Source organism: Piliocolobus tephrosceles, chromosome 10, assembly GCF_002776525.5.
Source record: "Piliocolobus tephrosceles isolate RC106 chromosome 10, ASM277652v3, whole genome shotgun sequence".
Lineage (NCBI taxonomy): Eukaryota > Metazoa > Chordata > Mammalia > Primates > Cercopithecidae > Piliocolobus > Piliocolobus tephrosceles.
Window position 1 is genome coordinate 14,903,324 of NC_045443.1, and position 60,788 is coordinate 14,964,111.

The window sequence follows — 60,788 nt, forward strand, 5'->3', positions numbered from 1 at the left end:
TATTTCCAATTGCATTTCCAAACAAGTACCCTGATTGTATCTCACAGGCTCTGATTGGATCATTTTCTATTCCAGCATGAATCTTTGTGTCCATGAAGAAGAAATATACTGATTGGCTAAGGCCTGAGTTACAGGCCAATCACAGTCAGTGGGCTGAGCCAGTTCTGCATCAGTTTAGCTAGATGGGCAGAGTGATTTCCCCAAGGTGCTCAGATTGAAATAAGGGTGAATTGAAATTAGGGTGCTCAGATTGAAATAAGGCAAAGGGGTGCAAGGAAAGGCATAAGAGAATTAACAAAGAGGAGGCCATGTACTGGTTTCAGCAGAAGTATTACGGGATCATCCTTCCTGGAAAACAAATTTACATTTCTAGCCGAAAGGCGAATAAAAAAGATTTTATTGAAAAATTTTTTTAAATAAAAGGAGTCACAAGATTCCTTTATACTTGGCTTTTGGAAAAGATGATGACACTGGCCAAAAAGGAGAGAGATGCAATAGCTATAGGATCAGGGATGCATTTCTTGCTGGAAGCTGTAAAAAACAAAACAAAAGTTAGAGATATTTTAGGTAGCAGAGTTTTTTTTTTTTTTTTTTTTTTTTAAACCACCTCATTTCTTGATTGATCCACTTTCTTAACTTAGAAAATTCCTAATAAAAACATTTGAAGTTAGCTACTTAAAACACATTCTTTTAGATTTTTCGAACATAATTTGCTTATTTTGTAGATGATGAAACAGACACCAAGAGGTTAAAAGATGTACTTCCAGGTAACCCAGCCAGCTGGTGGTAGAGATCTGATTTTCCATCTTTATCATCACCAGCAGCATAATCACTGTTATCATTATCTCCATCTTAATTATCATCATCTTCATCACCATTATGAAAGTTAACGCAAACTGAATGCTGATTTTTGTGCTAGTATCTATTTTGAGCCCTTGCTATATATTAACTTACTTAAGCCTTACAACAAACCTATGAGATTTTTATTGTCATTATCCCTGGTTTTTAGTTGATGAGATTGTGACACAGAGATGTGATAAAACTTGCCAGTGTCACACATCTCGTAAGTAGTGTAGGCACCATTCAAATTTGGCCAGTTTGTCTCAATTCTGCATTCTTAACCACTAAACTGTTTGTCTGTGTATTACATGTCCATCCATAGAATTTTTCATTACAAGGTGAGCAAGAAATATTAACACAGTCCTGTTTCGAGTGTGTGTGTGTGTATGTGTGTGTACTAAGTACACATATACACCTTTCACAGGAAATGTGGGACAGGTTAGCAGTCAGTTCGGTGTGGAAGCAAAACTGGAAAATAAATAAAAATTGTCAGATATAACTAATAATTGACCATACAATGGGATGGGGACTGAAATGAGATGGGAGATGGAAACCCTGTAAAGAATAGTCTAAATAAAGACTGGAATCTCTTTTCAGCCAGTCTTCACTGATTGTTTAAGGTAGAAAAGATGTTTCTGGGAGGAAGAGATTCAACGCTAATTGCCTCAATATTTGCTCATATTGTTTGATAGGATAACCAGATGAGGGAGAAATGCATTTCTACTATTTTCACACTGTATATATATATTTTTGAGTTTTTTGGAATTTCTATATAGGAATGTGTGTGTGTGTATATATATATACAAGTAGAAATTCAAGACAGTAAAGACAGAAATTTACTCTGTGTGTGTGTGTGTGTGTGTATATATATATTACTGTGTGTATATATATATATATACACACACACACACAGTAATTTCTGTCTTATTATTTTGAAATGGAAGTCTCACTGTCACCCAGCCTGGAGTAGATACAGTAATTTTCAAGACCTCAATTTTCACCAATAAGAGTTGGCAAGGAAAATTAAGAGCATACATCTTTCTAAATTTTGTCAAAGTTTGTGTTAAAATCAAATTATATGAATCCCTACAGAGACCCGGGAAGCATTAATACCACTTTAGCAGGTCAGTCATTAGAATGGTTCTCAAACAATTTTTTTTCCTCTTCATTGAGGCTAAAGATCAGAAGGATTTCCAGTCCCACCCTTTCCCAGTATTTAGAGAGCTTAAGGGTCTCTCTTAGGCCACACAGTAAGCGACAGAGCCAGTATTTAACCTAGAGAGTCTGATTCAAGAGATTATATGTTGAACTTCCTGGAATATAAATGTCAATTCTCAGTCCTCACTGTATTTGACCTATCAACCATATTTATGATAGTGAATCACTCCATCTTCCTTGATACTTACTCTTCACTTTGCTCTTAGGACACCAACTCTATCGGTTTTCTCCTCCCTCACTGGCCATTCCTTCTCCATGTTTTTTTTTGAGATGGGTCTTGCTCTGTCACCCAGGCTAGAGTATAGCAGTGCGATTTCTACTAACTGCAACATCAGCCTCCCTGGCTCAAGTGATTCTTCCACCTCAGGCTCCCAAGTAGCTGGGACTACAGGCGCACGCCACCATGCCTGGCTATTTTTTTTGTATTTTTGGTAGAGACAGGGTTTTACCATCTTGCCCAGGCTGGTCTTGAACTCCTGAGTTCAAGCAATCTACCGACCTCAGCCTCCCAGAGTGCTGGGATTACAGGTGTGAGCCAACACATCCAGCCTCTCCATCTTCTTTGTACTTGACCTTTTAAAATGGGAGTGTCCTGACGTTTGGTCCTTGGACATTTTCTCTCCTTTATTTACACACTTTTGTGGGGAGCTCATCCAGTCTCATGGCTTTAAATAGCACCGATCACCCACTGACCTCAAATTTATCTTTCCATCCTGGGTCACTCCTCGGAATTCTACACTCATGCATCCAACTGTGCACTCAACACTTCTGCTTGGGTTACTATTGCACAGCTCAGTTATAACGTGTCAAATACCAAACTCCAGCTCTTAAATCTACTCCATCCCCAGGCTTCTCCGTCTCAGTGAGTGCTACCTGCATCCTTTCAGTTACTCTAGCCAAACCTTGGAGTCATCCTTCACTCTTCTTTTTCCCTCACTCTTCACTTCCAGTGTGTCAGGACCTCCTCTTGGCTCTGAATCTGGTCAAACCTTACTGCCTCCACTCTACCACCTTCATCTGTCATCTGAATGATCGAAATAGCCCCCTACTTGGTTTCTCTGCTGACCTCATTACAGTTTATTCTCTACTGGGCTGCTAGATCAGTTTTGACACAATCTTCTATGTTCTCTGCTCAAAACCTCTCAGTAGTATCCTGTCTAAGAGGAAAAGTCGAAGTCCTTACAACTGCCTTCAAGGTCCTATGTGATCAAATCTACATCATCTTCTGTCTTCACTTTCTACTACTTTTCTCTCATTCATTCCCATACACTGGCGTCCTTGGTGTTGCTTCTAACTTGGGACATTTGCACTTGCTGTGATCTCTTCCTGGAATGCTCTTTCCTCAGATATTCATGGGACTGGCTCTCTCATCTCCTTTCAACCTTGGCTCAAATGTCACCCTCTCACTGAAGTGTTCCCTGATCACCCAGTTTAATATTGCCACTCCTTCCCATGGGGTTCCCTATCTCCTTACTCTGCTTTATTTTTCACCTTAGTACCTAACGCCTGCCAGCTACGACATAATTTACTTCTCTATTTTGTTTATTTCTGCCTCACATCAATAGAATGTAAATCCCCAAGGGCAGGGATGTTCACCTATTTCCTTCCCTACACCTAGGATAGTGCCTAGAACACAGCCAGTGCCCAATAAATAATGATTTGTTGAATGAATGAATGATAGCTGCTATTATGAAGATGCCCAAATAAGAGACAAACATAGAGACACTACTGTCTTGTAATCATACTCATTCTTCAACAAAATTGATAAGCCCTCTTTATAATAATTAGGATGTTAAAAATAGCTTCCTTTTAATTTTATGTCAAGTTAAAGTAACTAACTCTGTTGATAGTTTTTCTTTATCTCTTGTATGGCCATTATCATTTCTACCTGGTATTATTATCATTATTGTTGTTACATGGACCATGTATTTAGGAAAATAAATGAAAGACAGCTGTGCATTAAATTAATTACAAACTGAAAAGTGTTTTATTTGAGGATACCTCACTTTTTTTTTTTTTTTTACTTTTGTAGTTGTCTTTAGTTTTCGATTTGACTATCTCTTCAAAGTTTTTAATTTTCTCTTTACCTTTTTACAGTGTTTTTTTTAAATTGGAGAATGTGATCCATTGACGGGTTGTGACATCAGCTTAGGAGGTCATAGTCATCATTGTTTAATAATGTAATAAAATAGGTTAGAATGGAAAACACTAGCATTACACTGCCTGTGAAAAGGATAACTGTTGTACTTTATGAATATGTGTGTATTTGCATATTTATGTGTGTGTGAACTGACTTATAATGTAAACAGTCATAGTCAAGAAGCTTAAAACTAATGGCAGTTTCTCAGTTATATTTGCTGAAGAATGAATGAATCCCCTGAAACAAGTCTGTGGAGAATACTGTCCTGGAATTCTTATTAGAACACATGGGGAAGGATCCTATTTTTGTCATTTGTAAACTGTGAATAATTTTACGCAAATCACTTAAGCTCTGTGAATCTCAGCATTCACGTCAGTACAGTGGAGTCAGTAACCTGACTTACAGGGTGGTTGTAAAACCTAAACAGATAACGGGTGTCAAAGCATTTTGTAAACTAAACTGCTAAACCAGTATCATTTTATCAGTGTATTATAACCTGATTTTGGTCATCTCAGCCTTAGGGTATAAAGTCTGGAAGAAATACATAATGATTATAACTTCTATTTCATGGAATTTGAATCTGAATTTTATCAGACTGTTCAGAAGTAAATAGTCTCTTAAAAAAACAGAAAAAGGCAAAACTGACGTGCACTATATCAAGTTAATCTAGTGTTTGAGGCAAATGCTATCTATAGCCTCTTTCTGTCAAAATGCAAGGAACAAGACTGTTAATATTTTAGAATATTACCTAGCAAAAACTTAGCACCCGAAAATGAAAAGCATTATTCTTTCTGCCTCTTCCTTTGTTTCTCTTCTTACTATCAATTTCACTGAAGCACATGTTTGTGCCATTAAGCCATTATCCCACTTCCATGTGCAAAGTACTTTCCCAGAGTTTCTCAGTTGTGTTTGAGAGGACGTAGAGACACCAGTGCTATCACAGCATTCCCACAAGGTGAGTGTCACTTCCATTTTATAAATGAAGAAACAGGCTCAGAGGTTAAGTCATTTGCACAAGGCCGCCTAGCTGCTAACATACGCCCAAATCTTTCTGGCTCCAAAGTGTATTCACTTTCCACCATGCCATGTGGTCTCCCAGATTCATTCAATCACTCATTCTTTCTTCCATTTATCTGAGACAGGCACTCTACTTCAAGGTCATTGTGATGCCACAAATAGGGTAAACTAATTTTAGATAATTGAAGCCCAGAGTAAAAGAAAACGGGAAGAAATGGAAATCCAATAAAATAAATAATAATAATGGTAATAGTAATAGTATCTCAAAAGTTTTGAGTACTTAACATTTGTCAGATACTGTTCTAAGAGATTTTACATGCATTCATTCATTTTCTCCCCACCAGAATCGTACAGGTTTTTAAAAAGTGAAGTTTACATGTAAAAGCAGGCTGACTGCAAACAATTGCCTATATTTTTCTAGAAACACGTTAAGAATTTTGATTATGTGAAACATTTTAACAAATAAATCCCTGTTCTTTGTGAATCCAATGATATAGAACAGAGCATGTATTTGTGTGTCTACAGATTTTTGGCGTAGGTTATTTTGCTGAAAGAAGCAAGATTAAGGGCAAATAACTAACATTCTGTTAACATATTTTGAGTCTTCCAATGGGCATGAAAACACCTGTTTCTATGGCAACGAGTATAGGTCATGTGAGGGGTAATTAGAGGAGAAAGCGAAAGCTGTTAGTTTAGAATGACAATTTTTTCTTTTGCAAATTTACTTCCTTCAGTAGTATAATGCTATTAATTTGATCTCTTGTCTCTCTAAAAGCAATAGATTCCTGGAAACTCTTTAAACTTGAGTCACGAGTTAACAGGACCAATTTTAGCATAAATTGAAGGACTGGGGAAGCTATGCTCTTTAATATACTGTCTCTTCTTTGGGAGAATTACGGTATGCTGGCTGGGTAATTGTAAAGGTCTTCACGTGGTCTTTCCAGTATCATGTCTGTCAGATCGAGAGGGAACAGGAGAGAAAACATAATTCATTTGGCTTATAGGGACTTCTGGGGACACAGAATAACTTGTGGCTCCTGCTCATGAAACAAAACAAGGCTGAAAGAATGAGAAACAGTGTCCAGAGAAGATTTCAGTTTCGTGAGGAGTTAGATATCAGTGCTCCAGAGCACCATCTGTGAATTCCCTAGGCTGGGATTAGTGGAGCAGTGAAGTGGGAAACAGCAGCTATCTAGAAAGTCGGGTTTGGGGCGAGTCCGCTGATCTTACTTCCTCCCTGTTAAGGACCCCAGATAAGAAAGACACACTACCTCCTTCCTCTTATCGTTCATGTACGGATCAGTCTGATACTGCTCCAAAATGCTGGGGTAAGTACTGCTTATCAAGAAATGACTTTCTGATGTTCCTTAGCGTATGGATTGAGAGAAAAAGAAACAAACAAACAACAACCAACACTGTAGCGAATCACTGAAAACATTCTGAAGGCAATCAAACTTTTTTTTTTTTTTTTTTTTTTTGAGAGGGAGGCTTGTTCTGTTGCCCAGGCTGGAGTGCAGTGGTGCAATCTCGGCTCACTGCAACCTCTGCCTCCCGGGTTCAATCGATTCTCCTGTCTCAGCCTCCCAGGTAGCTGGGATTACAGGTGCGTGCCACCACGCCTGGCTAATTTTTGTATTTTTAGTAGAGATGGAGTTTCACTGTGTTGGTCAGGCTGGTCTCGATCTCCTAACCTTGTGATCCACCTGCCTCGGCCTCCCAAAGTGCTGAGATTATAGGCTTGAGCCACTGCACCTGGCCGGCAATCAACCATTTTTTAAATCAGAAGAGGTAGATATTGTGTACCGTATTCAGTAGTGCGCCCTTATCCTTAGTGGATACATTCCAAGACATCCAGTGGATGCCTGAAACTACAGGTAGTACTGAACCCTATGTTATTTTCCTGTATATATACCACCAATGATAAAGTTTGAAGTGCAGCAGCAAAACTAGCATGAATTTCTTTTTCCTTCTTCACAATTCCACAGGTAGAAGATTCATTTTTACCGTAGATCTTAGCAACCTCAGCATACAATTTTTTCTTTCTTTCTATTAAGTCGAGAACTTTAAACTTTTCATTCAAAGGAGGCACTTTCTCTTGGGTGTATCTGAATCGCCAAGATCACTATTCTTGCACTTTGGGGCCATTATGAAATAAAACGAGGGTCACTTGAAAACAGACACTGCAATACTGAAACGGCAGATCTTATAACCGAGGAGGCTACTAAGTGACTCACAGTGTACACTGTGGATCCCCCAAACAAAGGGATGATTCACATCCCGAGAGGGAAGGCACAAGATTTCTTTTTTTTTTTTTAATTTATTTTTTAATTTTTTTATTTTTATTTTTATTTTTTATTGTTATACTTTAAGTTCTAGGGTACATGTGCATAACGTGCAGGTTTGTTACATATGAGGCACAAGATTTCATCACACCACTCAGAATGGCTTACAATTTAAAACTTAGGAATTATTTATCTTTGGAATTGTCCATTTAATATGTTCTATGGGTAACTGAAATCAGAGAAAGCAAAACCATAGCTAAGGGGGCACTACTGCAATTTTTTGCCCTCAACTAAATGACTGTGATGCCAACTAGCCAATGGCAGATGAGGCTTAGGTAGGTCAGGTGGAACCAGAGGATGGACCAGCCTTCTCTGCAACCCTTAGAGTCTGGGGTCAAAGGAAGAAAGGCATCCCTGCAATGTGAGCTTATTCCTCTCCCTCTTTTACCTTCTCATAGTTTCATAGCTGTGGAGGGTGAGAAGATGCTCCAATTCCAGCTCTTGGCTGATTATATGATGCCTCTGACCTATCTCTTCCCTCTTCGCTTCAATTTATAAAGAAAATATTACCCTCCATGACCAGTGGTATTTTTTATTCTGCCATTTACAAGCTTTGCCGCATGGCCACACAAGCTTCTAATTGATAAATTTCTGAGAAAAATTTAGTTGTGGTAACTCACAGTGCAAGTGACCACGTTGATCATTTACATTGTGACAACAGCTTACTTTTGACTAGCGGTTGAAGCTTCTAGAATATTTTCCCTTCTTCAAATATTGGAACTGTTTTTAATTAATTATGTTATATGGTAATGTGGTCTAAGGCTTAGATTGCTTAGAGGTGTAAAAGGGAATGCTTCATTCATTCACCATCATTCATTCACTCATTCAACAAAATAGGCTGGGCACTTCTATGTGCCAGAGGACTGAAGTTAGTAATAGCTAACACTAATTTACTATTATTATATGCTATATAATGTATAAATAATTTTATTTATTTATTTTTCTTTTAAGATGGAGTCTCGCTCTATCGCCCAGGCTGGAGTGCAGTGGCATGATCTCAGCTCACTGAAACCTCTGCCTCCTGGGGTCAAGTGATTCTCCTACCTCAGCTTCCCTAGTAGCTGGGACTACAGGTGTGCACCATGATATCCAGCTACTTTTTGCATCTTTTTGTAGAGATGAGGTTTCACCATGTTGGCCAGGCTTGTCTCAAACTCCTGGCCTCAGTTGATCCACCTGCCTCGGCCTCCCAAAATGCTGGGATTATGGGTGTGAGCCACCGCACTCGGCCAATAATTTTACATTTTATTGCATTTTCACAAAAGTCTTCTGAAGTTCTGTTATGATGATTATTAGGTAGATGAAAAAACTTGGAGTTTAAGCAACTTGACCAAGAGCACATAGCTATTAAGTGGTACAGTGGGATATAAATTCAAACAGAGTGGTTCTGGGCTCAAATTTCCTGCCTGCCTAGCTCTCAAATACTACGTGGTCAAGTTCCTGACCACAGGGAGCTTACAGAGCAATACAAGATTATTGATTCCCTTAAGTGTGATTTGTGATTCCAAATACTTCATTAAGACCAACCCAACTTTCAGAATTTAGTCATATATGTGGCTATCCCAGCTAAACCTTAACTCAAAACTAAGTTAAAGTTGCATTTGAGTAGTTTTGCCATAGGAAAGCAAAGATCATTGATTTGGGTGGGGGTGTCCTGAAATATTTTTCTTTGAGGTTTATAGAGTGGCAAAATGTGAGTAATAGTTTATATTATATACTCCTTTCCCACAGTTTCCCACTCAATGCTTGATATACATCTTCTGTAATTTTTCATTGAATATATTTTACTGTGCTTACTATCCTAGTGAAGAATTATATGCCCCAAATTCATGATGAGAATGAAGTAATCATATCCTAGTCAGGTGTAGTTCTAAAGAATCCTGGAACCTGGCTATGAATGTTTTGGTTTATTATCAAAATCTCACTGTTTTCTTCATATTCTACTATGGTTTTTCATCCTCTACAAACACTAATCTCCTGTGTCTGTGGGGCAGACACTCATTTCACTTGTTTTGCTGCCATGCTTCCAAGGAGAAATGTGAGGAGACGACAGTATTAATAGGTCTCCTCTCCCTGGTCTGTATTTATAGCTAGGACAGAGTGAGCAGATTCTAGACCTCAGTCTAGATGCCAGTTTGAACACCTTTGCAACACTACCACCCCGAAATGTTGAGAAATGCTGAGAGCCTGAATTATAAATCATAGCAATAATGATAGAGCGAAGACAAATTTGGGGATATATTGAAGGTAGACCCTGCAACTGGGTTCCAGCTAACTGTGAGTGTGAATAAATTTATATATTTGCTATATATAAATTTGCTACACAACTACCCCTCTATGAAATGGCTAGGTGGCAACATAAAATTCAATCAGCCATGTTTATCTTAAAAAAAGTTTAACATTTTTTTTTGATATCTCTAATTTTTCCTGCTTCAGTTCATTTTTCACAATATCATCAGAGCCCTTTCTAAGATGTTGATCAAATTGATTTCTACTCCTTAAAACTTCTAATGACTTCTTATTACCTACAGCACAAAATTAAAAGGTCCTTAGCACGAAATACAAGACCTTTTATAATAAGGCCCTGTCAGAATTCTCCCACCTGGATAAATCCCCTCCTCCCTTCCTACTCCTATTCTTTTCCCATATCCTACACATCCTACATACCAGCCACCCAGAATTTCAGAAGACACCAGGCTGTTTGAAATCCTTGTGATTAACACATGCTGTGTCTTAGTCTGTTTTCTGTTGCAATAACAGAGTATCACAGACTGGGTAATCTGTAAAGAAAATAAATTTACTTCTCACAGTTCTGGAGGATGGGAAGTCCAAGAGCATGGCTCCAGCATCTGGTAAGGGCCTTTGTGCTGTACCATAACATGGTGGAAGAGAAGGGGGCACACAAGACAGAAGCACCAGTGATCAGACTGTCTTTACAATAACACACTCTCACAATAACTAACCTGCTCACATGATAACAACATTAATCCATTTATCCAATCATCTCTTATTAGGAAAGATCCAATCATCTCTTGTTAGAGCCCATTTCATAACACTGTTGCATTGGAGATTAAGCTTCCAACACAAGAACTTATTGGGAGACACATTCAAACCACAGCAAGCTATTCTCTGCTTAAAATGACTTTTCTTTCATTGAAAACTGCCATTCTCACGACAAGTCCCCTGTGGCTCTCTATTATGAAGCCTTCCTCACTGTTCCTGGAGAGAATGAGTAGCTCCCTGCACTGAGCAGCCACAGCTATTGCTTAAATATTTGGTATACCACTTAGTACTTCTGAGTGTATACATTTGTTCATATTTCCATTTCTCATTAGACTAAAAATCTTCCTAGGTTATTATTTTGCTTTATTCATTCCATATTTCCAGGGCCCCCATCACAATAGAAGATGGTTAATGAACAGAAAATTAATGAATAGATATCTTGCCTCTTGCTTTACTTTTAGAACTCCTATCCATGTAATGACGATGACAAAAACAATGAGTTTGAGGGAGAAGTTAAAAGTGCTATCTTTATGCTCCACCTTCCAGTCAAGCTTTACTCTGTCTGTCTGCAATTTTCTACACAATAATTTCATTGCAAAACTTATTGTCCTAGAGGTAATGGAGCAGGAAGAAAAGAGAAGCCAATAAAGTGGCTTTTCTCTAATCTGTCAGTTCCATCATTACTGAAGGCCAGTTTTCATGTTTTTGGTCTTGCCCCTCAAGCCCACTGAGAAAAAATAACTTTTATAAAAGAGCAGTGGTCTGTGACCCCGAATGGCCTCAATTTAGATAAAGAATACCTTTTAGCAGCTGACAGTTATATGTGCTCAGGTTCCCAGTTGACCTCAACTGCAACCAGTTTCCTCTTGGGTGGGAGCTCATATTTATAACTTTAAACAACTCATAGGGAGGGATCAAGACTTCCTTCTTGAGGGAGAAGTATTGTACAGGTGCACCCAGGCAGGTGAATATGGTAAATAGTGTCTGGTTCCCAAACTCCTGTGCCTCTTCTTTTAGGAGGGATGTGGAGAGGAATTGGCCAAATCGAATGGTGGCACCTGTGTAGGCGCTGAAGTGGACATCCTTCGTCCTATAATGCACCTCATGGCACAGAGGAGTGCCATGCTTCATGACGCTGTCTTTCCTCAGCAGCTGGATTGCTGTGGTGAGGTAGTAGTGTAAATATTTGAATTGGAATGAACGTTCATACTGCTGTGGAGCCCTGGCAACACAGGCCATGGCTCTAGTAAAGTTAGAACGAACATTGCTGTTCAATGTATAAAACAAAATAGCCACAGCATGTGTGGTAGTCATGTTCTGGGGTAGAACTTTTCCTTGGTCAAGCCAGGTTATGTGGGCTTTTTGCCACATCCTAAAGTAATTCTTCTGGGCTTCTATGTCTTTTGTGAAATAATCCCCTTGAGTTAGTTTCTCCATAACCTCTTTGCTACAGCCTTGATACTGATCATCAAAGGAACCTGGTGCGAAGTCAAAGTCGATTTTCATCGCAACCTATAAAAAAAGAAAAATCTTGAGTTTAATTTTTCAAATCAGATGGTGAATATGGTTGCAGATTTGCTGTACTCTATAAGGCCAAGTCTTCTCCTGGAAACCAATATTTGCTGAAGTAAGTTTCATTGAAAATCATTACACTGTTCCAATCCTTCCTGCGTCAATGACCTGTGCTAGAGATTGAATCTGGTTTGATAAATAAATCACTGAAAACTTGAAAAACTCATCTCCCCAGAGAGGGAGTAACTCTTTTAACATCAATAAAATCACAGCATGTTTGCATATTAAATACTTTGAAGAAAAAAATCATAATCTTATAGCTTAACTATACTTTCTGTTTCCTCTGCTTTCCCCCCTTTCTATTCTCTCAGTAGTGTTTTCAAAAATATCACTTTTGTGAATGCCCAAAACCTATATTAAATCCTTGAACTTTATCCTTAAGCTGTGAATAGTACTAGGGGGTGCTCTCGTAAATAACAACCTTGTCTACCCAGGTTCTGAAAACATTGATAATAAAAGTAGCAAAATACGAAAGCCAAAATATCTGTTTTCTTACTGAATAAAGGCATGCTACAGCAGTCACATCGTTAGGTCTGATGGCAAGTGGCTTGTTAAGAGCAAATTCCAGAATGGGACCAACTCATTTGCAGGCAGTACTGAACTGGGACCTGCCCAGGTAAGATTCTTGTCATGGGGAAACAGAGAACTGATGCCCTTTGCCATCAGGCTAACTCCCAGGAGGAAGACGAGCAGAGCCAAACTCAGCACACCCAGTTGTTTTTTCCCATGTTGCCAGTGGAGTACATTTGTCCACCTCGGGGACAGCAGAGTGAGTCAAGGGTTGGACAGTGGCCAGGAATGTGCCTAGGAAAGTCCCTCCCCTTCTGGAAAAGGACATTCCTTTCTAATGGGTGGCCAACAGAATGTTATTTATTGACATCTAGTGCATGTTAAACTGAAGTGACAGATTTGAAGTCCACAGAATATCATCGGTCTATCATTTAGAGCCATATATAAATTATATAAATTCTAAAACATTTATTTCTTGGCAAAGAAATGGTGTTTTCCTAATAAACAGTGCTCATTAAGGGACACGTTAAAGGATCACATTCCATCCAGTCAATATTAAGGATGTTGGAACTGGAACTTAAAGAACATCCCATTTGGTATTTTTACTGTGTTATTTATGATGAGACATCAGCTAGTTTGTAAACTAGAACACGTTTTTAAGACTGATTAAACGATTTTAACCAATAACTCTTCACAACAGGTATTAAAATAGGTCTACGGTATCTGTTTAAACCAAGCCGAGCCAAACCAAACAAACCAATAACATAATGTTCTGTCAACTGTCATGAGGAACTCTGAAACTTTGTTAATATGTTACTAGATCTCAAATATGCACTCTGTCATCTCTTAACATTAGGTTGTTTTCTTGTTACACAGATCTTTATTAGAATACTTAAAACTTAAGTCAGTCTGTATGATACACTTTAAAGCCAAATAGACTTGGTTTATTTTGCATTGTTTGTACTATGAAAGCAATATTTTACTTAATTTTTACAGTGGATCAAGAAAATAACTTTATGCCACTAGCATCCATAATGTCAAGTGTACAAACAATGAAGGATTCTACAATTTTAATAATTGTTTTCATCACTCTTTACTAACATGATTTGTTAAAATGTCGGAATGAAACTAGAAACTGAATGCCTAAGGTCTGGGCCATTTAAAGTCTGTGGCCAGGTGAATGTTCTGTTGGAGCATTGATCATAAAGAGATCACCTCCTCAATGGTCCCCCTACCTCAGAACCCTCTGTGGGTCTCTGCAGGCCAGAGAGGAGCAGCAGGAATGGCAGCAGGCCTCCAAGGAGCCAGATTCTTATCACTGTAGGAGCTGCAGTAGTTGGGAGAAGAATCTTCTTGCATCTGTTGATCAATGGACCCCATTTGCTTGTGTCACAAGTACTTCTCCTTTGCCCTTGCATCTTCATCCTGAGGCGAATTCTCAGCATTCTCTTTTGAGGTTTTCTTTCGGTCTCAGCAGGAACCTTTTTTGCTCCTGTCTATGCTGAGCAACTTCTGTTGCCCACCAACAACCAATAGCTTGTCTGAGGGAAGAAATCAACTCCAACTTCTTTGCAAAACTGAAATCTCTGTGAAATAGCCAGATGTGCGCACCAAATAAGGGTTTCTAAAGAGAACCCAAGTTACTTTTCAATTTAAAAAAATCTCTGATCTCGTCTGTTTTCAGGGGAATGCCGAAGTCCTGTTAAGTGTCAGACTCAGCAGTTCAGCCTTCCCTTTCCCAGCCAAACAGGAAAAAGCATGCTCTGTCCAGCGTTTGGGGCCAAGTAGCATTATCTGGAGCCCCAGGCTTCCATCAAAGCTGATAAGATTGGCATGCGCAGGGCAGCTGGGAAAGCGCCACCTCAAGATGGGTGTCTATAGGCTCATCTGGCACTGCTGATAGGCCCTGCCCAGGATGGGCTGTCACAGAGCTAAGTGTGTTTTAGAGTTATTGTCAAAAAGAAGGCTCTTTGAACTGCTTTTCCCTGGCACCTTTGAAACTCTCCAATCCGGAGATTGTACCTCTGGGTTCAAAGCTCTTCCCCCATTTTCACTTCTGAAGATATCAGGCCGTCTGTCCACACAATCCCAGTCTCCAGTGAATCCTAATGATGACTGTCAGGAGACTGTTTATGTAGAGCTGACATAAATCAAAATAGGGTCCATTGTGCAAACTTAATCCAGCACAGTTCTATTAAGCACTGTCTTTTAGGTACTACCCTTTCTAGTCTGAACATCCTTCCTCTCTTCCCAACCCTTGATAAAATTATATTTTCTTGCAGATATTTTGTATTTATACTCTGGATTCATTATTTAAGAAACTAAAAGTTAGCAATCCTTGATAATTGTTTTTCTTGCAAATATTTACTTCTGGATTCAATTTTTAACTTTTAAGGTAAACTAAATGCTGTTCTTAAGTATTCTAGTATTTTTTGGCAACCTAAATCTTTTTTAATCTAAATTTTCTGATGATCATAGCATTTCTGCCTCATTAACAAATATTCAGAATATTTAGAAAGCACAAAGGAGAAAAAATTACACATAACCTGTCACTTGGAGAAAGCCACTAATTAGGTCTGGATTTTGATTTATACACCCTTAGACATACACACACACACATGTTTCTAGAACTGAAATAATATAGTATGCAGTTTTGCATACTGTTTATTCCCCTTAATATTTTATTGTAAGCATGTCCCTATATAATTTAATACCTATTGAAACATATTTTTTAAAAAAGGTTCACTATATTCTATTATATAGGTGCTGCCACACAATGGAATAGCGTGGGTGGATCCATGGACTGTACAGTCTCAGAAAAAGATTGATAAGTGACTAGAACATGGACTCTTGAACAAGACATCTCAGTTCAATTCCTGGTACTCCCTCTTCCTAAATGTGTGATCTTGGACAAGCTACTTAACCTCTCTGTCTCTCTGTTTCCTCATGTGTTGAATGGAGATAATAATAGTACTAACTTCATTTTAGTGTTGATATATTTATAACCCTTAGAATCTGGCACCTAGAAATTTTCCAATAAATAAAACCAATTGTTATTATTTGCACCAAAGTTTATTTAATAAATATCTTATATTTAGCTTGTTTTCAACTACATAAATCTTTGTGTGTTCCTCACAATTTTTAAGATGCAGTTCTAGAGATGTGACTACTGATCAATGGAATGCATGTTTTTCAGATTTAACGGTAACCACTAGCAGGGTGTGAAAATATCCCTTTAAGACTTTAAAAATTCTTAAGATTCCTTATTAGCAACTGTTACTTTGGAATATTGAGATTTCATGAAGAGAACTAGAATTAGAATATGAAAATTTGAATTATAGGTCTAGTTCTACCCACAATGTTGGCTGAAGTAACTTTAAAAAACAAGTAATTTATGCTTAGCCTCAGTTTCCTTAACCTTATATAAAGTTGTCAGGCTTAAATAAGGTAAAACTTTTCTTTTATTGAGCAAGTACTGTACTTCAAAACCTTTTTGCATGTTATCTCAACCCACGGGACAACCATGAGGAGATATTTGAACTTTTCCTTTATAAATGTGGTTGTTGAGGCCCTGTGAAGTTAAATAACTTTTCAGTAATCACAGGTGCTGTCCCCTGAAGCCCACGATCTTAAAACACTAAAAGAGTATGAGTGTCATTTTATTATTATCTTCTATAAAGGCTTTGCTATTTTTCCTATCGTGACTGCCACTTCCAGGATAAGACCACTGGAGGGCAGCAGAAAACTTTGTAACTCTTTATACCACTCAGTCTAAAAGAGGGAGAAAAGAAAAGGAAATGGGGCAGGGAGCAGGGAGGGGGAGAGAAAGAGAGAGAGAGAGGGAGAAAGATGGGGGTGGGGGAGAGAGGGAGGGACAGAGGGAGGGAGAGAGAGATTGCGAGAGAGAGACAGAGAGAGAGAGAACCATCAGTGAAAACAATTAGGGTAGGGAAAAGCCCAAGGTTTGGTGTATATGTGAACATATTTGAATTAAAATGAAAAGTTTTCTGACAATGTTTGGAGTCAATAAAAAGTCATCTTTTGGCCGGGCACGGTGGCTCACGCCTGTAATCCCAGCACTTTGGGAGGCCGAGACGGGTGGATCACAAGATCAGGAGATCGAGACCATCCTGGCTAACACGGTGAAACCCCGTCTCTACTAAAAATACAAAAAAAAAAAAAGAAAAAGAAAGAAAATTAGCCGGGCATGGTGGCGGGCACCTGTAGTCCCAGCTACTCGGGAGGCTGAGGCAGGAGAATGGCGTGAACTCGCGGGAGCGGAGCTTGCAGTGAGCTGAGATCCGGCCACTGCACTCCAGCCTGGGCGACAGAGCCAGACTACGTCTCAAAAAAAAAAAAAAAAAAAAAGTCATCTTTTGCCTTAAGGGCTGCTTATTAAGATTCTCATGTAATAATTTTAGTTAATTTAGAGTTTGGGGTGCATTCAGTTATCATTTAATGATACTCGATTCTTCAAAATGCAGTCTATTTGTGCTGTCTTGATGGGTTGGGTTTTGAAGTAGCACAGACCTTGTGTCGGAATTTTACTTCCATCACTTCCTACCTTTGTGAGTTGGAACGAATTACACTAATTCTCAAGTTGCATTTTCTTCATATGTAAAAGTAGAGACGGTAACACCAGTCTTGCAGGGCTCTGTTGACAATGAAATGAAAGACCAACAACTCATAGGGTGTCCAACACAGTGAAAGTTAATTTTAATTTTTTTAAAGCAACTGTTTAAGAAGAGGTTTTGCTAATTTTCCAGATCTGTTTTCTGGAATAAATTCTAGACATTCTAGCCTAGTTTTCTAAACCTTCTATCAGAGAATGGGTTGCAGTACTCACTAGACGGCCTTGCCCGGGGAAGAAACTTACCTTCTGCTACCAGCCTTAAGGTTTGGCAATGACCTTTAGTAGTTCCTGTTTGGATCTTGTTGAGCTCCTTCAGATCTGTGTCTAAATTTAATAGGAGTGTTTTATTGCCAGAAGTACTTGTTATTCACAGGACAGTTGTTTGATAGTGACCCCATAATTTGGTAGGCGGAATGGGTTTGAGTTATCTACATTTTAACTTATCAGTCCTTCCTTAACTCTTAACACTCTTACAGAAGTGAGCAAAGCTCCCTGAGTGATTTCACACTTTTATAACTGTTTATTTAGATAACATTTCATGCCTACACAGAAGGTGCAAGATTAGAAGGAATTCTGATACACCATCCAAATTAATCAGTTAATATTTTACCCCAATTGCTCTATCATTCTCTCTTTATCTAAACAACTTGAGAATAAGTTGCAGACATCATGCTCTTTTACCCTAAAATACCTCAGCATTTATTTCATAAAACAAGGACATTCTCCTATATAACCACAGTTAATTACAAATATTATATAATATTGTTGTCTAATCCATAGTTCATAGTCAAATTTATTAACTGTTCCTATAACGTTCTTTATGGCTCTTCCCAGGATCACAATTTGCACTTAGTTGTCAAGTCTCTGTAGTCTCTTTAAGCGGCAATACTTTCTCAGTGTTTATTTTGCCTTTTGCCTTTGGCAGATTTGAAAAGCATCGGTCAGTTATTTTGTGGAATGTCTGCTAATTGGGGCTTGCACATTATTTCCTGGTAATTAGATTCAGATTATGCAGTACTGGCAGGGAAATCACAGGGAGATGTTTTACCATTCTCAGGAGACATTTGCATCTATTATTTTCATACATTTTGCAATAATGATTATGAAAGCAATTGCTTTATGATAGTATCTGGTTGCTTGGTTTTATATTGATCATCAGACAGATCATGTTATTTACCCTTCCTTTTCCTCACTTTTTTCTTTAAAAGCACAGGATCTTAGCGTCAGGAAAGAGCTTTGTTTTCCTTATCTTCCCCCCCACCACTCCTCTGTGAATCTCCTCCTCAACATTATTGACAGAGCAACTTCTGCTGCATGTGCCCTCACAACAGCTAGCATTCTGTAAGTGTTTGTTGAATGAATGAGTGAATGGATAAATGCTTCCAAATTTCAGTAGCTTGGGTACCATCGCCAAGAAGGCCATTTATTCTGGGAGAGATAGAGCAGAATTCCTAGTGGTGCATAAGAGGTTCTGAGGCCCAGGCTCACAGAAAAGACATTTGCCCAAGGACTATGCCTGAGTCTGTCCAAATCCTGGGGACACAATGGGCAGCAGAAGATCTTACTTAATTCAGGGACCGTCTCAGCACTTGGGTAGAGCAGAGTGATTGGGAATACAAGGCAAGGGAGTAGCCATCCTTTCACGCATTTGAAAACAATATATTTGCCTAGCATGAGCTGTGCCTGAAGCTCTGGGGATTCAGCCATAACCAACCAGATATGGTCCCAGCTCTCTAGGAACTTAGATCTGTGCAATTTTGAAGGTCAGCTCATGGTAACAGGGGCCTAGCAGTTAGGTGGAGATTCTGGCAAAACGCTGCATTTCCCAAAGGGAATTTAAAAAAAGAGAGTACTAGTCACATTAATTTGCTGGAGAATGGGGATTAGAAATGGGGTCTTAATTTCCAAATCATCCATTTTTCGTGGAGAGTAGAAGCTCTAAAATTTTTGAGGCATAGTCAGGACTAAGAGAACTGGAAGTTACTTACATTTCTAGGGAGGAGCTGTGATCCCAGGTAAGTCTGGGATCGCGTTCCTCAATGAAAAGAGCAGTGATTGAGAGGACCCAGCATCAAATGGCCAGGCACTGGGCCCAGCTCCTGCTGAGCCTTGAGGGCATGTGAGGCTGCACGTGAGGCCGTCTGCACACAGGGCAGGACTGAGCTTTTAGAGGCAGAATGAGTGGGTCCGTCTTTGGGAAACAAGATGGCAGAAACGGGAGATTAAGCAAGGGAAGAGCAGCATGATGACATGAGCACCCCTGCAATCTCCTTCTAGTTAATTTTCCTACATTTCTATGTTTTCAAAAAAAAATTGTGTGTGTGTGTGGGTGTGTGCGTGCACATGTATGTGTGACAGTATAGTCTTTGGGGGGCAAGTATTGCTTCAAAATCTGGAGTTTCTATTGCATTGTCTTTTTCTATTTTCAGCATCTCCTCCACTTTGGCATTTGTTTTGGTGGAATCCTTGGTTGTTTCTCATGTATGTTGAGCTTGCTGAGCAGACCAAGGTTTCCCAGCAGCAGCAGCAGCAATTGTGTTCCATGGATTAGTGGTTGTAAATTTACTTCTACCCTTATGTTAGCGCCCAGACTTAATTAGAAATTAAGCTACCTCTCTTTGGGTATAATGGCTTTATATTAAATAATCCTTTGTTTATGTATTTCTATTTTGTTCACTAAGAGGCAATGAACTGAAGGTCTTTTTACCAGGTTTTTTATCTGCATCCTGTGTAGTCAAACCCCTTCTTTTATTTCCATGTGTCTCTACCATACTGGACAGAGGGGCACAATTCGGGGAGGATGGACCTCGCTTTTCTCTGGATAGATCATGGTGAGTAAATGCTTCGTGTGGCTCAGAAGTCTGCCTTTTGAAGGTTTTCTAACTTATTATCCCGTCAAACTTAATAGCTCTTGCCCCATTCCCTATTTTCCTGGGATCACAAGCTACTCCCTAGAAATAAAGTTAACTTTTAGCATCTTTGTCCTGACTGTATCTTGAACAATTTGTAGCTTCTGCTCACTACTAGAAATTGATGGCTTTTCTCTTCCACCCAGCTATAGCTTCTTTGTGAAGGAAGACACAGCGTGGCTTCAATGTCTGTTACTGTTCCTGGGGAGGTGGGAAGAGTGAGCTACCTTTTAATGAATACAGTGGGTTCTAAATTTGTACTATAGCTGTTTTCCTCTGAGGTTCCATGAGTATCTGAAGTTAAATCCATTCTACCAGTTTAAAGGTTGATTTTCTTTAAAAAGCTCTTGTCTACTTGAGAAATTAATATGACATTCATAAACATAAAATTTATCATATTCTTATAAAATTCATAACCCTGGCTTCCTGCTAACAGAGATTTTGCTCCTCCCTTGCTCCGAGACATGTCACAGTCTTCTTGCATTGACTACTAATGAATGGTACAAACATAAATCACATTTCTCTAATCACTACTTTTTTTCTTTTCACTGACTGGAGGGGAAAATGTTTCAGTCCACCTTACCCCAAAAGTAATAACATATCAAATAACACTTACTACATCAGTTTCATTGAATCCAAATTCATTCACTGTTATTTAGAATGTTTCTGGTCTGCGGGGGCCATGTCTCTCTCGTTGCTCTTTTCTGATGTTTGAAGATGCTATTCTGTTCTTCCAAGTTTTCCCTTTCCAGACTCAACATTCTGACTCAACTTTTCCTCAGAGGGCACAGTTTCCAGACTATCATCCTGGCCATCTTTCTCTTTCTGAATTCCAGTAAGCCAATGACCCTTGTAAAATACAGCAACAAGACACTCCACATGTGTCTCATCTGTGGGACTAAAGGCTTCCTTTGTTCTGAACGCTTTGCTCCCACTGATGTTATTATAACCTAAGGCAGAGCAGCTTATTTGGGGGCAATTATGTCATCATTTGACTCACTGAATTTGCACCTGATAGAAATCATCAGTCATTACCATATGAACTTCTATTAGTAAGTCAGCTCTCACCAATTCTATGCACCTGTAAATTTGAAGTAGATTTGTCAAACCCAATTTTAGAACCTTACATTTATGCATATTGAGTCTCTTTATTTTAACCTGTCAGGCACCTCATGAATCTTAATACGAAGTATATTAGCAATAACTCTTGGTTTAGTTTCATGAAAGAAAACCAGAATACTCTTCTTTTTATATCTTCATTCCAAACCTTAAAATATTAAAATCAGCACAGGACTAAGTAGAGATTTCTGGCCATGACAATAAGAATTTCCTTTTAGGTCGAAAATGATGCATTTTAAAGCTCTTTTTAGTTATCGATCAACCAGTTCTGCTTAACCAGGTTTGAACACATAATTCTGCTAATATCTTAATTAGGAAATTCAACTTGTCAGTTGAATTCTAAAGACATTTTTGGTTTAGCATGTATAATTTAAAAAATATTTGTATGCCCTCAGATAGTCAAGCATTCTTCATTTACTCATAATTCACACCTTTCACCCTTAGACTAGCTTGATCACGTGTATTCTCCACCTGGACTTTGTAGGCATTTGAGTGTGCCAGCCCTATCCGAATCATTCCACTTAGGATATAGAAACCTTTAAAGTATGTCACCCCTAGCCTAAAAATGAGAGGAAAAGCTATATAACGTATAAAATCACAAATTTTCTTGAATCTGTGAAAAAGCTGAGGTCACAAGACAACCAGGGTAACTGAATTTCAAAGGGCAACAGGCCCTCTGAGGAGAGATGGGGCACATGAATTGCTACATCTTTGTGGAAGTAGAGAAAGAGGCAGCTGTCTTAAGAGTGGGTAAAAAATAAGCAGCTAAAATGTTAACAAATTCTTAAAGGTCCGGTGTAGGCTAGTGAGACAGTTCAGAATCTTCTAGAGATCTAGACTCAAGAAGAATAGACACTCATTCTCAAATCCTTTTCCATAAGGCTCCATGGGGAATTCACAAGAAAGATTGGAGACAGGCAGGAGACCTGAGAAGTTCGTTTTCTGAGATGAAAGCAGGTACAAAGCCTTCACTATTCTCTGTCTCTGCTGTTATTTGAAGCAAAAGCCATGCGCCCTGGGGGAGGGCCAAGGGCACTTGTCTGGTTCAGCAACCTGCAATCAAACAAAGCAGAGAGGTCAGCTGCTACCAGGGCAGAGCAGAAACTCTCCATGCAAGACCTTTCTTAGACACAAGGTGGAGTTTGTTGTGGGGATGAGAAGGGAAGATGGAGGAGGGGGAGGAGTACTGAGAAAGTCCCAAGCCATGGCCCAGGCACAAGAGTCCTTCCTTAGTTTGAGGCTATACCAGGGAAGCCCCTTGCCCTGTCTTACAACGAGTCTGGCATCAAGTAACAAGCAGGCAACACTAGACTACTGCAGAGGGAGACGTATGCCTGTGGAGAGGCATGCTGGGCCTGTTGCAAGCTGAACACAGAACAGAAACAGAGGAAAGCCCTCAGGTCTCTCAGACTCCACAATAGACACAAGGTAAAAGCAACCTGCAGTTGGAGGAGTTTGAAGTTGTGGTGCACTGAAGGCAACTAGAGCCAAACAAAACCGAAACCCAGCCCAACTACTGACTAGATTGACTCAACTCCCATACTAATTGCCTGAAAGAAGAAGATATGTGTCTGTTTCAGGGTATAGATGCAACTTACCTCAGTCTTGTTTTTCTACCCACAGCATGCAACATTTAATAATGAATTATGGGCCAGGAGTTATAGCTCATGCCTATAATCCCAGTACTTTTGAAGGCTGAGATAGGAGGATGGCTTGAGGTCAGGAGTTTGAGATCAGCTTGAATAACATAGTGAGATTCCATCTTTGCAATAAAATTAAAAATTATTCAGGCTTGGTGGCATACACCTGTGGTCCCGGCTACTTGAGAGGCCAAGGCAGGAGGATCCCTTGAGCTCAAGAAGTCAAGGCTGCAGTGAGCTATGATCACACCACTGCACTCCAGCCTGAGTGACAGAGTAAGACCCTATCTCAAAAAAAGAAAAAATGATGACACTCATACAAAAACAAGACAAACAATCCATTGTCAAGAGATAAAGCAATCCACAGAACCATACTCAGAGACCGTCCAGACTGGAGACATTAGACAGGGACTTTAAAATGACTATGATTGATGGGTTAAAGTCATCATGAAAGTTTGTCAAATGCTTTCCTAAAATCTAGACTTAACATATCCTAATTTTCCTAAAGCAGTTGACATTTTAAGAATCAGTATCTGTAGTTCTGGCCATTTTTTTTTTTAACTTCTTGGAGTCTACTTCATTAGAAACTGGTCTATAATATCTATTAACTTAAATTTCTTCATGCTAAATCATCATGTTTGCTTAATTCTCCAGGTAACACAAAGCAAACAAAAGATTCAGACCAGGTCTTCTCCCCTTCTTATTCTCCTTCTCCTTTTCCTTCTCCTTCTCCCACTCCCCCTCCCCCTCCCCCCCACACTCTCCCTCCCCTTCCCCCTCCCCCCTCCCTCTCCTCCTCCTCCTCCTCCTTCTTTTTGAGGTAGGGTCTTGTTTTGTCACCCAGGCTGGAGTGCAAAGATGTGCTCACAGCTCACTGCAGCCTCGAACTCTGGGGCTCAAATAATCCCCTCACCTCAGCCTCCCAAGTAGCTAGGACTACAGGCACATGTCACTATGCCCAGCTGATTTTGTAATTTTTTGTAGAGGTGGAGTCTCACTCTGTTGTCCAGCCTGGTCTTGAGCTCCTGGGCTCAAGTGATCCTCCCACCTCAGCCTCCCAAACTACTGGGATTACAGGGGTGAGCCACTGCATCGGGCCCAGACCGGGTCTTCTGACTGCAGTCAATGATTATTTGCATAAAACTACACTATAGTTAGCTGTAGGTGATTCTCTAGAACAATACTAACTGCAGCTAATATTTACTGCTATTGATATTTATGTCAGATATTGTGCTAAATACTGCACATGTTTTATCTCATTCAATTCCCCAACCACCCTTTTTTAAATAGTATAATCAATACTCTAACTGCTGATGAACTGAGGATTAAAGCAACTAAAATAACTTTCAGCCTTCTTATCCTGTCTCTGTTGTCTCTTGTTTTCCATATCCTTTGTTGGGGTGAGGTGAGTGGGGAACTATTTGTCCCTTTTGTCCTCACTCCCCTGACCTGCGTTGATGAGCCCACATGCTCTGAAATTTATTTTCCGGAAGTGGTGGTACAGGCTTGTTTCTTTTCTAGCTGGCCGACTTTTCTTTTGGTTCTTTTCCACATAAACTGTTGGACCTAGTGGCTCTTTTCTGATTAAGTTTACTTTTCTGAATTCGATAGCTCAAGTTATAGACCCTCATGTGCATGTTTATGATTCTCTGCTCCAGTCTAGATGAATTCCAGACATGGTTTTAGCATCTCTTGGTGAGCCCTATAGTCTTGATCCTCAATAAAATTATATTTTTCAAGTCCCTGCATGATCAAAGGACACAGTTGTTTAGGAGATGGGCAGATTCAGGCTTCAATCCTGATTCTACTTTTTCTAGTCCAACTACTTTGAGCATATTATTTAACATCTCTAAGTCTCAGCTTATACTTTGGAAAATGGAGATAACATTATCTGTTTCAAATGGTCATTAGAACTGAATGAATAAAGTTCGTAAAGTGTTTAGGACAGTGTCTATCACTACCTAGCGAGTGCTCACTAAATATGGCAGTTATTATTATTGTTTTTAATACTATGATTATTTTTCTTTAGAAGGAAGTTGGCTAGACCCAAATGATACATTCAGTGTTCTTAGCCTTATAGTCCAGTAAGTTAATCAAATCAGTCACAATCATCTAAATGCACAACAGTTTCTTGACAAATGTACCTCACTTTTCATATATCCATGTTTTCAGTTGAATTTAATTAGTTGAGTGGCTGCCTAGCAAAGACTTTGGGGAGTGGGTAGATGGGAAAGAGATTTGAGTATCAGATGAGAGGCCTTTAGGATTTTTTTTTTCAATTTTAAATTAAGGTCCTTTTTTTAAAAAAATGTTAAATTATGTAATTCTTTTTAGTTGCAACAGCTTGTGTTTTGGATTTTGTTGTTGTTGTTGTTTATTTATTTTTAGAGACAGGGTCTCTGTTACCCAGGCTTTAGTGTAGCAGCATGATTGTAGCTAACTGCAGCCCTGAATTCTCAAGCCTGAATTCTTCCCTCCTCAGCTGCCAAAGTAGCTGGGACAACAGGCACACACCACACCCAGCTAATTTTTCCATTATCTTGCAAAGATGGGGTCTTGCTGTGTTGCCTCAGCCTCCCAAAGTGCTGTGATTATAGGCATGAACTCTGTACTGGGCTGCTTACCATTTTTTATGTTCATTTTTCCTGTTTTAGGCAAGCACAGGTATTGTTAAGAATTAATTTTTTTAATAGAAGAAAATACCTATAAGAGCTTTTGTACGTTTCTCAAGTTGATGGTTTGTAAATTCAATGGATGTTTAACATATTTAATGATAAAACTGTTAGTTGAAAGGCAACATGTTATTGTCCAAATGTAGAGAAGAGTTAGAAAGATATTTTAGCTGAAATATAATGTAAATTTTCTGGACTTGGTGTAGGGTTTTACTGCATCATTTACATCTTTTTTTTCCTTAATTAAAAAAATATGCCTTTAGATGTTGTTTCAGACTGGGAGATCTTTGGGTAAAACTTTAATTGCTGTCAAGGAAAACATAATTTGCTGGCCAACTTAATATAACCACACGGTTCTACATTCGTGTGAGTTATGTACAAAAGCAGAACTGTACTGTAATATTGAGAAAGGAAACTTTTGGTCAAGCTGCTGCTTCTGGATCTTGACCATAGTTACATAAACATTGACATTTTGTGACTAATGGCCAGGAAAACAGCATTGTTTACATATTGGCCTAGCGGAACAGTTTACTATAGTTCTGTCAATAATTTGAATTGCAAGTTTCCAGAGCCAGTAGGGGCAGAAGAGCTGGGCAGCTAAGCACACGATATTCTCTACTTGCTCACTCATGCCTGACGTCCCCTAAACCAAACAGGGGCTAGGCTTTCAGGGTATAGGTAGAGAGGAATCTTACAAAGCAATTTTCTACGGAAAAAGTCATACATGGACTTTCATGTGTCAGGGTACACATGACTGATTGCAGATTACTGCCGAAGGAGATTTTTTACTGGAGTATAAGTCAAAGGGGCTGACACAAGGTTACTTTATACCTGCAAGTAATGGATGGTGGTGAAAGGAAGAGCAAAGACAAGGGAAATGAGAGACACTAGGAAAACAAACCTATTTTAGTATTTTACCTTAAATTACTTATTTGTATAATGAAAAATTTCCCATTCTCACATTTAGTTTAAAAGTGTTGAATTTTTAGAAAATATGGAGATACAGAAATTAATACATTTTTCACATTTCTGTGTATTACATATAAGAAACTTCTATTTTAAACACTGGTGTTAGAAGTTAAAACAACAAAAAAAGGAAATGATTTATATTCTGCTAACAAGTGGTTGATGTGTATATTTTTATAAGTTCTATAACAAGAAGTATGTAATGGTGTAGATACAAATATCTAAGCTAGCTCCTTTTTATACATATTTTCTTTTTTCATATACTAAATATATACTTCGCAGTTTAAAAATTCTCGTTTTTCAATTTAATCTTCACAGTAACCTAAAAAGTAGTTAGAATAGACAGTATTTGCTCTATTTTCCAGGTAAGGAAATTGAGGGCAAATAGGCTAAGTGACCTTGTTTTGTTTTTGTTTTTGTTTTGAGGCAGGGTCTCTCTCCGTCACCTGGGATGGAGAGCAATGGCATGATCATAGCTCACTGCACCCTCCTCCCAGGCTCAAGCAATCCCTCCACCTCAGCTTCATGAGTAGCTGGGACTACAGGCGTGTGCCACTATGTCCAGCTATTTTTTATTTTTTGTAGAGTTGGGATTTCACCATGTTGCCCATACGGGTCTCAAACTCCTGGGCTCAAGTAATCCTCCTGCCTTGGCCTCCCAACGTCCTGGGATTACAGGCATGAGCTGTGCCTGGCCAGCTAAGTGACTTTGTTAAGAAACACATGACTAGTATGTGTTAGGACTATGTGTAAGACTTACATCTACTCTCTAGTGTCTTTAAGCCCAGTTTCTTTCTTTCTTTCTTTCTTTTTTTAATTTCCAACTTTTATTTTAAGTTCAGGGGTACCTGTGCAGGATGTGCAGGTTTATTACATAGGTAAACATGTGCCATGGTGGTCTGCGGCACAGATCATCCCATCTTAATACCTGGGCTTAACACCCAGCTATTAAGTCCAGCATCTATTAGCCATTCTTCCTGACCCTCTCCCTTCATCCATCCCCTGCCCTTTGACAGGCTCTACTGTGTGTTGTTCCTTCCATGTGTCCACATGTTCTCATTATTTGGCTGCAACTTATAAGTGAGAACATGCGGTGTTTGGTTTTCCGTTCCTGTGTTAGTTTGCTAAGGATAAAGGCCTCTAACTCCATCCAGGACATCCAAAAGACACAATGTCATTCCTTTTTATGGCTGCATAGTATTCCGCGGTGTATGCGTACCACATTTTCTTTATCCAGTCTATTATTGATGAGCATTTAAGTTGATTCCCTGTTTTTGCTATTGTGAATAGTGCTGCAATGAACATATGCATGCAAGTGTCTTTATAGCAGAATGGTTTATATTCCTTTGGGACTATACCTGGCAACAGGATTGCTGGGTGGGATGGTGTTTCTGCCTCTAGGTCTTTAACGAATCACTACATTGTCTTCCACAATGGTTGAACTAATTTTTTTTTTCTTTGAGACAGAGTCTTGCTTTGTCACTCAGGCTGGAGTGCAGTGGTGCAATTTGGGTTTACTACAATCTTCACCTCTCAGGTTCAAGCGATTCCTGTGCCTAAGCTGGGCACCACCATGCCTGACTAATTTTTATGTTTTTAGTAGAGACGTGGTTTTGCCATGTTGGCCAGGCTGGTCTCCAGCTCCTGACCTCAAGTGATCTGCCCGCCTTGGCCTCCCAAAGTGCTGGGATTACAGGCGTGAGCCACTGTGCCCAGTCTGGTTGAACTAATTTAGACTCACATCAACAGTGAGTGTTCCTTTTTCTCTACAAACTTGCCATGGTCTGTCACTTTTTGACTTTTTAATAAAAGCCATTCTGACTGGTGTGAGATGATGTCTCGTTGTGGTTTTGATTTGCATTTCTCTAGTGATCAGTGATGTTGAGCATTTATTCATATATTTGTTGGCTGCATGTATGTCTTCCTTTGAGATGTGTCTGTTCATGTCCTTTGCCCACTTTTTATGGGGTTGTCTTTTTTATGTAAGTTTGTTTAAGTTCCTTATAGATCCTGGATATTAGACCTTTGTTAGACGGATAGATTGCAAATTTTTTCCCCCATTCTGTAGGTTGTCTGTTTACTCTGTTGATAGTCTGTCAATTTTTGCAAAAAAATTGCACTTTGCAAATTTGTCAATTTTTGCTTTTGTTGCAATTGCTTTTGGCATCTTCATCATGAAATCTTAGCCCATTCCTATGTCCCGAATGGTATTGCCTAGGTTTTCTTCTAGGGTTTTTATAGTTTTGGGTTTTACATTTAAGTCTAATCCATCTTGAGTTGGTTTTTGTATATGGTATAAGGAAGGGGTCCAGTTTCAATTTCCTGCATATAGCTAGCCAGTTCTCCCAGAATCATTTATTAAATAGGGAATCCTTTCCTCATTGCTTGCTTTTGTTGGGTTTGTCAAAGATTAGATGGTTATAGGTGTGTGGTCCTATTTCTGGGTTCTCTATTCTGTTTCATTGGTCCCTTTGTCTGTTCTTGTACCAGAACCATGCTATTTTGATTACTGTAGCCCGGTAGTATAGTTTGAAGCCATGTAGTGTGATGCCTCCAGGTTTGTTCTTTTTGCTTAGGATTGCCTTGGCAATTCGGGCTTTTTTTTGGGTTCCATATGAATTTTAAAATAGTTTTTTTTCCTGATTCTGAGAAGAGTGTCAATGGTAGTTTAATGGGAATAGCATTGAATCTATAAATGGCTTTGAGCAATATGGCCATTTTCACACTATTGATTCTTCTTGTCTGTGAGCATGGAATATGTTTTCATTTGTGTCATCTCAGATTTCTCTGAGCAGTGGTTTGTAGTTCTCCTTGAAGAAGTCCTTCACTTCCCTTTTTAGCTGTATTCCTAGGTATTTTATTCTTTTTGTGGCAATTGTGAATGAGAGTTCATTGGTTATTTGGGACTGAGCTTACCTGTTTTTGGTGTCTAGAAATGCTATCAATTTTTGCACATTGATTTTGTATCCTGAGACTTTGCTCAAGTTGCTTATTAGCTTTAAAAGCTTTTAGGCTGAGATGATAGGGTTTTCTAGATATAGAATCATGCCATCTACACACAAAGGTAGTTTGACTTCCTGTCTTGGTATTTAAATGCCTTTGTTTATTTCTCTTGTCTGATTGCCCTGGCCAGGACTTCCAATACTATGTTGAATAGGAGTTGTGAGAGAGGGCAACCTTATCTTATGCTCGTTTTCAAGGGGAATGTTTCCAGCTTTTGCCCATTCCCGTATGTTATTGGCTGTGGGTTTGTTATATATGGCTTTTATTTTTTTGAGGTATGTTCCTTCAATACCCTTATTATTTTGAGGTATGTTCCTTCAATACCTACTTTATTGAGAGTTTTTGACATGAAGGGATGTTGAATTTTATTGAATGCCGTTTTTTCATCTATTGCGATAATCATGTGATTTTTGTCTTTAGTTCTGTTTATGTGATGAATCACATTTATTGATTTGTGTATGTTGAACCAGCCTTGCATATCAGGCATAAAGCCTACTTGATTGTGTTGGGTAAGCTTTTTGATGTTCGGCTGAATTTGGTTTGCCAGTATTTTGTTGAGGATTTTTGCACTGACGTTCATCAAGGATATTTGTCTGAAATTTTTTTTTTTTTAACTGTGCTATGTTTTGGTATCATGTTTTGGATGATGCTGACCTCAAAGAATGAGTTAGGAAGGAGTTCCTTCTTTTCATTTTTTTTGTAATAGTTTTGATAGGAATGGTATCAGCTCTTCTTTGTACCTCTGGTCGAATTCAGCTGTGAATCTTTCTGGTCCTGGGCTTTTTTTGATTGGTAGGCTATTTATTACTGCCTCAATTACGGAACTCATTATTTGTCTATTCAGGGATTCAATTTCTTCCTGGTTCAGTCTTGGGAGGGTGTATGTGTCCAGGAATTTATCTATTTCTTCTAGATTTTCTAGTTTATGTGCATAGAGGTGTTTATAGTATTCTCTGATGGCTTGTATTTCTATGGGGTCAGTGGTAGTATCCCCCTTATAATTTCTAATGTTTATTTGAATCTTCTCTATTTTCTTCTTCATTAGTCTAGGGAGCAGTCTATTGCTTTTATTAATTTTTTCAAAAAAGTACCTCCTGGATTCGTTGATTTTTTGAAGGATTTTTCATGTCTCTATCTCCTTCAGTTCCATTCTGATCTTGGTTATTTCCTATTTCTTATCTTCTGCTAACTTTGGTGTTTGTTTGCTCTTGGTTCTCTAATTATTTTAGTTGTGATGTTAGTTTTTTAACTTGAGATCTTTCTAGCTTTTGGATGTGGGCATTTAGTGCTATAAATTTCCCTCTTAATGCTGCTTTAGCTGCATCACAGAGGTTCTGGTATGTTGTATCTTTGTTCTCATTAATTTCACAGAACTTCTTGATTTCTGCCTGAATTTCATTATTTACCCAAGAGTCATTCAGGAGCAGTTTGTTCAATTTCCACATAGTTGTATGGTTTCAAGTGAATTTCTTAATCTTGAGTTGTAACTTTATTGCAAACAGTTTAAGAGACTGTTTCTTATTATTTCAGTTCTTTGCATTTGCTGAGGAGTGTTTTACTTCCAGTTATGTGATCAATTTCAGAGTAAGTGCCCTATGGCACTGAGAAGAATGTATATTCTGTTGTTTTTAGGTGGCGAGTTCTGTAGATATCTCTATTGGGTCCACTTGATCCAGAGCTGAGTTCTGGTCCTGAATGTCTTTGATAATTTTCTGTCTCAATGATCTAATATTGTCAGTGGGGTGTTAAAGTCTCCCATTATTATTGCATTATTATTGAGTGGGAGTCTATGTCTCTTTGAAAGTCTCTAATAACTTGCTTTATAAATCTCCATGCTCCTGTATTGAGTGCATATATATTTAGGAGAGTTAGCTCTTCTTGTTGAATTGAACCCTTTACCACTATATAATGCCCTTCTTTATTGTCTTTTTTGATTTTTTTTTTTTTTGGTGATTGTTGTTGTTGTTCATTTTGTTTTGAGACAGAGTCTCACCCTGTCGTCCAGGCTGGAGGGCAGTGGAATGATCTTGACTCACTGTAATCTTTGCCACCTGGGTTCTAGTGATTCACCTGCCTCAGCCTTCTGAGTAGTTGGGACTACAAGCACATACCAGCATGCCCAGATAATTTTTATATTTTTAGTAGAAACAGGGTTTCACCATGTTGGCCAGGTTGGTCTCAACCTCCTGGCCTCAAGTGATCCACCGACCATGGCCTCTCAAAATGCAGGGATTACAGGCATGAGCTACTGTGCTCAGCCCTGATCTTTGGTGGTTTAAGGTCTACTTTATCAGAAACTAGGTTTGCAACCCTTGCTTTTTTCTATTTTCCATTTTCTTGGTAAATTTTTCTCCATCCCTTTATTTTGAGCCTATATGTGTCTTTGCATGTGAGATGGGTCTCTTGAAGACAGCATACCGATGGGTCCTGGTTCTTTATCCAGCTTGCCACTCTGTGTGTTTTAATTGGGCATTTAGCCTGTTTACTTTTAGTATTGTTATGTATGGATTTGATCCACACATAACATGATGCTAGCTGGTTATTTAGCAGACTTGTTTATGTGGTTGCTTTATATTGTCGCTGGTCTGTGTACTTCAGTGTTTTTGTAGTGGTTGATAACAGTTTTTGTTTTCCATATTCAGTGCTTCCTTTAGGAGCTCTTGTAGAGTAGGTCTGGTATTTGCTTGCCTGAAAAGGATCTTATTTCTCCTTTGCTTATGAAGCTTAGTTTCACCTGATATGAAATTCTGGGTTGGATATTCTTTTCTTTTATTTTTTTCTCATTTATTTTATTTATTTTCTGTTTTCTTTTTTTTTTTAAATTATACTTTAAGTTTTAGGGTACATGTGCACAACATGCAGGTTTGTTACATAGGTATACATGTGCCATGTTGGTTTGCTGCACCCATTAACTCGTTAATTACATCAAGTATTTCTCCTAATGCTATCCCTCCCTCTGTCCCCCACCCACAACAGGTCCCCTGGGCTGTGATGTTCCTTGCCCTGCGTCCAAGTGTTCTCATTGTTCAATTCCCATCTATGAGTGAGAACATGTAGTGTTTGGTTTTCCGTCCTTGTGATAGTTTGCTCAGAATGATGGTTTCCAGCTGAATCCATGTCCCTGCAAAGGACATGAATTCATCCTTTTTTTTTTTTTTTCTAAAGACAGAAACTTGCTCTGTCGCCCAGGCTGGAGTGCAGCGGTGCCATCTCGGCTCACTGCAAGCTCTGCCTCCTGGGTTCACACCATTGTCCTGCCTCAGCCTCCCGAGTAGCTGGGACTACAGGCGCCTGCCACCATGCCTGGCTAATTTTTTGTCTTTAGTACAGATGGGGTTTCACCATGTTAGCCAGGAAGGTCTCGATCTCCTGACCTCATGATCCACCCGCCTTGGCCTCCCAAAGTGTGGGATTATAGGCATGAGGCATTGCGCCTGGTCGAACTCATCCTTTTTTATGGCTGCATAGTATTCTGTGGTATATATGTACCACATTTTCTTAATCCAGTCTATCATTGATGAACATTTGGGTTCGTTCCAAGTCTTTGCTATTGTGAATAGTGCCACAATAAACATATGTGTGCATGTGTCTTTATAGTAGCATGATTTATAATCCTTTGGGTATATACCTAGTAATGGGATTGCTGGGTCAAATGGTATTTCTAGTTCTAGATCCTTAAGGAATCACCACACTGTCTTCCACAATGGTTGAACTAGTTTACACTCCCACCAACAGTGTAAAAGCGTTCCTATTTCTCCACATCCTCTCCAGCATCTGTTGTTCCCTGACTTTTTGATAATCGCAATTCTAACTGGTGTGAGATGATATCTTATTGTGGTTTTGATTTGCATTTCTCTGATGACCAGTGATGATGAGCATTTTTTCATGTGTCTGTTGGCTGCATAAATGTCTTCTATTGAGAAGTGTCTGTTCATATCCATTTCCCACTTTTTGATGGGGTTGCTTGTTTTGTTCTTCTAAATTTGTTTAAGTTCTTTGTAGATTCTGGATATTAACCCTTTGTCAGATGAATAGATTGCAAAAGTTTTCTTCCATTCTGTAGGTTGCCTGTTCACTCTGATGGTAGTTTCTTTTGCTGGTCAGAAGTTCTTTAGTTTAATTAGATTCCATTGGTCTATTCTGGCTTTTGTTACCGTTGCTTTTGGTGTTTTAGTCATGAAGTCTTTGCCCATGCCTATGTCCTGAATGGTATTGCCTAGATTTTCTTCTAGCACTTTTATGCTTTTAGGCCTAATATTTAAGTCTTTAATCCATCTTGAATTAATTTTTCTATAAGGTATAAGGAAGGGATTCAGTTTCAGCTTTCTACATATGACTAGCCAGTTTTCCCAGCACCATTTATTAAATAGGGAATCCTTTCCCCATTTCTTGTTTTTGTCAAGTTTGTCAAAGATCAGATGGTTGTAGATGTAGAGTATTATTTCTGAGGCCTCTGTTCTGTTCCATTGGTCTATATATCTGTTTTACAAGTACCATGCTGTTTTGGTTACTGTAGCCTTGTAGTATAGTTTGAAGTCAGGTAGCATGATGCCTACAGCTTTGTTCTTTTTGCTTAGAATTGTCTTGGCAATGTTGGCTCTTTTTTGGTCCCATATGAACTTTTAAAGTAGTTTTTTCCAGTTCTGTGAAGAAAGTCATTGGTAGCTTGACGCAGGTGGCATTGAATCTATCAATTACCTTGGGAAGTGTGGCCATTTTCACGATGTTGATTCTTTCTATTCATGAGCATAGAACATTCTTCCATTTGTGTCCTCTTTTATTTCATTGAGCAGTGGTTTGTAGTTCTCCTTGAAGAGGTCCTTCACGTCCCTTGTAAGTTGGATTCCTAGGTATTTTATTCTCTTTGAAGCAATTGTGAATGGGAGTTCACTCAAGATTTGGCTCGCTGTTTGTCTATTATTGGTGTATAGGAATGCTTGTAATTTTTGCACATTGATTTTGTATCCTGAGACTTTGCTGAAGTTGCTTATCAGCTTAAGGAGATTTTGGGCTGATACGATGGGGTTTTCTAAATATACAGTCATATCATCTGCAAACAGGGACAATTTGACTTCCTCTTTTCCTAATTGAATACCTTTCATTTCTTTCTCTTGCCTGATGGCTCTGGCCAGAACTTCCAACACTATGTTGAATAGGAGTGGTGAGAGAGGGCATCCCTGTCTTGTGCTAGTTTTCAAAGGGAATGTTTCCAGTTTTTGCCCATTCAGTATGATACTGGCTGTGGGTTTGTCATAAATAGCTCTTATTGTTTTGAGAGACGTTCCATCAGTTCCCAGTTTATTGAGAGTTTTTAGCATGAAGGGCTGTTGAATTTTGTCAAAGGGCTTTCCTTTATGGGTAACCCGACCTTTCTTACTGATTGCCCTTAACATGTTCTCCTTCATTTCAACCTTGGAGAATCTGACAATTATGGGTGTTGGGGTTGCGCTTCTCGAGGAGTATCTTTGTGGTGTTCTCTGTATTTCCTGAATTTGAATGTTGGCCTTCCTTGCTAGGTTGAGGAAATTCTCCTGAATAATATCCTGAAGAGTGTTTTCTAACTTGGTTCCATTCTGCCCGTCACATTCAGGTACACCAGTCAAATGTAGATTTGGTCTTTTCACATAGTCCCATATTTCTTGGAGGCTTTGTTTATTTCTTTTTACTTTTTTTTTCTCTAAACTTCTCTTCTTGCTTTATTTCATTAATTTGATCTTCAGTCACTGATACCCTTTCTTCCACTTGATCAAATTGGCTATCGAAGCTTGTGCATGTGTCACGTAGTTCTTGTGCCATGGTTTTCAGCTCCATCTCATCCTTTAAGGTCTTCTCTGCACTGTTAATTCTAGCTAGCCATTCATCTAATCTTTTTTCAAGATTTTTAGCTTCCTTGTGATGGGATCCTCCTTTAACTTGAAGAAGTTTTTATTACTGACCTTCTGAAGCCTACTTCTGTCAGCTCATCAAACTCATTCTCCATCCAGCTTTGTTCCATTGGTGGTTAGGAGCTGCGATCCTTTGGAGGAGAAGAGGCACTCCGGTTTTTAGAATTTTCGCTTTTCTGCTCTGGTCTCTCCCCATCTTTGTGATTTTATCCACCTTTGGTCTTTGATGTTCGTGACCTACAGATGGGGTTTTGGTGTGGATGTCCTTTTTGTTGATGTTGATGCTGTTCCTTTATATTTGTTAATTTTCCTTCTAACAGTCAGGCCCCTCAGCTGCAGGTCTGTTGGAGTTTGCTGGAGGTCCACTCCAGACCCTGTTTGCCCGGGAATCACCAGTGGAGGCTGTAGAACAGCAAATATTGCAGAACAGCAAATACTGCTGCCTGATCCTTCCTCTGGAAGCTTCGTCCCAGAGGGGCACCTGCCTGTATGAGGTGTCAATCGGCCCCTACTGGGAGGTGTCTCCCAGTTAGGCTACACAGGGGTCAGGGACCCACTTGAGGAGGCAGCCTGTCCATTCTCCGAGCTCAAACACTATGCTGGGAGAACCACTGCTCTCTTCAGAGCTGTCAGACAGGGTTGTTTAATTCTGCAGAAGTATCTGCTGCCTTTTGTTCAGCTATGCCCTGCCCCCATGGTGGAGTCTACCTTGCTGAGCTGCAGAGGGCTCCGCCCAGTTCGAGCTTCCCCTGGCTACTTTGTTTATCTACTCAAGCCTCAGCAATGGTGGACACCTCTCCCCCTGCCAGGCTCCTGCCTCGCAGGTCAATCTCAGACTGCTGCACTAGCAGTGAGCAAGGCTCCATGGGTGTGGGACCCTCCGAGCCAGGCATGGTATATAATCTGGTATGCCATTTACTAAGACCATTAGAAAAGCACAGTATTTGGGTGGAAGTGTCCTGTTTTTCCAGGTACCATCTGTCATGGTTTCCCTTGGCTGGGAAAGGGAAATCCCCCGACCCTTGCACTAGGTGAGGTGATGACCCACCCTGCTTCATCTCACCCTCCGTGGGCTGCACCCACTGTCCAACCAGTCCCAATGAAATGAACCAGATACCTCAGTTGGAAATGCAGGAATCACCTATCTTCTGCATTGATCACGCTGGGAGCTGCAGACTGGAGCTGTTCCTATTCGGCCATCTTGGAATGGAATCCGGAAATTCTTTTCTTTAAGAATGTTGAATATTGGCCTCTAATCTCTTCTGGCTTGTAGGGTTTCTACTGAGAGGTCTGATGTTAGTCTGATGGGCTTCCTTTTGTTAGGTGACCTAGCCTTTCTGTCTGGCTGCCCTTAACATTTTTTTTCTTTCATTTTGACCTAGGAGAATCTGATGATTATGTGTCTTGGGGATTCTCTTGTAAAGTATCTTACTGGGGTTATCTGCATTTCCTGAATTTGAATGTTGGCCTGTGTAGCTAGATTGCAGAAGTTCTCTGGGATGATACCCTGAAATATGTTTTCCTAATTGATTCCAGCCTCTCCATCTCTTTTCAGTACCCAAATCAGTCATAGATTTAGTCTCTTTACATAATCCCATATTGGAGGTTTTGTTCATTCCTTTTTCTCTGTTCTTGTCTGTCTGTAATTTCAGAAAGACAGTCTTTAATCTCTGATATTCTTTCCTCTGCTTGGTTTATTCTGCTATTAACACTTGGAATTGCATTGTGAAGTTCTTGTAGTGTGTTTTTCAGCTCTATAATGTCAATTATGTTCCTTTCTGTACTGGTTATTTTGGCTGTCTACTCCTGCATTGTTTTATCATGTTTCTTAGCTTCTTTGCATCGGGTTACAACATGCTCCTTTAGTTCAGCAAAGTTTGTTTGCTTGTTTTCATCCACATTCTGAAGACTACTTTTGTCATTTCAGGCATCTCAGCCTCAGCCCAGTTTTGAACCCTTGCTGGAGAGGTGTTGCGGTCATTTGGAGGAAAGGGGGCACTCTGGCTTTTTGAGTTTTCAGTGTTTTTGCATTGATATTTTCTCATCTTTGTGGGCTTATGTACTTTTGATCTTTAAGGTTGCTCACCTTTGGATGGGTTCTTTTGTGTTTTCTGTTGTTGTTGTTGTTGTTTTTTCTTTGTTTGTTTTTCTTTTAACAGCCTGGCCACTGTTGTGTAGGGCTGTTGTGTTTGGCTGGGGTCCATTCCAGACCCTAGTCACCTCGGTTTTTCTAGCACCTGAAGGTATCATCAGTGAATACTGCAAAACAGCAAAGATGGCAGCCTGCCCCTCTTTCTGGGAGCTCTGTCCTGGGGGCTACTAATCTGTTGCTGGCCTGAATGTGCCTGTACAACGTAGTTGGAGACCCTGGTTGGGGTCACTAGGAATGAGACCAGGGACCTGCTTAAAGAATCAGTCTGGCTGCTTTTTGGTAGAGCAGCTGTGCTGTGCTGAGGATCCCTTCTGCCCCCAGTCCAAGGCCTACAGGGTGGATTAGCTGAGATGCCCAAACAGCAAAGGTGGCAGCCTGCCCCATCTCATGGGCACTCCCATTCTGGGGAGAAATTAGAACTCTGTCAGTCATAGAACATGGGCAGGCATGGCCAGGGGCCCCAGCTGGGAGGCTCTGCCCAGCAAGGAGGAATGGATCCTGCTCCCTTTTACAGAAGCAGTCTGGCCACACTTTAACAAGACAAGCCATGGAGTCCTTGGAACCATCTCTGGACCTGTCAGCTTGGACTCACCAAAGCCCGCAGGCTGGAATGGCTGAGTCATCAAACAGCAAAGATGGTGACCTGCTCCTCCCCCTGAGCACCCATCCCAGGGAGAAATCCGACCTCTGTCTACAGAATATGAGCAGGATAGCCAGAGACCCTGACTGGGAGGACCTGCCTGCAAGGAGGAGTGGATTGGGTTCCTGTTTGAAGAGGCAGTCTGGCTACACCTTGACAAAACAGCTCTGCTGTGCGGGGGGCTGCCTCTGTGCTGGTCAACTTGTGCTCTCCACAGCCTGCAGGCTGGAATGGCTTAGTTGTCCAGACAACCAAGATGGTGGCCCATACCTCTCCCCCAGGGAGAGATCAGAATTCTGTCTGTAGAAAATGGGCAGGAGTGGTCAAAGGTTCCAGATGGGAGGTCCTGCCCAGTTAGGAGGAATGTTTTGGGACACTGCTTAAAGAGGCAATCTGACCACATTCTGGCAAAGCAACTCTGCTGTGTTGTGGGGATCTTTCCTTGTCTGGACCATTTGGATTCTCCAAAGCTCATAGGCTGGAATGGCTGAATTGACCAAATAGCAGAGATGGTGGCCTGCCTCTGTCCCCCGGGGCTCTGACCCATCTCAGGCAGGCTCCACCCTGTTGCTAGTAGCTGGCTGGAATCCAAGCCAGTAGATCTTATCTTGTGAGGTGCGGTGGAAATGGGGCCCACAGACTGACACTGTTTGGCCCCCCGGATTCAGCTCCCTTCCTAGAGGTATATATGGGTCTCCTGCCTTGACGAGGATCCCAAAGCCAGAGTAGGTAAAGCTCCTGGGTCGCTGTGTGTGCCTGAGCAGCTGCTCTGCTGAGACTCCACACAGTTGTGTGTGTCGGCCCAAGGCCCTATCGTGTGGGCTCACAAGGGAATCTCTTGATTGGAGAGTTGCAAAGATCTGTGGGAGAAGTCTGGTTTCCTGGGATCACACATTCACTCACCGCTTCCTGTGGCTGGGGTTGGAGGTTCCGTTGGCTCTGTGTTGCTCTCAGGTGGGCTATCACCCCACCCTGCTTTTCTACGTTCTCCGTGGGTCGAGCTGTTTTCCTGATTAGCCTCATTGCGAGTACCTGGATATTTCAGTTGAAGGTGTGGTATTCACTTGCTCCTTTCATTCCTCTCTGTGAGAGTCAGGTACTGCAGCTGCTTCTAATTGGCCATCTTTGCCCCGTCCCCATCAGTTTCATTTCTAGTACGTCACACAAACCATAGCAAAATAAAATGTGTAATACGTGCTTGTATTAGTTTAATTACATTTAAGATTATGAGTCACAGACACGCTTAGAAAATAATAGAAACTCCTTCTTTCTTTTCTTTATTGTCAAGCTCTTAGTTACCTATCTGCTTCTGACCACATTTAATTCACAACTCAGGGCTATGGTTTCGATAAGACCTAAAGAATTAAATGAGTTATCCAAAAAAGAAAAGCCAAGCCCTAAATATGCCTACCACAAATATATGTTATCTGTGCAAATTAAGGAAGAGTCAGGATGGAGGCTTAAAATGCTAGACAGTTGCTCCTTACTTAATGTTACTTCTATGTCCACTCACCCATCTAACATAGTTATAATCATCTTATTTGCCCACTCTCACATGCTCATTCTATCTTTCCTGGAATGCCTAAATTCCTTCAGCCTGTTTCTGTATCTTAACATACTGTCTAACCCTCTCCCTCTCCTGAGTGGAAGGGACTAACAGCTGTTTTTATGAACAGAAGTATCGGCTCTGTGTGTTTCTCCTATTTAGGCATAGATAAGAATCACAGGATTCTAAGGTTTGACGTATCATTTGGCCTGACCATCCTCTCCAGGAATTCCCTTTTCTTTTGTCCCTGTCAGGTGGTGTTTCCCCTTATTTAAACATCATCCTGTGATGATAAGCTTACTCCAGTAGGCATTTTCAAATTGAACTTCTCTCTTAGATTTTTCATTCGTTGAACCAAAATCCTTCTCTGTAATTTTTATCCTTTGTTCGTAGTTCTACTCTTAGGGTAGTATATCTTTTTCCTTTCCACATGTTAGACCTTTGTAGGTTTGTACCTAGAGGCACACATGTCTTCTTTGCTCCAGATCAAATAGTATTCATTTCTTTCACCATTGGTCATGGAGCTTAGTTTTAAGCCCCTTTCATTTTTGTGTTTATTCTCCTCTAGATACAGTCAGTGCCCCTGGTCTCCAGAGTACATCTCCGTTCTGTAAAATGGAGCCATGAAATGAGCAGGATGTATATATATATATATTCATACTAACATAAGAGACACATGCACCTAAGCTTTCTAAAGGGGAGAAGTGGGTTACATGAGATCATGGTATGAGAAAGTGTTAAACAAATGAAAGGGTCTACTCTTCCAATTTTGGCCCTCTTTGGTTCCAGTGACTGGGGCACAAGGAGAAGACATGAAAAGAGATACTAAAAATCAGTCCCGATTAGGTTTAGAGAAGTGTAAGTGGAGATGAAGGTGACTTACATTTCATGCCCGTTCAGGAAAGAGTAACCATTCTAATACATTCTTCTCAAAGAGTGCATGTTTAGTGGAACATCAGCCGATGATTTGTGGAGAAAATGCAGAGTGTCACCATCAAATGGGGAACATCGAGAAGCCTTCATTTTAGTGCATCCACCTTTCCTAACTTATTCTGCAGGTTGTTTTGCAGTTGAAGCCATAAGGAAGGCAGTTTGTCTCTTCTTTTTGAAAGTCCAAGTTTGTGCGTACCAGCATTAGCAAAGCCAGGAAAGCATCTTTGATAGATACACTAACAGTGCTATGGGGTGGCCTCTCATGAAAGATCCTGGAAACCTAGAGGCTTACTAGAAAAACACTGTAGACTGTGTAGGGCCAATTCTAGAGTTTGAATACCTAAAAACTCACTTTATTATATCAAGATCTTTTTTAGCCTCTACAAGTAATATCTGTTTTTAACACGAAGGAAATAAATCATGTCACTGTTTAAAATTGCAAGGTATGTGTATATCAAGCAGCACAGACCTAAATTATGACTTTGAAGTTTTCTCACTGCAACATTTACAAACCCAGTCCAGCTTGTGGAAAACCATGGACATATTTTGGTTTGGCTCAGGGCCTTCTTTTCATCTTCCAGGTCACTGAGTGCAAAGGATAAAAAAAAACCCTGTAAATATTTTTGAAGCACAGGTTTATTTTTCCCTCTTGCAAAATTAAAATTGAATTATTTACTTTTATCCAAGGGAACTAATTTGTTCTAGACAAGAGGCTGACTCTCTACCACTCAAAAATGCTTTTTAGACTGATTTCATTCTAAAAAGAACTTAATGTTACTTCTATGACTTTTGACTTTGTGATTTCCAAAGAAGTCTTATTAGAAAATGAAAGGTGACTGCAAAGGAGATTTTCATTCTCAACATATTTTCTAGCATTAGGGTTGGATCTTCTCTTTTCTATATGATTTCAAGTCTGGTTAGTTTGCACACATTGCTATGTGTCCCTGGTCTTCCTTTTGCAAAAAGACTTTCCAAGCTTCTTACCTTTAAAAGTAGCAAAGGGTGTGTTTAGGTGTTGACATTTAAGTTCCAGTGCTTGTTATGCTTTTAGTGACTTTAACCTACCTGACTTTGTTCCCACACCTCTTGACTACAGACAATATTGTTCCTACTCCCCATAGATGCAGTTAGAACCAGTGGAAATAAAGTGTCTATGTGACAGCACTAAAAATAAATACGTTTTTAAAAATGAGAAATTAACACTATACATCTGGGGCTGCTAGAGCAGATTTAAGAGTAGAGTCTGTGTGAAGAATTGGGTGTTTACTGAGCTGGGTCAAAGGAGGGTTATACTGCACTGATGTTGTGTCTCCTCTTTCATTGCAAACATACATGTACACCTCATCTCTATTCTGGTTCCAAGTCTGCTGCTGACATTCTAGTGGTTAGGCCTAGCGTGCTTCTCCTTCAATCCAGTCCCACAAATGCAGGTTCTCCAGGAACTAGCAATTCTGAGGGGTCCACATAAACTTCAAGTTTCTCTTCATTTGGGGAAACTCTCAGAAACCATGTTGGTCTGGGTCTATTTTTCTCTTACATTTGATTGACAGCTTGAGACACCTGGATTGCTGTTCAGCCAGCAAAGAACCTCTTTATGAGTTGGTAGCCTAGGTTGCTACTTTATAATATGATTTGAAAGGTACTTGAAGGCCCATGCTCCAAAGAGTCTTGTTCCAGAGCTTGCTGGGCTAGCTTTAGGTTCACTATTTGACACCAATTTCTTTGTGTCAACATGGTTCTCTCCAAATTCCATTTTTACAAAGCAGACATTTCCTTGGGAAGACTAAGTCAGCTTGTTTTGGTCTGTAGGTGGGGAGGGAGTAGATAGAAAAAGAGACACTAGTGTTAAATGAAATTTGGCCTAAAGCTGTCTCCATATGTAACAAACTGTAACCTAACTTAATATGTAAATACACTGCAACGTAACTTGCAGTTAGTATATTCTTGGCATGAATAATTGAGTTTTGGTCAATCATAGCAGCTGAGCTTTCAGCCAAGCAGGGCCTGTAAACTGCTTAGACATGTCCAAACAAGGCAAATGCAGAGCTGTCACCAGTCAGGCTATTTCTACACATCACTTCCTTTTTCTGTCTATAAATACTGCTTGCTCATATTGCTGGGTAGAGCTTTCTTAACCTTTACTGCTTCAGAATGCTGCCTAATTCATGAACTGTTTCTTTGCTCAAATAAACTCTGCTAAATTTAATGTATCTATGTTGTTTTTGTTTGTTTATTTGTTTGTTTTTGGGTTTGTTGTTGTTGTTGTTTTTACTAGAATGAGAAAGACTGGATGATTAGACAAGATTTTTTATTTTTTTTTTGGTTGTCATAAGTCTATATCCAACTGACCTGATGTCAGGCACCCTATGCCAAAGCTCATGATAGAACCTGCCTAACATGGACTCAAAGCTCTGGGGTGGGGAAGAGTGAGGAAGTCTGGCCTGGGAAGTCCTATAAATGGCATTGCATACAGGACACTGCGTCTGATTCACTGTAAGCTTTCAATGAGCTTTCTTCTGCCTTCTGTCCTTTTGGTCCAGTTAGATGCTTTTATACTGGGTAATATATTAACTAATCATTTTGCATCACCTGGAAAGTTGTTAGGCATTTTGAATAAGGGAACAGAGCTAGTAGGGCCAATTGACTGACCATACATAGCGCATGGGACAAATTTATTGGCTTCCTAAATCTGCATTGAGATTTCTGATATAGCAGACTAATGAGGATGCATGTGAAAGAGCAGTGAATACAATTAACTTTGAAGTGAATTTTAGTGGCAAGCACTTCTCCCTGGCACTACCTTCCCAGGCCTTACCTCACCCTGCCCTTTTGGTTCTTTTGTTGATATATTTGTTTCTAATCCCTATTGGTCAACATATTTTATTCAAAGGCGCATAGACAAAGATATTGTCATCAAATTTTCAGGAGATTCATATCTCTAACAGATAGCTAATAAAATGAATGATGCAATTATCTCAACTATTGAATTTAACAAGATGACATTGAGATAGTGATAAAACACACTTTGCATTTAGATGACAAAATGTGCTCACAAGTACAGCATGGGGAAAGATGTGACTTGCTAGTGCTTTACGTTAAAAACACCTGAAGGTTTTTGTTTTTGTTTTTTTTTCACCTGAAGGTTTTAACAAAGCCATTGGTGAGAAGCAACTGTGAGAAAAGCAAATACAGTCTTAGACGCAACAAGATTTGGATCATGAACAGTCACAATTAATTGCACTCTGAGACTATCAGAAAATGTGTTGTGCTTCACATTGGGTCCTGCAAGACAGACGCTGATAAATTAGGATATAATCAGAAAAAGATGCATGGGAGTGTGAAGGTGTTTGAGCAACATATCCAATGTGGAAGACTGAAAAGAAGAACAGAGAAGTGAGTGAGTAGAATAGACTCGTTCTGTTTTGTTTGAGAGAGAAGAAGTAAGGCCAAAATGTTTAAATGGATTCAGTATGCAAAAACTAGGACATCATGTGACCTAGAGCGCTTCATAACACATGTTTGCAAGTACAAACTGAATGACCATCTGCTACATTGGCCACATCATATGGCATAGAGTAGGCATATGATAAATATTTGTTAAATGTTACATACATGTAGGTGGAATGCTAGGAATGCTGTAGAAAGAAATAGTGGGAGGCTGGGCTTGATTAATGGTTCTAAATAGTGTTCTGCAAGATTTTGGTCAATGCCCCCTGAAAACAACATTATATTGTCAAAGTATCTTGCAAACCCCTGTGCTCAACAGACTCAAACAAATTCCTTTACTGATGGACCACACAGAAGGTTTGATATATTACATTTAGTATATTAAACATATATTATATATGTATTTCTAAGAGGAGATATATAAAGACAATAGAACTTGTCTGGGCATAGAACAATTTTGGCAGCACACTGACTGGAGTATTATCACTTAGAATACTTGTTTGTGGAATATTGAACTAAATTTGCTTTATATTTTTTCCAATTTTCTTTTATGTTTTCAAAGAGATGGGTGCAGATTGCCCATATGCTTCTAGTAAACTTTGTAGTTCTAGACCCATCTTTCTGGATCCTGTGGCTGTTCTATAGAAATGTATTAACCAGGATAATGAAAAAATTATCTCCTCTTTTTCAGCTCTATAATTTCTTCTTTGGTATACTGTCATGTTTGAAGTCTCACTCCTAGGAGTAAGTACCAACATTTATGATTTTCTTGGAATACTTTTATAATACAAAATTATTATCTTTTAGGCTTTTCCAAGACTCCTCATAAGGAGGAAAATTCTCTCTCAGAATGCTTAAAAACACCAATGTACGCAAATTATTTTCCTACTTTATTTATTATAGGTTTGTGGTCACAAGGAGTAGTCATTATCCTTAGATGAAATGGGTAGGGACAAATTTCATGTATTGCTCTACCCAAAGTAAAGGAGTCAGAGGGTTTCTAGGCAAACAACATAAAAGTCTCCTGTATTAACCAGATGAGCAAAGAGCACATTTCTTGAACAGTATTTTTCAAAGCTTAACCTCATGTTTGAACAACCCCAGATGACTTACGTTTCTGGCTTTCTTAATTGTTGGTTAGCTTTCAATGCCTGAATTCAGAAAAATTAGAGATGGAAAAATCCCTCAACAGGTCACCCAGCTCATTTCTTTACAGGAATTAACAGATGAATCTCATAATGTAGTCCCTGGTTTTAACATTCTTGAGGATGGACCAGGGGTTTCATTTTAAATTCAGAAATATTGGGGCCAAAAGACCACCAAGACAGGTTCCTATGTCCTAATTCTGCTTTCCCATTACTCAGAATGTGTAAAGTCATAAACTGAGCAGTTAAGTCATGATAGATCCTGGCTTTTCAACATGGAGCTGGCAGGGGAAGGGGAGATAAGAAAGATGCAATCATAAGACTGAAAAATGTCAGTGTCAGGGGAAGAGGGCTAGGTGTTAATATCCCTGCATTGACCAGTTTTTGAATATGGGCTGCTTCTGGAGAGAAATGCAAATTGGGGCAAGATGACTTTCTTCAGCTAAGAGCAGTTTTAGGAAAGAGACTCAGGCAGCTGAGAAAACGAGTGCCTCAGTCCTGAAGGGATCTGGGCAATGCACCACATCATTCATTACACCCACCCATCATGCTTGAACTTGCTTCACGCAAACTGTTCCAGGAACAGCTTCTTCAAGATTCTGATTGGTTTAATAGAGAGGTTCTAGTCCTACTTTCCTGGATACTGTGGTTGTTTTATGCAAATGTATTTCCCAGTTTTAGTGTGCTGACTATCTCATCTTTCCAGCTGTATAATTGATCCTTTGGTATATTCTCATGTTTGAGGTCTAATTCACTGTAGGGTCAAGCCAGAACACGTATGAAGGTTAGTGGGATTAACTATAGCCTGTGTTGGTACAGATAGTTGCAAGGCCGCTGCTAATACTCATTGTTTCCCTCTTAAAAACTAGCCATTCTAGATTTCGCTCACTCATAGCGTATCTGGTGGTCTTGATGTCTAACTGGTAAGGGAGTTAGAGCTCCTTTCTTGAGAGTTGGAGTTCCTGCACTATGCTCTTCTAGACCATGGCTGATACATCTGTCCATTTAGTATCATGATTGGGCGCAGGCATATCAAGAGATGTTTCAGTGATATCAGATTCACTTTCCCTCCTTAGATTGTATAACAGAAGCCCTACCTTCTCCTGATGAAATGACCTTCTCCCGACATCAATTACCCCTGCTAGGAAGCCCTACCTTCTCCTAAAGTCCATTACCCCTGTTAGGAAGATGAATCCTTCATTTGCCGCCTGGCATGAAGAGCATGAAGTTACTGTGAAGCTTTAGAACGTAAATGAGACTCTTCCTATGTTCCATGGTGAAAATATTTCCTCTTCCTAAACCACAATTCCCAGGCCTATAGGTTAGAATTGTAGGGATTTAAAATATAAATTCCTCATGTGGTTTACAAATGGTGACAAGTAAGGTCACTCCTGCCTCCACACATTATTGTTGGACACATACAGTCTACCTACTGGGGACACAGCCCTATGCAATGCTTGGTAGTTTAGGGTATGTAACACATCCTGGATTATGGTGTCTCATTCTTGCCAGTGAAGCAGAGTAGATTAATCTGTTTTGTTCTGAACTGACATCAATGGCCAGGGATACTTACTGGTGGAAGGGACATGGCAGAAGGTATATCTAGGAATAATCAGATGGGTAGCAACGTCTGGGTTCCAGAGGAGGGCCACCTAGGATAAAATAGAACCCTAGTTCATAAATAGAGGCAAATAGAGGCAAAGCAGAGGCAATAGAGGCAAAGCTTCAGGGTTCCAAATCAACATGAATTTAGGATAGAATTCACTCTCATTAGAGTTCTGTATTATGACAAGGAAGCATTAAAATTGAAGAACTGATGGGAAGGCTACTAATGATGGATAATTAGGACATCAAGAACTTAAGGTACATATAGCAACAGATTACCTACAGATTCCCTCCATTGAAAGGGTAAGGGTACATAGTGCTTGCATATACTATTATACTATTACTACTATTACTACTACTACTACGACGACGACAACGATTACTACTAGTACTACTGTGTAATAATGTAAGTTTAGCTCCATTCTAGTATGAATTACTTTGGCTGCAAAAATTTCAAACCCAGGTGAGTACAAAAATGAAGATAATTAATTTTCTAGTCTTTTTTGAAACTGCATACTGCTCAACATAGGTAGCCATGGCCTTGTGGAGGACAGGAAGAGTGAAGTGAGTCCAAACTAGCCAGTGCTCTTTATAGTGTTTGGCTATGAATCCTGCAGACTGCTCTTTATAGACAATTATAGATACTTGAGGTATAAGTGTGACTCTCCAAAGAGTCATTGTCTTGCCATTTTTAATATCCAGATCATAGTAATAGTACAATACAGTAGAAATAGCTAACAACTATTGAGCACTTACTACATGCCAGGCAGTGTTTTGTGCACTTTACGTATATTAACTTGTTTAATGTTGACAGCAACTCTAAGATAGGTACTAGAATAATCTTATTTTACAGATAAGGGAATTGAGGCCCAGTGAGATTACTTAACTTGCCCAAGATTGACACATTCTCAGTGGTGGAGCTGGCATTAAAAACTAGGAGACCTAGCTACAAAGTACTTATTCTTAGACACTTTTCTAAGATGCAAATTGCTTTTATGGGTGTGGCAGAGTAATCTGCTTATGTTTAAACACTTTGGTTCTCAGGCTAAATTAATCTGTGGAAAAACCTTACCAAGATGAGAAAAGAGGAAGAGAGTAAGACCTGTAACATGTTATTTTGTGTGTCTTAATTCTGAAAAACAAGGATATATCAAAAAAAGAAATTATAGAGCTGAGATGGTAGATAGATAAAATTTTGACTAAGGTAGAAACTACATAAAAAATATCTTCATCAGATTGGAAAGTGTAACTATACAATGGGAGGCTGGTGAAAATATATGAGCTATTTGTACACAACTCTTTAAGAAACTGGCTTAAAGAATTATATTTTATGAGGTCAGTACAAGTAAATTGCTCAAGAAAATAGAATTACCTGCCCTTGGGACAGTCACTTAAGTCACTTAGATTTTAAGCTCTCAAATTCTTCAACTGAAAAATTAGGGGATTTAAATAGATTATTGCTGAACCTCTTGCCAACTCAAAAACTATAAAACTAGTGTTACATAATGAATAAAACGAGCTGGAGCGAGAAGATTCTGGAGCTAGAAGATGCTGGTTGACTATTCACTATTTACCACCTGAATGACTGTCACAGATTTGGTTCCCTAGGAAGCCGACTCTAAGATTTAGAGATTTGTGTGCGGGTGGTTTCTTGGGGAACAATACATGAGAGGGTTGAGGAAAGTAAGACTAGCCAGAATGAGCATTGGAACTGTGATGTAACTGCAGTATACGTCTGAGCCAATTTTACTGGTGAACTCTGAGGCTGGGATCACCATTTAAATAGTCCTGCCTGTTTTAATGGACTTTTAGCTAAGATGGAGTCTAAGGAACTAAGGCTCCATCTAAGAAAGAGGGATTTACCTTCTCTTCAGAAACAACTAAAGACACAGGCAATACATATGAAAAAATGGCTTTCAAGACCCTGGACATGGGGCAATTGAAGATGGCCATTGCTATAAGATGGAAAACAGAGTAAGTCCTGTGACTTCTCCAGCCTATTGCCTTAAGGGAGCTTCTAGGCCATGGCTTAGGGAGAGGGAACCAAGGTGGAGTCCAGTGGACATTTTGAGTTGAGATGGAGTTGAGAGTTCTAGAAAAACATAGTGACTATATTTCACATGGCAAAATACTGCAAAGGAGAGAGGGATCCCTGGATATCAGTGGAGGGCGCTCTTGTGTACACATAGAGAACTGATTGGCATTTGTGTGTGGGGAGATTACCATCTAAGAGACATAGAGGAAACAGTGGCTGCTGTTAACTCAGGGCTACGATTATTGTCATGGGACATTGGGCGCAGTACTTAGAAAGGTCTTGCCTCGGTGTGGGGAAATAATTAGCCTTAGATTAAATACTGATTAATTTTATCCACATGATTTAACTGAATCCCAAAGCAAAGCTCAGGAACACATACAGAAATAGAAGAATATCCAGTACACAAAAAGGTAAAATTTACAATGTCTGGCATCAAATAAAATTAAGCAAGAATGCAGAAAAGTAGAAAATTGTGATTCATAAGTAGAATAATCAACCAGTCAAACCAACCCATAACTGACATTATGTTAAAATAGTTACTGTAACAATTTAAATGTATCAAAGACATTTAAAAAGATAAGCAGAGGCATGGAAGATATGAAAACATCCAGATCAAACTTCTGCTGATTAAAACCACAATGTCTGGGATGAAAAATACACTAGATGAAATTAATAGTAGATTAGATATTGCCAAAGTAAAGGTTAATGAACCTGATGACACATTAATAGAAAGTGTCAAAAATAAAACACACAGAGAAAAGCATTTTGTAAAAACTGAAATAACATCAGAGAGTTGGATTACTTCAAGTGGTCAAATGTGCATGTCATTGGACCCTCTAAAGGAGGGGAGGAGTGAGGGATGGAAGTATTTGAAAAAATAATGGCTGAAAATTTTTCTAGTTTTATGCAATCCAAGAAGGTCAATAAGCCTCAAGAACAAGAAAAATAATAAAAATCAAGATAGGTGTGAATCAATTTGGTTGAAAGCACTAATAAAGAGAAAAATGTTAGAAGCAGCCAGAGATAAAAGACGCAGTAGATACAGTGGAACAAAGATATGAATTACAACAAATTTTATATCAAAAAACTGTGCAAGCTAGAATTCAGTGGAATGTCTTAAATAATTAAAAGAAACGTGGCAACTTGGGATTCAATATACAGTGAAAATATCTTTCAAGAATAAAAACAAACATACAAAACTTAAAGAATCCTGCAGACCTGAACTATAAGAAACGTTAAAGGAAGTTCTCAGGCAGAAAGGAAGTGACACCACGTGGAAAGAAGAATGAAGAAAAAAGGAAATAAAAACTACATGGGTAAATATATGAGATCTTTTCTTTCTTTTCTTTTTTATTTTTCTCTAGAGACAGAGTCTCACTCTGTTTCCCAGGCTGGAGTGCATTGGTGTGGTCATGGCTACTGACATTACAGGTGTGGGCCACTGTGCCTGGCCTGGGATATTTTCTTATTATCTAAACTTTAAAAGAAATTATTAAAATTATTTAAAGCATGAATAATAAACATGTAGCGTGGAACCTATAACAAACGTAGAAGTAAAAATATAACATATGTAGAAGTAAAAAATAATTGGATTGTTTAGACTATTTACATATAATGTGATTATTGATATAGTTAGGTCTATAAACTATTATTGACAGTTTTTGCCAATTGTTTTTTATTTGTCTCTTTTGTTTTCTCTTTTCCTTTCCCTCCTTTTTTCTCTTCTTCTAGATTATCTTGATTCAGAAACGTTTTTGACTTTGATGCATAAGGATGAAAAAACAAATGAAGTGAGCCCTGTATTTGCCACAATTTGAAATTGTGAAATAGGAGACAGGAAAGTCCTGGAAAAAACATACCAGATTCCATTCACGGATTCCAAAGTAGAGAGGGTTTAGAGAATTTATGGCTGGGTGAGTGCTTTCTAAACTTCCTTCTTTTCATGCAGTTATTTTTCTAATCAATACTAGATATGAGATGAATAGAATCTCCTATTTTGGGTAAGGTGGGCCCTGATTTAAATATCTCTGTATTTTCCCAAAAGAAACCAGATTTGCAAGTGAAAGTATCACAACAGAAGTTTATTATGGAACAATCACATGTGTTGACTCTCCTTTGACCCTCACTGCAGTGCACTTTCATTACTTGTCAATGTGGGGGTGGGAAAAAGGGGTGCAGCCAGACAAGAGAATATACAGGAAACAAGCATTGTAGATGAGTCTATGTATTTCAGTAATGCTGCTACAAGGGGATACAAAATCAGGTGCCAGACTCCAGAAAAAACGAGATTTTTTCTTCCCCCAATCTCATTTGGCCCCTCGGCGCTCCCTGAAGTAGCGATTATAGGCAGCATTGTATCCATAAACCATGGCGTAGCGTTCGCAAAGTCTGTAGTCATCACAGGCTTCCCTGTTGAGCTCGTGGACAGGCTTAGAGCGTTCTCGGATCCTAGAAAGTGGAAAAAGAGGCCAAAATTGAGAAACATAAAGTGGAAAAATAAGAAAATGGAAAAGAAGAAGAAAATATTGGAGAGACTTTCTCTCCATGCCCACCTATATTAAGAGATATTTAAGGAACAGGGAGAGGCCGGGTGTGGTGGCTCAGGCCCGTAATCCCAGCATTTTGGGAGGCTGAGGCGGGCGGATTGCTTGAGGTCAGAAGTTCAAGACCAGCCCGGCCAACATGACGAAACCCCGTCTTTACTAAAAATACAAAAATAGCTGGACATGGTAGCACGTGCCTGTAATCCCAGCTACCTGGGAGGCTGAGGCACGAGATAGTGCCACTACAATCCAGCCTGGGCAACAGAGTGAGACTCTGTCTCAGAAAAACAAACCAACCAACCAAAAAAACCAGGGAGGGAAGGCAGAATGGGGGTTTTTTTTGTTTGTTTTTTTAAATGACAATAGAAGTTTTCTTTCTGTCCTCCTTTCTCTCCTCCTTCTCTCTCCTTTCCGGATCTTTCCCCAAGTAGTTTTCTAATAATTCAGTTTTTTTCTGTATATTGTTTTTAAGTTTTTGATTTTAAAGTATAATTAGGAATAATGTATATGATGAAAAACCTGTTTCCCACTCCAATTCAGATCTGTGATCTACACTGGGAAAAATGAGCGCTCCTCAGGAAGTTTCTTACTGACCTCTCTTGGACTTTAGCTCTCCATCTCTGCTGAGGGGATATGAAGGTATTTGCATTTCTCCTGTTAATGAAGGGATCTTGGAATAGAAAATAAATAAATGCAGTTTTAGTGACACATAGCTGAAAATATTTCCATGAATATTCCTTGACCCAAATATATTTGTAAGTGCCTTAACTTCTGCAACTCATAAACAGAGATTGGCAAAAATTAAAGGAGGATATAAAGTAGATTTCATTAACTTCCTGATCAAATGAAATCAGTAATCAATCTATGTGTCTTAGAGACTTGTCATATGGACTTTGTTGGTTTTGCCTTTGGACGATTACTTTGCTTTTCTTAATCTCCGTATTTCTACTTGGTAGGTTTTAAATTCCTTTTGAGGAGAAATTCTCTGTCCTGAGGATTTATGAAGCATAACTCTAGATTGCTGGTACGTGAACAGTTTAAACACTATAAAAATAATGAATAAATTAAAAACAAGAGTGATGTGCCATTTCCTCATATGTTCAGTCTTTATAAATCCAGCTATTCAATAACATTCAGCTGGCTGGGTATGGTGGCTCACGCCTGTAATCCCGGCACTTTGGGAGGCTGTGGTGAGTGGATCACTTGAAGTCAGGAGTTCGAGACCAGCCTGGACAACATGGTGAAACCCTGTCTCTACTAAAAATACAAAAATTAGCCAGGCATGATGTCATGCACCAGCTGCTTGGGAGGCTAAGGCATGATAATTGCCTGAACCTGGGAGGTGGAGCTTGCAGTGAGCCGAGATCACGCCACTGCACTCCAGCCTGGGCGACAGAGTGAGACACCATCTCAAAAACAAAACAAAACAAAAAAAACAAAAAAGCCAAAACCCCAAAAAAACAAAACAGCACTCAGCTTAACGTGGCGCCTGTGGTCTCCCAGCTGACTTGGCGTCCAACTCTGTGCTTTACCATTTGTCATTACTTCTTGTTTTCCATCTGTGCAGTTGACATGGTGCCAATTTAAAATTTTCAAATGAGATTTTATGGCTTCTGAATATGTTGCCTGTAGCTTAAATCCCATATTGCACTACTTCAAGCTTAAAAAATTGCTCCTTTGGCAATTTTTATAGTCATTAGATTTAAAAATTTACTTTAGTTTTTCAAAAGAGGCCCCCTTTTCCCTCCCTGTTATGTATCTTACCATCTTGTTTATTTAAAAATGGGGAGAGGTTCTTTAATGCAAGAGATTTAAATATTCACTTACTAAGTTCATAAGATTCCATGCTTTCATGCGATTCTGGAATTAAAAAAAAATCAATATATCACCGTTTAGCAATGATTCCTTATATCATTATTTATCAGTTTAGACACTGTAATAGTTTAAATTAAAGAGTGTAAAAATGTGAAGAATGTATTTAGCAGTGTGGTTATTACAAATTTCAGGAATTTGGGATTTATGAGGTTTATCTCTAGCTCTGGCCTTGCTGTGAATATCTCTATATTTTAGTTTCTCTGATGTTGAAGGAGGGAGTGGCCATTTTCAGCTAAAATTTCCCAAGGGCTATGATGTCTTCAGACAAGCAAAAGAAGACACTTTAAGTGCTGTACAGAAGTCTCCAGAGAACTTTCTTCTCTGGATTATTCAGAGCCTGTTTGAGAACAGGGTCAAAAAGGATTAAGAAGGATCCAGAAGACAGCCAGGTTTCTCCAGGCAAGAGAACTACAGGGCAGCTGCTCTGCTGGGCTTACTAGGACAGGTTTCTAAGAGGGTTCCGAAAGCCCCTTAAGAACCTGTGTTAAATTGGCAGCCACAGAAACCACTGGCTCCAGCTGACAGCTCACCCTGGGCATGATGCCAGTTCAGAGAGAGAACTGAAATGATATCAAAGCAGAAGTTTTCTTCTTTCTGCCACTCTCCTGAGCACAGCAGGTAAATTTTGGAATAAGAGGCTTCTATTAATATTTGCCAGCAAGTGAATTTTCTTCAAAAGTTAAAAAGGAGGTGAAGAAATCAAATCCTCTGATATAGAAAATTTGTGAATACAAGAGTGCGAAGCATAATCTTTGTTTGTTAATGTGATTTAAATTTAAAAACAGTGAAAATATCCACGTAATTGAAGCAAAAGACTGAAATAAGTAAATAACTTTGCTTCAGATTTCCTTTTATAAGCTTTGAACAAATGCAGGTATATTTAACAACATATAGAAAACAGGCAAAATTTATTTTCTGACAACAGAAGTTATGAAAATGATTATTTTCTAAAAGTCTTTTGATGTAAAACTTTATTTTAAACATTAATCAACTGAACAACACAGTAAGTTCATGATATTGTCCAGTCCCTAGAAAGGGTTGTACTTAATACTTCACATGAAAATTGATTTGCTCAAAGGCAAGTGGTTTAAACAATGCCCTTAACCCATTGATACCAAAGTCTAAATAAATATCCTTAAAAACGAGGATGCAGGGCGGTGGGAAATTTGATACCTTCTTTCTGAAATATCGGAGTTTCTAGATATATAGAGACTTACCACTGAACGGGTTTGCCTGTTAAGTTGCACAAGACTCTGGATATTTAGGATATAAAAAAGACTTAATAGAACAGATCAGTTTCCGTGGAGCCTGGGAAATGTGAAAGTAATGGTACTTTAAGATTATAACAGAGAAAGGGGGAAGAAGAGGAGGAGGGAGAGGAAAAATAGAAGTAAGCCAAAGTCAGAGACAGAAAAGTAAATACAGAGATATGGGAGAAAAGTTTCTCACCATAACACGAAGTCACCACCGCTAAGGTGGCCAGGATGGCGAGAAGGACCAGGCTCTTCATGGTCTCGTCCTGCAGGTCAGTCTCAGGGTCTTGTGTAGCAGCAGTAGGGAGAGAGGCTCCTACAGGATGTTAGAGGAAGGCTGTGAGGTTTTTATAAGAACCAGAGCAGTTGGGAGGGGAAGAACGAGTGGGAGAGGGCTGGAGAAGGTGGGGAAGGGTTGGCACTGAACTAGCATTGGAACTTTCCCAAACAGTCATTCCTTCCAGATATTATCTACTCTGAGTGGCCAGTTTTCCCTCACTCCTGGACCTGACTGTGCTACAGCAGGATGCTGCTCTGGTGCAGAAGTTGTGGCCATCGTATGCTTGGGGACAGACCTGGACAAAAGCCCACAGAGGGAGTTGCCACGAACACATGATCTACCCTCCTGGCCAGGCCTTTTGGGTTTGGTCCACAGACAGAGCCCTAGTGTTCTGTTTGTTACCCTGATTGATTGATGAGAGGTTTTGGCGGGGAGAAAGGACTTCACTTTCTTTTCTTTTCTTCTTTTTAACCTTTGCCTCTTCTTCTACGAGGACTTCATTTTCTATGCTGATTATAATTTAGACATCTTCCCAGTAGGGCTGAATCCTAGACCAATCTATCAATCCCAGACTAATCAGGCATTCGACTGGGGATATGCATCTTTGGCATTTTTCCAAGGGTTCAGCAGGGTGGAGATAGCCAATGCCCCATGAGTTCTGTTTCCTTAGTCGACACCATTGTAACTTGCCCATCCAGTTTTGTGACATTAGTTCAAACCTGTGCCCTAGTCCTCTCTTAGGCAGCGAATCAGTGGTGGAAAGTGCAGCAAGGATAAGAGGGCACTCTTCTCTCATTCCTGAGGGCGTTATCTCGATAATTAACTAACTCGATAGACTTTTTAGTGAGTGGCAGATGTGCTAGGTGTTGGGGGGGATGTACAGACAAACGAGACACCTCCCTAAGGAGGTAAGTAATAGCTGCTTACTATTCACTTTAATCGTTCACTGTATTGTATCCTCAAGCATAGGTTTTCACTACACCATCAGGCCCAGAAGTACTAGCTTATTTTCCCACAGGAGGATTTCAGTTTGATGCCGCTGGTTATCTTGTATAGAGAGCTCTTTTTTTTTTCTTCCTTTTTTTCCCCTTCTTTTGCAATCACAAAATCTGTCCTACCAGATGTGCCTCTGTTGCTTGGGAACCCAATAGTTTTCTTTGCAGACAACAGACTTGAGTCACAGAGCAGCAGATTGTAGAAGAGCTGCAGCTTCGGGACCTCTGACTCTTGGACTGCAACAGCAATAAGGCTGGGTTGGGGGTGGGGTGGATGTATCTTCCAATACTGATGTATTTCAAGGAGCAGTGATGAACTAGGTGGAGCCTCATGCTTCATTGTTTTTGTCTCATTGGGATGGAGTTTCCCTCCCATCCTCTGTCCTGTGAAGAGCTTTTTATAAATATTAATAGAGTCCGCATTAAAAGAAATAGCTCCTTTGAAATCTGAAAGATTGAGTTCTGAGGGATCAATAAAATTCAAGTTTTCCCTCCAAAACCTAAGAAATAGATTCTCTGTGAGAAAATCTTAAAGCAAATCTCAGAAAGAAGACCATATATGTTCATCCTTGATAAATTCAACCGTCACAATTTCCACTAATGAGATTGGCAGTTGTTCCACTCTTTAAACCACAACCTATTCTGAGTGTTAGTTTCAGTGTCCGTCTTGCAAGATGAATCACCTGAATCATTACACGATCAATGAATAATTTAAAGTGGGAAAGCCAGTTCACTACGTTGCATGATTTTGGGGGAACAAACTAGCCATAGATAAAAGTTTTGCATGTACTTAGCTTAGTAATTAATCCCCAATTAATATAACATCAAACAAGTTGAGTTCCAATGTTTCACCCTTAAAGTGAGTAGTCCACTCTCCCCGTCCCCACTCCATCTCCAGAATTAAAGAGAAATCTTCCCATTTTCCTGCTATAAATAGGTGCTTTGCAATGTAAATTAGCTCTGTCTTTTCCAGCCAAGTTATAGATGACTCCTCTATCCCCAAGGTCAAATGGCAACTACAATCTTTCAGCCTCTGACATCACAATTGTTAGGTTATTTTTACACTCCCAGAAACTAAACTTGAAAATCCTACACTTCTCATTTCAACTTAAGCTTCACTTTTTGTTCACCTTAAATCACTGCTTCCACTGGATTCCCTAAACTTAAGCATTTCTCTTTATCGCCTTGGTTTTTGTAAGGCTAACTTTCTTTTGGGAGCTGTGTCTCTTCGGTCCTTCATCTGCCTTTCCTGTCCATTGCTCTCCATTTATTTCTGGGTTCTTCTCTGCAAAATCTCATTTATATATGATCTGCAAAAATTATTAACATGTGTGAAAATCCAGAGCCCTTCTTTTTCTCTTCTGTCACCTTACTCCCCATTTCAAAGACAACTTTGTGAATGCCAACTCCAGTCATATGTTTTTATGATGAGGACTTGGACTAACTCATAAAGCAGGGATGGGAGCTTTGCATTAGAAAGGACCAAGATAGACTAATCTGAGAGAAGACAGAAGAAAAGAATGGAGGTAGGGAAAAAAAAAAAACGGAGAAGGGGAAATGAGAAGAGCCTTACCAATTTGGTTTGCTGGGTGAGTTTTAGGTAGAGACTGAGTGACAGAGAAAAATGGAGGCAGTTGGAGAAGGTGAGACATATTAAAAGCAAGACATGGGTACAGAGACATAAAAGCTGCTTTGGTTAGGAATAGCATTGTTTGAGATTGCAGAACACTGTCTGAAAATTTTCAGAAAATATTGAAATTTAAACAAATTAATTTTGCCAGCTAGTTTGCATTTTCTTAATTGGGATATCTTGTCAAGACGAGACCACATGAAACTCTAAATTCTAGTTAGATTTTAGATAATTATGAAAGACACTTATATAGACATTTTCCCTTAACAAAAAGAAGTGTTATTCAGAGAGAATATTTTAAGATACTCCCAGAAGTGATAACAGAAATATGAGACAGTGATATGATTGCTAGTTTTTAAAAATGTATAGAAATCTCCTCATGTGAGGTTGGCAATGTAGGAACTGAAGCAAGAGAAGCCATGGAGTAATACAGATCTCCTATTCCACCTACTCTCAGGCAGAAAAGAGAAGAATGACCATGCCTGTCAGGGCCAGAAGGAGCTTCATGATTTCATAATTCTCTCATCCATCCATCCATCCATCCATCCATCCATCCATCCAGTTATCTATCTAGCCAACAAGTGTACTGAGCATCTACTGCGTGTCAACTCTAGGTTGGAAATACAGTAGAGAAAAATACAGATACGGGCCCTATCCTCATGCATCAAGTGTGCTCTTTGAACACAAATTTAATAGTGGCTCCTCTTTTTTAAAAAATTGTTAGGCAGCCAACTGGCCTTAAAGGAGACTAAGTGATGAGCTTTCTCACTGGATTGACCTTTCTTATGGGCACTCAGGAGTATCTCTGTTTCCAAAGCATCAAGAAAGGTGCTAATGACCAGCTCAGATAATTCTGAATTTAGGCAGGGAATGCAGGAGAGGAACATCGGCAGAGCTGCTGAAAATTACTGTGGGGAGAAGCTTCTCAGAAAAGTGTATTTGCCCGAGAATATACTAAAATAGTTATCCCCATCACATGGTATTTCTGTGACTAAAATAACGGCACAGAGGTAGTAAGTGTAATATATTTCCCTATCAATTCTACCTCCTTCTCTTTCTGTCCTTGCTTATCCTTTAACTAACTCTTCTTCAGATGGCTAGGCATTTTGTCTCTTTGAGGAATTTTCCTGGCTCCAGTCAGATTTCTTTTTCTTTTTTGCTGTTCCATGAAATTCAGCTTTATTTACTGAATTTTGATTTTATAATTCTTTTTCTGAACTGGCAACACTAAAGTCCTTGCCTTTGCCATTAAAGGAAAAACACAAATGAAAGAAGAGTTAGGAAGAAGCAGCCCTGAAGACAAAAACAGAAATCACTCTCTAGGACATCAAAGGACGATGAACTGGGAGACAGAAGCCCAGCCAATGTCGTGGGACAGTGCCATGCTCTTAGTTCTTTTCTTTTAAGGGAAGCCCCTTGAGAGGATTCTGTGTGTCAGATTCCTTAACTGACGTAACTTCCTAGGCACAGACAGAATCCTTCTTTCCTTTCCTTAATTTGTCTTAGTTAAACTAAGTGAGAATAAATGTTTGTCAGACTCAGGCATGGGAGGAGCATCTGGGGACTCATGGGCTGAAACTTCCAGGGAAAGGTGGAGATGCCTGATTATTAAGCAAAATAAAGGTGGAGAAGTCTGAGAGGTGGAGAGCTTTTGGCTTGGAATGGCTGGGATTTTTTTTTCCCTCCCCTATCAATTATTTCCTCCACCTTTTCCTTCTTAAGAAAAGCTTCAATTTTTAAATAAGATAGCAAATATCAAATAAAAATTATACATCTATCCAACTGCTATTATCATATGTCAAATGCTTGCTATATATTAGATGCTCTGATAATCACTTTTTATTTGTTATTTACTTCTCATAATAATCCTATAAGCTAAGTATAATGACCCACATCTCATATATAAGAAAATAGAAGCTCAAAGAGGTAAAATAGCTTATCCAAGGTCACACAACAACTAAATGTCAAAGACAGGATCAAAACACAGGACTGTTTGATGTCAAATCATATGTTTTTAACAACAATACAGCCATGCAAGATCCCTCCAGGTTCTGACACCTGCTTAAATAATTTTGTGATTGCATCTTACAGGGTCCCTTGAGTTTCCAATTTCATAGCTAGAGACAAAATTACACAAAATTAAGATATATGCATTTAAAATGATAATTTTTTCAATATCCTTTAAAATAGTGCAATACAAATTAAAGATCTACATACACTTAAGCCCAGTAAGTTAAATGACTTATAAAAACGGAGACAGGGATAGGTTTAGTATTGGATCCTAAGTCCCCTGCATCTCTCTCCAGTATACTGCACACTAAACATCTGCCCAAACAAAGCTGCAACTCAAATATAGTACTTTCCAAAACCTTTCAGCTTCCTTCAGGAATCACCAAGTCTCATGCAGTCTGTGAACGCCGATGTTTGTTGTCATCTGGTTTGGTGTATTTGACATATTAAGAATGTCATCTTTCAGTACCCACAAGGCCAATTTCTATAGTTACTTAGACCACCCCCCTCCCACCCCAGAAAAGTGGAAATCTCGGCTTAATTTATAAAATGCTCTGTCAACTCAAAGCAAAATAGAGAGCAGATTCTATGTCTCCTGTCTTGACTAAAGATGAAGATGTCTTGACTAAAGGCTGGCTATTTACTCATCAGACTCTTGCTGCCTTTTCTGGATGAGGTGCGATCAAGACAAAGTCCGAGGAATTTCTCCTGCAGTACCATGATCTCAGCTGGAAAGGAAGGCACCCTTTTATATCTGTTCTACTGTCATCCCACACTTTGGGATATCCTCATAATCTCCTTTCATTATTTCAAATCACCAAAATAAAAACACTCCTTTTTATATTCAGGACATTTACAACCCCAAGAAATGGAGTCAAGTAACTTGCAGGAATTGCAGGGGATATTGGTGATTGGCAGAAACAGGATCTTAAAGGTAGGATTGGTGAGGAGAGGGGATACGAGAACAATGACATGGTGTCTCTAGGAGTGAGGTGGAAGCAGAGTGGGATTATGTTTACCACATGTGAAGACATGAAGGGAGTAGAGAGAATGATAGCTTAATTCACCAAATCACTGTACTCAAGAACTTGATAGCACTGGTACGAGTTATAAGAAGTAGTTTTAGGGAAGATAGAATTAATGCTTTAAACAACAGAGAATAATTTTTAAAAGTTAAGTAAACATAACATTCGTTACCAAATGAAGTTAAAAATAGTCGATGATAACTTT

At 39.4% G+C, this 60,788-nt stretch overlaps 2 protein-coding genes and 1 long non-coding RNA gene across 5 annotated transcripts; 1 reads left to right on the forward strand and 2 right to left on the reverse strand.

Moving 5' to 3' along the window:
• Positions 1-275: 275 nt before the first annotated feature.
• On the reverse strand, positions 276-14,460 carry ART4 (ADP-ribosyltransferase 4 (Dombrock blood group)). 2 transcript variants are annotated; one of them, XM_023226129.2, is made up of 4 exons: positions 13,878-14,460; positions 11,361-12,072; positions 10,366-10,424; positions 276-531 (listed from the first exon to the last, which is right to left on the reverse strand). In XM_023226129.2, exons 1-4 carry the CDS (start codon positions 14,085-14,087, stop codon positions 499-501), a joined length of 1,014 nt encoding a protein of 337 aa, XP_023081897.1. In that variant the 5' UTR covers positions 14,088-14,460; the 3' UTR covers positions 276-498. The 2 variants fall into 2 exon arrangements, with proteins under 2 accessions (XP_023081897.1, XP_023081896.1); XM_023226128.1 differs by lacking the exon at positions 10,366-10,424 and having other exon boundaries at positions 381-531.
• Positions 14,461-44,014: 29,554 nt separating this feature from the next.
• LOC111552040 lies at positions 44,015-52,093 on the forward strand. Its single transcript, XR_002734536.1, has 4 exons — positions 44,015-44,133; positions 44,879-44,931; positions 50,704-50,885; positions 52,056-52,093. It is a non-coding gene; the product is annotated as an uncharacterized LOC111552040 (long non-coding RNA).
• On the reverse strand, positions 51,033-55,034 carry MGP (matrix Gla protein). Of its 2 annotated transcripts, XM_023226130.2 has the most exons (5): positions 54,840-54,957; positions 53,921-53,995; positions 53,343-53,375; positions 52,110-52,185; positions 51,033-51,420 (listed from the first exon to the last, which is right to left on the reverse strand). In XM_023226130.2, exons 1-5 carry the CDS (start codon positions 54,898-54,900, stop codon positions 51,279-51,281), a joined length of 387 nt encoding a protein of 128 aa, XP_023081898.1. In that variant the 5' UTR covers positions 54,901-54,957; the 3' UTR covers positions 51,033-51,278. The 2 variants fall into 2 exon arrangements, with proteins under 2 accessions (XP_023081898.1, XP_023081899.1); XM_023226131.2 differs by lacking the exon at positions 53,921-53,995 and having other exon boundaries at positions 54,840-55,034.
• Between the last annotated feature and the right edge of the window lie 5,754 nt (positions 55,035-60,788).

What these genes read in the sequence shown, in the direction of transcription:
- ART4 (XM_023226129.2), bottom strand. Translation starts at nt 14,087, where the DNA reads ATGCTGAGAATTCGCCTCAGGATGAAGATGCAAGGGCAAAGGAGAAGT. An exon ending in GACCCACAGAGGGTTCTGAG is followed by an intron (nt 12,073 to 13,877) that starts GTAGGGGGACCA and finishes CTTTTTTTATAG; the next exon opens with GTTGCGATGAAAATCGACTT. An exon ending in TAACTGTCAGCTGCTAAAAG is followed by an intron (nt 10,425 to 11,360) that starts GTATTCTTTATC and finishes GTTATGGTACAG; the next exon opens with CACAAAGGCCCTTACCAGAT.
- MGP (XM_023226130.2), bottom strand. Translation starts at nt 54,900, where the DNA reads ATGAAGAGCCTGGTCCTTCTCGCCATCCTGGCCACCTTAGCGGTGGTG. An exon ending in GGTGGTGACTTCGTGTTATG is followed by an intron (nt 53,996 to 54,839) that starts GTGAGAAACTTT and finishes TGCTGTGCTCAG; the next exon opens with GAGAGTGGCAGAAAGAAGAA. An exon ending in AGAGCTAAAGTCCAAGAGAG is followed by an intron (nt 51,421 to 52,109) that starts GTCAGTAAGAAA and finishes TCCACTTTCTAG; the next exon opens with GATCCGAGAACGCTCTAAGC.